The following is a 55,295-nucleotide window of genomic DNA, read 5'->3' as shown; positions in this document are numbered from 1 at the left end:
GAGTAAGGACTCCGAATTATTAATGAATTTAGAAGGATGATTCCAGAGTTTGATTTATGCCTGTAGGGAACAGCCCAGAGTTCAGACTAAACAGCCAGAGAGAATGAAAAGCCTCAAGGTAGACACTGGATGTGTTTTCCTGTCCAAACTCCTGTTCATTCCAAGGCAAGCAGAGAAATGGAATCATGCTACAGTTTGGTCTTATTGTCTATATTGAGGATCAATCATTATGAAGTGTATGGTAGATACAGACATGTGTCCAGAAGTGGCCTACTTACTAGTTCCATAGTGTGTCAGATGATAGGTTCTCGCTAAAGGGAGGAGCTATTTGTCCTCAGGAGCAGTGACCAAGGCGGGAGAGAGAAGGAGAGTATCTCCTTGGGTTTGGAGAAGACCCAAAGTCCCCTGGTCACTGAGTGTGAAGCAGCAACATGGCAAGGTCTCTTGCTACTGATTTCCTTTCAAGCCTTAGGGTCAGTGTCAAAGGTCCAGAGGCTGGTCAGAATGGAGTCACACGATTGGGTTTCACAACCTGTACCTTGCAGGTTTGGATGATCCATTTGTTGAGGCAATTGGGATCCTGAGTGAACAGGTTCACCTTTTAGGCCCTGTATGCTGTCCCATAAGAGGGGAAATCTTCTGGGGAAGTGTATGAGTCAGAAATTTTCAGAGAAGCAGAACCAATAGGACAAGCACAACAAACAGGAATTAAGGAATTTAAGGAATTGGCTCATGCAGTTGTGGGGGCTGGAAAGTCTAAAATCTCTAGGGCAGCCGGACAGGCTGGAAATTCTGGTAGGAGTTGATGATGCAGTTTGAGCCTGAAGGTAGTGTGGGGGCAGAAGTCCTTCCTCTTTGTGGGACCTCAGTCTTTTCTCTGAAGGCCTTCAGCTGATTGGATAAGGACAACTGACATTATAGAGGTCCATTTGCTTTACTCCAGGTCTACTGACTTAAATGTTAATCTAAATAATACCTTCATAGCAACATCTAGACTGATGTTTGAGCAAAAAATTGGGCACCATGGCCTAGTCAGTTTGGCATTTAAAATTAACCATCACAGGAAAAGAGGAAGGATGCTCTCTGTCACATTCCTCCTTTTCTTTCTCTTTTCAACCAAGAACCAAGTGGGATCTGAACCCTCAGAGGTGATGGTTGTGGATCAGGGCTGCCCTGGTGGGTGTTAGTGTTCAGGACTGGACACCGGCAGCTGCAGCAAAGGAGTACGACTAGATACTAAAACAGCACAATGGGGAGCCCCCTTCCCTATGGTATGGAATCCAGGATGAAAGGGAGAGGGTCTCCTATACATACTCCCACCATAAAGAGGGGTTGAAACTAAAGCTGAGCAGAGTTAGTTTCAGAAATAAACTTGGTGGGATCCTCTGAGGTCAAGATCTGGGCTTTGATTTTCGCAGTGGTGAGCCTTGCCCGGCTTGTGGCAGGCTGGAGGATGTTCATAACACTTCTTTAAAGTGCTGTAATTAAAAGTTTTGGAAATATCCATGGGCAATGTATTAATGCCACTCCAACACCTTAGCCTCCTCACTCGGCTGATATACTGAAACAGGATTCTGAGCCACAACAATGGGATCAACTGATTTTGTTGTTAAGTAGCTTCTAAGAGCATTTTGAAGTCTCAGAAATGCCACCGAGGAAAAGCTCTTCAAATCCCCTTCTCTTCTTCCCAGCTCCCCCTCTCTGTTGGCCACAGAAATGGATTAACATTTGTTACACCTCCATTGTAAGCAGTCAGGCAGGCAATCGACATTTTATCTTTGGTATTTGATTGAAGGTAGAAGGCATTTTTCATTTATATTTTTGCCTGAAGGGAAAGGGGAAGCAGATAAAAGGAAGAAAAGGCATTGCTATGATGTACTTCTCCTGTATACGAAAGTTGTAATCTAATGTCGTACTCCATTTCTTTTCAATTCGGTGAATATTCCTTCATTATCTGACAAAACACTCAGGCCTGGCATGAGGTTACCTGATATGTAGGGGAATATCACAGTGTTAATAAAGTTGTGTCAAACGTCCTCTAAAATGCTTATAATTTTGTTCTCATGCTTTATTTTTGCCTTCATTAGAATAATTTGGATTTATGTGTTTGTTATTTTAGAATCCACTTTGAAAAATAACTTGGGTTATAAGCAGACAATTAGGAAGAATTGCAATTAATTTATTCCAGTTAAAAATGTAAATGAAAATTTTTATTATTCTAATACTAAGGGCAATCAATTACAAATGCATTATGCTGAAGGATGATATTAAAATAAATAGAAGTTTGTACACAAATAACAACCTCTCCTAGAAAACTCATGTATACTAAGTACAAATGAATATTAGATATACTACAATGTTGTAATAATACCTTATATTTATTTAGCCTTACATTTTAGAAGTACACTCATGCACATTGCTCATTTAAGGTATTTTTCCCAGTTGAACGATCCGCTCAACCTCTGCATTTTCATAGATGGAGAAAACCTTCTTATGTACCCTGAGGATTAAATTTCAGATCATGGAAATGAGATGGAAGATGAAAATCAAAGAACTGACTACCAATTTTTTTTATTAAAGTATTTTTCTTCTTCAGACAACTTAATGGAGGAAATCAGGAAAAAATATTTTCCTTGAAGAATTACTGTATTTCCATTTTTTGACATTAACCAGTGGCCACAGGAGGAGTTGAGAGGACATTAATCAGATTTGCCTGAGGCACAGATTTGGAGGAGGCAGTGGTGTAAAGGGAAACCTATAAGAACATGTAGATTTCCAAGGAACTTTGCCAGTCAATGCCAAGTAAGGTTTCTAAGACAAAATGAAGAGAAACTAATAAAGATAAAGGAAGATTGTCACAGGTGCTGGGAATGACCAGAAACCTGGTGACCAAATGATTGTGTATTCTGCCTCTCCCGTTCATCTTAGATTAATATAAGAAGAATTTGTAAGAATTATTCAAGGAAGACACACACACACACAAACATAAAAATAATTTTTATTATTATAAAAGCAATCAGCATTTATTATGGAAAAATTAGAAAATACAGATTAACCAAAAGAAAGTAAAAAATTCCCAAACCAATGACTCAGAAATAATTTTATTTTTCTTTATATCTGTGTATCATGTATGGAATAAGTGAGAACAAATAAATTTTTTAAAGCTATCGGTAGAGTTTCTTTTAGGGAGATAATTCTCTTTGTTTAAGAGAATTCTGTGTTGGAGGCCACCTAGGTGGCTCAGTCGGTTGAGCGTCCGACTTCGGCTCAGGTCATGATCTTGCGTTCCATAAGTTGGAGCCCCGCGTCAGGCTCTGTGCTGACAGCTCAGAGCCTGGAGCCTGCTTCGGATTCTGTGTCTCCCTCTTTTTCTGCCCCTCCTCCACTCATGCTCTGTCTCTCTCTGTCTCAAAAATAAATAAACAAAAAAAAATTAAAAAAAAAAGGAAAATTCTCTGTTGGATTTGCCAGGTTTGAAAGAACACCCTAGAACTTCAATGTGCTCACAATATCCAGTTTTTTCCTTCTGGATCCTGTGGTGGTTTGGAAGACCACAAGACTAATTCTAATGTGTGTGTGTGTGTGTGTGTGTGTGTGTGTGTGTAAGATGTGTCCATGTGTTTTCTTTGTAGTGGTGTTGTTGGAGCGAATATGTGTGTCTCTTCCTAATTCTGTATTCAGTGACTTCATGTTGGTAGCTAGAAATTGGCCATGATGGGAATATTTTTCGATGATGTTTCGTCATTGTAATGTTCATCATGATGGTCTTCAAAATGTGATGATGTTTAGCCATATCTTGTGCATGTCCTTATTTATTTCTTGAACTTAACTTCCTGGAAGTAAAAATTAGGATAAAATGGTATGAAAAAATGTAAAGGTTTGGGTATGTTTTATTAATCTGTTCACTGGAGAGGTCAGGTCATTTTATTTGCTTAGCAGCAAAGACTTATTGTGGGTATATCTAGTTTGATGAAAAAGCAATATTAGTGTTTATGTTTTATGATTTGGCAAAAGTTTATTGAAAGTTCCATGTGGATTCAGCATATAGAACAGAGAGATTTGATTATTAAAATATAGTTTGGGGGCTCATAGAGGTAGACTTCTGGGTAGAGTGTACCCATAATTACCTTTTCAAAATTAATATCCTCTTATACCTATCTTGCCTTACACAATTTCCCCCTTTCATACAGTTACTTACATACTTAGGATCAGAATTTAGTGAGGATTAAGAGAGGTGAAGGAAGGGAGAGTGGAAGAAGGAAAAGAAGTATATTATGTATTTGTGTCCATATGCTGAAACCATTTGGACTCAAAGAATAGTTTCTGAATTATATTACTCAGTTTTAAAGCATATTCTTGTTTCTCTTGGCCCTAGTAATGTCTCCTAGTGATTGGGGGCTAGGGTAAGTCCAAACTCATTGCAATGGAAAAGAACACAGGGATATCCAAAATTTGTATTCTGGGTTGTATGTAAAGGATGAGTTAGCCTGGTTCCCAACACTCTCCAAAATTCCTCCCTTTTTTCCACCTCAGTACCAGCCTTCGCCCCTACTCACTGCACACTCTGTTCTCCAGCCACTCGGAGCTGTCTGCAGTTCCCCAAAACATGGTTTTTCTGTTAAGTCTTGACCTTTGCAATATGTTTTTCCTTCTGCCAAGGCACTCTTTCCCCTCTCTTTTCACTGCTTGTGCATACAGTTTCAGGTTAGACATCACTTCCACCAAAGCTCTGGGTCCTCCTCTGAATAAGTTAGGAGCTTCTCTCATATGTTTCCATCATGCTTGGGATTTACCACACACAGTCTTATGATTTCTTGGTTTCCTTATTTGTTTCCCTCACATTAGACTGGGAGCTGCCACAGCACAAAGACTGTACTTGGTTTATCCTAGTCACTTTGCAAAGTGACATTTAGTGAACTATCAGCAAATCTAAGTGGATAAATAATTTAAAAGTAACAAATAAACAGAATTCTTGTGAGTCTGTAGGTTTGCCATATGACTTCAAATATAAGTGAGAAAACATTTATGAGGGTCTGCTTTGTGGCTGTAACTTTGCTAAGTTTCCTGGAAGATACAGAGATGAATACATCTGAGGAATTTATAATCAGTGACTCTGGTGATAATCCAGTCTCCTGAACATTTGAGCAATTGAAGTAGCAAACATTTGGAAGGTTGTTATTTTTTGTAGACTGAGAAACTAAATAAAAGACCCTGAAGTATCAAAAGTTATAACATTGCAGGTAAAGAAGAATTTAACTGCTTAAAAATATAATTACACACGTCCAAGACACCTAACATATAGATAATTGTGGGGTTTGTCCTTGCGAAGCTATCTCCCACTTCTAAATGATCATAAAATTACAATTTAACTTTCCCAACAAAATCTGTTATCAGTTCCTGTTTCACATTAGTTTTCTGTGCATGCAAAATTCAATAGAAGCTGTCTGAAGTGTTTTCCTCATTATTAAACAGTTTTCTAAAATCCATAATTCAGCAAGACAGTAAGTAGTTACATTTATTTCTATACAATTCAGCTCTGCAAAACCAACTGTGAATTCGGTGGGGGCATTCTTGCAGTAGCCAGTTTTTGTTATCAGCTACACAACACGAAAGAAGATTGTATTTTCCAGCTAATGTAAGAAACTGAATGAGTATAAAGACCTTAAGTATTTTAAAACATTGGCTTGAATTGCAGCCCTGAGATCAAAAGGTAAAGAACAGTGCAAGTCATGGAATGGATACATCAGTTACCTATTTGGAACAAAAGGATCTTGTTTTCCTTTTGCCTTAGATGAAATTACCCATTTTATTTGTTCTGAACCTAAACATTCAAATCTTAAAGTTCTTTTCCTTATCAAACTTCTTCCATCTCCTCATCTCCCAAATTTTAAGTACAATAAGGAAATAAGCCTGAACTTTAATTGCAACATTTTCAAAACATATCATTGTGAAGGTCCTTTTGTTTCAGGAGAGATGTTAGGATAAAAAGAAACTTTCTATGTCACAAGGGGGTCTTCCAATTGCAGTATCTACAGCGCGACTCCTCTAAGGACATTTAGTCCAAAATGCACGATTGTGATCTGAAGCGGAGATGAAACAAATCACAGATGCAATTTCATTTTCTATGCTGTTTTTATGTTTTGTTTTGTTTTTTTGTTTTGTTTTTTTTTTTTGACATTCTTTTAATGTTAGTCTGTAAATGATTTTTGCTAGCACGGGGCAGTGAAAAACATCTTAGAGGTGATTTTTTTTTTTTTTTTGAGAATCTTTCTCCCCTCTGTGACTTTTTGATTCAGAGTGCCTTTAATTTGGCAATATGTATAGACTGTAACAATTGGAAAGGCCCAAACAAACAGCAAAATCCTCCTAGCAAATCTACTTTTTAAACTCTTTCATGATTTGGAGAAAGTTGATACAGGTCAAATCCCATTAAAGTGAACAGAGATTTGACCTGTGATGATATTTGTCAAAACAGAATTTGACATCTCTCTCTAATTAACCAATCTGGTATCACTGGAATTATTCTCTTTTGACTCAACTGATAGGAAATTAGTTCCAAATGCTTTTCAGCATGTTGGGTGTTTTTTCCTGGGCTAACCCCACTCTTCAGTAGTTTTCTTTTAATTGCCTTCAAAAATTTCATTTTCAAATTACATGGCAAATTCAGATACCACCTACATGAGACCATGAGAAATGCTCCAAGAAACAGCATCCAGTTAAGCTCATTTTCTCCGTTTCTGCTTGGCATAAGCTGAGAAACTGGTAATATGGAAGAAATGACCACTAAAACTTGACTTTTTATGACAGCCGCATCACTATTCACATTTACTTTAGGAGACACTAGGGGTTATAATGTTTCTGTACTTTAAGATCTCAAATTTAATTTTGAGAGGTGGCTAGAGGTAGTAGAGTTGTCTAGATTTACGTTTTAGTCCCAACACTAGATGTGTTCGTTTGGGCCATGTAATTGAACTCCCTGAGCCTTTGTTTCTTCGTCACCAACATGGGTATAATAATACCCACGTCACAGAGTTGTCATGAGATTAATTTTGATTACATATGGAAAGTATCCAACCCTGTAGCTGGCATCTAGTAAGTGATCAATCAATGCTAGATCCCTTCTCTACCCATTCCTTTCCTTGCTCTTCCTGGTTGAGCTGGAACCCTGGATGTTTTCTAAAGTGTAGGATGAGGGTGCTGAGATGTGGATGGTTAAAGTATTCCCGGTCCTCAAATACCTGCCTGTCATATTCTCTGAATTTCTTGATTTTAGAAATTAATTTGTATTAAAAATGTTTTTTAATCTTTATTTTTGAGAGAGAGAGAGAGACAGAGCACGAGCAGGGGAGGAACAGAGAGAGAGGGAGACACAGAATCTGAAGCAGACTCCAGGCTCTGAGCTGTCAGCACAGAGCCCGATGTGGGGCTCGAACCCACGAACTGTGAGATCATGACCTGAGCCAAAGTCAGATGCTCAACTGACTCAGCCACCCAGGCGCCCCTAGAAATTAATTTTTGAGGAGAGAGTTAAGGCCTTGTATATGGTAGTCTTCTGCTCAAATACATAGGAATGTTAAACTGTTAGCTGCCATACATAAGTGGCAACATTTGCCATATGTCCTGGTTTATTCAGCACAGTCTCATGTTTGTCCTGGTCTGATTATTAATAGCACCCCCTTTTCACTCTCAAAAGTGTCCTGATTTGCTGATAAATTATGTGATCATCCATGTTTCATGATGAAAGCTTCCCCCACCTTCCCCCCCCCCCCTTCACTGCTATATTTGCAGTGTTTAGCATAGAGCCTGGTACATGGTTGATGCTCAATGTATACTTTTTATATGAATGATGCTATATCTGTTTCTTAATACATAATGTGATAGTCCTGATTATAAAAGTAAGACATGTTACTTAGAAAATTTGAAAAATGGAAAGAAAAAAACTACAACATGATTGTTAGTTGTTAATATTGTGATTGTTAATATCACAAGGTAGTTTGCTTTATCACATAATTAACTGCTTCTTGGAAGACAGTGGGCTGTATCAAAGATATTTGTGACAAGGAGGGGTTGGCATATTAAAAATGTCTGTCATGGTATCTGCTTGCTTAGAGCCCATTCTAAATAGGCAGGCCTAGACTGTCATGTTTTGTATTGTGGGATTCTGGAGCTGGTGGTATAAAAGGGTTGGGCTTTGATCCAAGAATAGTCAAACCAGAGGCTGGCCAACCCATGACCTGGTGCAAAAGGATAAGCATGGCTAATCATATTCTCTCTTTTGAAGTTGAACTAGAAAATAGTGTTAGCAGTGAGATCTGAAGAAGGAGGAATCTATAAAGAGAAGCTGTGAGGCAAGGTAGGGTCATGAAGAGTTCTAACAGGCTGAGGTTATGAAGAAGCAAAAGCTATGAGGATGCAGAATCTTTGAGGTAGAGGAAAGCTTTGCAGAGTGGAGGGAAAGAATAAACCAGTTGGTATAGACAGGAGAATGGAGCAAGGCCCTGTGAGGGACAGAGGCACCATCAGAGACAGACTGTGAAGGCTCTACAAGAAGCAGAGAAACAGAGACAAGCTCGTCCTTAACCTGTCTTGGTTCTCAGAAGCTTCTCTGCATATCTTTATGATAATTCACTCTCTCTTAGGGATGCCTGAGTGAGTCTTTGTTCTTTGCAATCCAAAGAATCTGTCTGCGATGACTGGCTTGTTACAACAATGAGATGTATGTTGAGTGTCAGGGGCTACACAGGATCAAGGCTTTTGGTTATATTATAAGGATGTAGGGGATCTCAGGGAACTCAACTGAGGGAATAAGATTCATACCTCTTGGGAACTGGAAAACCGTCAGAGAGCTACCTTCCCCACTTCTCCCCCTTTTTTTTTTTTTTCTGGGATCACACGGGCTCTCACTTTTGTTACTCCCTGCATATCTTAGTTTGTTTTTCCATACCCACTTCCTTCAAAGGCTCATGATTTCTGCTCTCCCATGACTCTGGCTTGCATGTGACTTTGGATTGTTGTGGCATTGACTCTGGTCCCAATTCTCTATGACTTTAGAGATCTAGTGCCCAACACTATTTGACTAGCTGCAATCAGTAAGTATCTTTTATTTTAATTCTCGAGAGAAAGAGAGAGAGAGAGAGAGCGAATCAGATGGCTGCTGGTGATTTTGCTGTGTTTGAATCAGATGTTCCTCTGATCCCACGAGTTACGGCAAAGGTGTGTGAGGCCTACATTAGCCCCTGCTCCATCATTTGGGGATGTGGACATTAATTTTCTGATTAGCAGAAAAGAAGAAGGGCACATTGAGCAACATACAACCTACATACATCTTGTTTCTGCCCTGCCATTTAATCTGACCTTTATTCCTAGTGCAAAACTCACTGTTGGACTGCTTTGCAAATTTCAGACCCTAGCTGTCATGACTCTCAGTTTCTAGGAAGACTTCCTCATTTCTACTATTGCCTTAGCTCATCTCTTTTCTGATGCTTTTCCTGTCTGTTCTCAGAGCTGCCAGTTAGCCTTCTTTCCCCAGTTTTGCCCCTAGGTCACCCCTTGAACCCACACCTCTGGTAGGCAATCTGAGCTCTTCTTCAGAACTGACAGTGCTGTAAATGCCCACTCCGTGAGTGCGAAGAGAAGGCTGTACTCTACTTAGGCTAAAATAAAGAAATAGTTGAAAAAATTACACAATCTTGAATACTGACAGATTCAGCACTACTTGCCTGAGGGCACCAATCGTGTAAATTCTTACCCAGCAAGATGACAATCTCTTAGCAACTCTGAGCTTCTCTGGTTTCAGTTTAAAAGCAACAGGGCAGCAGACCACAGGGGAACTCATTTCATCCCATAGAGTGTGTTCACCAAAGCCATCTCAGCTTAGCTGTCTGTCTGAATCAGCATACCCTGATGAAGGATGATTTGGCCTTCTTTCCAAAATGTCTCAGTGGGAGTGACAAGAGAGACGTGAGGACATTCAGCCTTAGGGAATTGTCCACATGGCCAGCTGAGGCTCTGGGCTACACTCTGTCCACAGAGGCCCATGTCATTTGCTGCAACTGCTCCTTCCAGGTCCAGTGTCTTGTTCATTCTTTCTCAGAGAGGGGGAACTTCATGTTCATCACCTCTGTGATGCCTTTGCCTTTGCATTCTGTGCAGCTTTCATCTGACACCACAGATTCTGTGGCTGTCACCCCCTCAAGACTGTGTGGCCAAAACAGATTATATCTGACAAGTTGAAAGCTTCATGGAGCCATTTCCATGAAGGAGGAAAAAAAATTCAAACCAAAATTGAAGGCTTATCTTTCTCATAGTGGATGCAAGTTCTATTTTATTTAGAAAACAAAAGGAAAGCATTTGACTTGGACGAGAGGGAAAGATGTGGAGTATGTGTATGTATCTGTTTTTTGTGGCTCTGTCCCAGGTGGCTACACATTTGGTTTTTAGGACAAATTGCTGACCTTCATACTTACCCATTCCTCAAGTAGTATTAGAAAATAATTAGCAACAACAGGAATTCTATGATTTTTTTTTTTTTTTTTTTTTTGCAGTTAGATCTTCTCAGTGGATGGGCCACTCCATGGGAGTAAGTCAGGCACTTTCTGAAGCTGTGTAAGTCTTTCAGGCAACTGAGGGACCATTTAGTAAATTAGTCCTTGGAATGGTACTCACAGAAGTTGTTGGCTAGGGTGAAATGTACTAGAATTGCTCCCTGGGAGCCTGAAAGCGCTAATGAATGCTTAAAGGATTCTTAGAAAATTTTCTAAGTGAAAAACAAAAAAGGTTTCCCAAATATCAATTCTACAGTATGTATTATGTAGAGGCAATAGGCAGGCAGGGTTCTGATCCTGGGGCCATCCAGCAGCAATGGTGATCCTAACGATGGGGTTCTGAGAAGTGTTTCCTCCTACAGAGGCCAGTGAGGAATAATTGGAATCATCTGTGTAGTCAGCTAAATGAAGACCTGGTCTGCAAAAGCCAAGTTGGAGTCCTGGCAGGGTGGAATAGATACCAATGGAAGGGTTGCCTCTTTAAGAAGATAATCTCTATAAACCACTCTGGAGAACTAAGGGAAAGATTTTAATTTCTAGGTGGGCGCAAAGGTAATTAGCAAGCTATGACAGTCATCTTTTGCAAGATGACTCCTCTGTTTATTGTAGAAATTAAGTATCTGATATTAGTATTAGATAAATTGGGCAAGACAGTATCCCCTATCTCCTTTTTAAAAATATGGAATCCTGATTTTATTAGAGATGCATCATGCTTAGCTAAAATATGCTAGATTTTCCAGCTTGCCCAGAAGGTGGGAAGGATATATGACTGAATTCTAGCCAGTGGATATAAGGAGAGGTTATTAGGTGGGTGTTCTGGTAAAGTTACATTAATAATAAGAAAAAAAAAAAGGGCAATGGCTCATCTGGTATCCTCTCTTTGTTTTTTGTGTCCTTCTTTCTTCCTATCTGGAATGAGAAAATGCTGGCTGGAGTTCCAGGAGCCACTTTGTGAAGGTGAGGCAGGCTTGAGGCAGGAAGCCACAGGCCAAAGATGGCAGAATAGAGAAGGTCCATGATGGGGTCATGGAGCCACCATACCACACCTAATTTGTTTAAGCCTTGTTTTTCAGATCTCTGCTACCCACAGTTGGACACATTTTCTAACTGATACAATATGCAAGGCTGGAATCCCACATCTTCTACTCTTAAATAGAAGTTATTCTGTTCACACAACAGGAACATCAATGGGGAATAAGATTCTAAAACCCAGCCAGCCCATCCATATGGATGGGCACCATATGGTCTTCCCTTGTTGCCAAGGCCAGTCTAACTAACAGAAACAGGAAAGAATGGCAAGTGTAAAGTCAATAATGACATCCAGAATGCCTGAAATGGAGACAACCTGAATAACCTTGAGATACTATAGAGGTATTGATTCTGACGTATTAAAAAGAAAAATGCCTTATAGTGCATACCAACAATATTTTATGGAGTCTTTAGAGCAACCACCTCACCTTTTTAAAACCATCATATTGGTCAGCTACCCTTGTTATTGTTATCTGCATTATTCATCAAATTCACTTTATAGTAGATTTCTTTGGTCAAATTATGTCCATTTTAGTCCTTGATATATGTTGGTTTTCAATGTATGTACTCAGAGATGTGTGAGAGCTAAGCACATTGTTTCTCCATTTCCTACCTCCAGCATAATATCAGCCTCCTTCCTCAAAGTGTACCCCTGGTCATTTGCTCTCATATTCTGCTCCCAGAAGCCTCCACAATGCATAGTAATGGCCTTCATTTATTGGATATATGAGGCATCACACTCTGTGAACTAGGCATTGCTAACCTCATTTCACAGATGAGGGAATTAGGGTTCAGAGAACTTCTGCAACTGACTGAAGATTACACAGGTGCTAATAAATGATAGAGCTAGGATTGAAACCCAGTCTGTGTAACCAATATGCATTATTTTAACCACTTTTTATTCACTCAACAGATAATTTGTCGCATACTCACTATGTGCTACTATTTAAAAATATTTTTTAAAATGTTTGTTTATTTTTGAGAGAGACAGAGACAGAATGAGAGTGGGTTAGGGGCAGAGAGAGGGGGAGATACAGAATCCGAAGCAGGTTCCAGGCTCTGAGCTGTCAGCACAGAGCCTGACGCGGGGCTCAAACTCACAAGCTATGAGATCATGACCTGAGCCGAAGTCAGACGCTCAACCGACTGAGCCACCCAGGTGCCCCTCACAATGTACTACTATTGTTCCAGGCTTTGGGGACAAAAAAAGTGACGAAAAATCGCAAAAAATTTTCTGCCATTCAGAAGAGTTCTCTCTCTCTCTTTTTAAAAACCTAGTGGGGGAATTAAAACAATAAACATGATAAGTAAGTAAATTATTTAAGTGGGCTATGTATGATAAGTAAGAAGGTTATGTAGCAGGTAAGAGAGAGCAGGCACATGGTAGGGGCAAGTGGGGGACAAGATTTCAGTATTCAGTATGATAGTCAGGAAAGATTTCTCTGACAAGGTGGCACTTGAACAAAAACTTGAAGGAGGTGATGATGTGAGCCATGTGGATAGCTGCTAAGAGGAGAGCATTCATGGTGAAAAGGCTCTGGGGTGGAGCATGATTGGCATTTTTTTTTTAAATGTTTTTTTTGAGAGAGAGAGAGAGAGAGAGAGAGAGAGAGAGAGAGAGCGAGCAGGAGCAGGGGAGGGGCAGAGAGAGAAAAAGACACAGAATCCAAAGCAGGCTCCAGGCTCTGAGCTGTCAGCACAGAGCCCGATGCGGGGCTCGAACTCAAACCTCGAGATCATGACCTGAGCTGAAGTTGGACGCTTAACTGGCTGAGCCACCCAGGAGCCCCAATGATTGGCATGTTTGAGAAAGTGAGGAGGTTGGAGTGGAGTGAAGGGAAGGGGGGGGGGGGGATAGTAATTAGAAATGAGGTCTGAGAAGGAATGGAAGGCCAGATCATATAAAGTCTTACAGACCATTGTGAAGACTCTGGATTTTAGTTTGAGGGAAATAGAGGACCATTTGTGTTGACAAGTGATGTGACTGACTTCTGTTTCAAAGGATCACTCTGGCTGCCGTGTTGAGAAGAGACTGGATAGAGGTACAGATGCAGGAAGTCCAGTTAGGAGTTTTCTGCACTATGTTCTCCTGCTTTTTAGGTGATTAGAGAATACTGTCAGAAGAGAGACTTCTTCTGCCCTTTTCCTCATTCTAATCCTTTTTGATTAAAAAGAGTGAGTAACAGGACGGTGAAGGTAGTAGCAGACAATGGCCTCAGCACTGGCAAGTGGATTGGGGATGGAATCTCAGCTGTCTTCCCCATTCTTTTTTTCCCCTCATGGAGAATATGTAGGCAGAGACAGGCACCCCTGGGATGGTCAACTTCAGAAGTCCTATAAGGGAAACTTTCCTGGGACCAAAGTTCTGACCATTTATTTTTCTTTAAATTTTTATTAATTAATTTCATTAATTTGACAAGTATTTGCACAAATATTCTGCTCCCAGAAGCCTCCACAATGCGTAGTAATGGCCTTCATTTATTGGATATACGAGGCATCACACTCTGTGAACTAGGCATTGCTAACCTGATTTCACAGATGAGGGAATTAGGGTTCAGAGAACTTCTGAAACTTACTGAAGATTACACAGGTGCTAAATTTAATGGCTTAAATTAGTGGGGGAATCAGACAAAATGCAAATTATATAATGTGTTAGGTTGTGACCAGAGTTATAGAAAAATGTAGGATAAGGTGAGTAGGAATTCCAGGGACAGGGTGGTGGGCAGATTGCAGTATTCACAGGGTGGTCAGGGTAGGCCTCACTGAGAAGATATTTTGGTTTGGTGGCCAACAGCCCTTCACAGTTCCAGAATGTCATTAACTATAGAGACGTTGTGTCATCACTTTGTCTTGTATGCCATACCTCTCACTGGCAAAGATAAGTCAGCTGACATCAGTTTCTTCTCTCCAAATGGGCTAAGAGAGCTGCTGATGCTCAGCTCTTATGTTCTTTACTATCAGCATCTCAATCCTATTGACTCCTTTGACCTTTGGCGGGGGGAAATCCTTCTTACAAAATGTGAGCAATCTCATTCCAGCCAGATTGGTTTTCTGGGAAGACCTCTGCTTCTTGTCATTTATCTGTATTTTTTCAGTGTCATTGAAAGGACTTCTGAGATTGGATCCACATTGGCTGGGTCTGTACTATAGGATGGCAAAATATGATGCAGGTAATGAAAACATCTACTGACCAATCTGTCCTTTTCTCTTTTCCCTCTGTTTATAAATTGTTGAAAGTGAAACAATTGTCACACTGTCAAATAGTTCTTTAAATTTGGCCTTAAGATGATAGAGAGGGGTGCCTGGGTGGCTCAGTCAGTTAAACATGCAACTCTTGATTTTGGCTCAGTCCATGGTCTCACGGTTGTGGGATCAAGCCCTGTGTCTGCCTCCACTGGGTATGGATCTGCTTAGAATTTTTTTTCTCTCTCTCTCTCTCTCCTTCCCCTACTCGTGCTCGCTCTCTCTCTCTCTCTCTCAAAAAAAAAAAAAAAAGATGATAGAGAAAGAGGAAATTTGCAGTGTCATAATTGAATCAGCTGTGTAATGGTCATTAATGATTAATTAGTCATTTTTGGTCCAAAGGGAGTAATTTCATAATTTTGAACAGATACTGTGACTAAAGCACTAAGTGCAGACACTGTTTACAATAATAATCTAATGTAAACATCTGCAAGAGTCTAACTGAGAACTTTTTTGAAGTGCATTCCATAGAACACCATTCCCACTTGTCCTTGGGAAAAAAAAAAGTATTCATTGAAAATAAGTTTGGGAGGTGCTACGTGCTATAGTCCTCTTTTGGAGATTTTTGATGTACATCGGTCTTTTAATAGTTTTGAGAATTTTTCAATAAATAAACCTATTTTGTTTTGTTTAACTCCGTGTTTCCCAAACATATTTGATTAGGGAATCTATTTGTCACATAACCATCAACTGAATCCTAGAGAGCTACCAATTTATAGGATGTACTCTGGGAAGAGCTGATGTGGCTGATGTTAAAGTTCTTACAAGGATGAACAGAAATGCTTACTAACAGGATTCAATGTTTATTGAATGAATGGGCTTCAGGGTGAGCTACACATTTGAACTTATTTTTAATTCCTGATCTTCATTGTGATTTTAGTGCTAAAAGCTTCTCTATATCCTTCTGAATCTGAACCTTAAGAAGTCCTCCTAGGCACATGTTAATTTAATTCTGGGTTTGGCATAAAGTCATAAAAGAGACAGGGTATCAGTGGTCACCAAATTTACAAAGCTACTTATAGCAAAACATTATTGACATTTAAACAAACCAGGGACATGGCTTCATCTAGCTTCTAATTTGTGATCCTGCTCCAATAATCATATGAAACTACTGTGGTAAAATTTACTTTCCTGAATAAAAATAAAAATAACCTTAAACACTGACAATTTGTTCAACAATTTAGGTTTTTAAAAAATATTGTCCACAACACTAAAACATTTTTAAGACTTTAAGTGAATACTTTTAGCTTTCTAAAACCTCTCAAGATTTTTGAAGTACAAATCATAAGGGCACCTGAGGAGGCAATTGATTTTGGCAGTGTTAAATTGTCAAAATTAGTTAAACTTCACTTTTTTAGACTCTGCCTCTTAAGCATATTCTCCATCCCTAATGCAAAATGAAATTGAAATGTAAGCTTCTTTCGCTGAAATGCTCTTAGGAGACTTCTCTGGAAAATTTCTTTTCATAAATGATTATAACATCCTTTAAAGTTCTCTGTTACAATAAATAAATAAAGTTCTCTGTCACAGTGGACATTTGATTCCTCTCATTCCTTGTTGAAAATACAAAAATTAGTTTTTGTAATCTTGAGCCAAATTTGTTTTTCAGGTGAAAATAACTTTTTCATTCTTTGTCATACTATTTAGTAGTTCAAGTCAATAAATTTAGCTTATCTGGAATTTTTTTTCTTAAATGAGAGTCACGTTTTCTCTTCAATGAATAGACATGACCGATATTGCCTTGGAAAACAAATAGTATACTGAAGTGATTCTTCCCTGATTTTTATGAAAAATATTAGTATGGTCACTGTGGTGTATCATATGACTGTATATCATATATTTTGGTGCCCCTCTTTGTGGTGTCTCTTCCTGCAGGAGGATGATACATTTTCTTTCTTGCTGAGGCTGGTTTGGTCACATGGTATGCTCTGGCCAATAAAGTAAGAGAAGAGGTCATGTGTGGCACTTCCAACAGAAGCTTATGGAGCCGTCTCATGGTTTGCTGTGTCTTTATTTTCTCCCTGCTATGGAGATCTGTGCTGTCCCAGATAAAGGTTTTTCTGTCATTCTCAGTCCTAGAGGGAAGCTGACATGGGGGGCAGATCCATGGCCAACCAACAATAGATATGTAACACACGGGAAAAATAAACCTTCATTTTTCTTGAGATTTTGGAATTGTTATTGCTCATAACCCATATATTTTGACTAATACAAACACCCTTCTCATTGGATTCTTTCTAAATTTCTTTTTTAAAAAACTTGATAGAAGAGCAGAGAATTCGACTAAACCGTCATCTATCACTTAATCAGTATTAAACAAATAGAAGACATTGTCAGTGAGTTGATACAAAACTAAATTTCAGCATCAACAATGTAAACTGTAGAATTTTTAACCACTGTGATATAGCTAATAACTGCTATTTAGTTTTAAGTAATGAAGCAAATAAAAATATAGACCACACTGCAATGCTGCTGTTTAATGGACCAATTGCAATGATTCTTGAACGTGAGTATGATACTTAATCTAAACATTTTCTATTCAGACCTTAATAGCTGTCTTTGTGAGTTGCAATTTAGTCTCTCAAAAGAACCAAATAAAAAAAAGCAAAATTGTTTTTAGCAACTTGTGTTTGAGTAAGAATGATTCTTTGAGGCAACACTGGTTAGTGAAATAAATTCCCAGAATACCAGATGCACATTTTTCCCCCTGAGGTGAGAGTAGAGTCTGTAATTGACTTTCCAAGTTAATTCCTTGGAGGGAGGGCAGCACTGATCATGGTAATTATTAATTCATAAACTATAATTAACATTAATTAATTAAGGCCTCACCCTCACCCTTCCAGGAAATGTAAAAGGAGTATTTGAGAAAAATTTTTAGGTGACTATAAGAGATGCTATTTTTGAGGACGTTTACGACTTTAAATTTTAAGGCAAAGGTATATTTTTATTTTTGATTTGCAAAGTATATGAATTATTGGAGGATTGATGGAGGATTTCAGAGTTTAGGTCACAGAAACAAATATTAATCTTGGAGACTAAATAGTACAATTAATTCTGTGTGAACTGGCTCACAAATAGGTAAAGAGGAAACAGACTATCTTTCTTCAGTTGTGGACTAAAGCCATTCTCTTTCAATTTATAGAAAAATACTAATATGTTCTAATGGGAGGAAAAGATAGCTTTAAAGCAGTTTGTATTAATCACATGAGAAGGATATAATCTTATTGTCAGAAGCTTTAGTAAAAATTTTTAACTACCTTTCCTCTGCGCATAACTCACACATAACTACGGCATAGCCTTTTCCCCCTTATGCTATTTGGTTTATTTTCCCTCTATCATTTTCCTAAAAAAAAAAAAAAAAGAAAGCAAGAATCTTAGAATGTTTTAATTTTAATTTAAACCCACCCCATCATTCATGTTATTGTTCTCATATTTTAGCTCTATTGTGTTTTTAGACAACCCTATGATGATTATTATTTTACAAAGTCTTTTATATTTAGATTTGCAAATGAAAACCGAATTCTTTTTTTACCATTGTTTCTTGTATTCCACTCTATTTTTTGCCTATTACTGTTTTGCTCAAGTTATTTATTTATTTATTTATTTATTTATTTATTTATCTATTTATTTATAAAGTTTTGTTTATTTATTTTGAAAGAGAGAGAGAAAAAGAGAGAGAGTGCAGGGGGAGGAGCAGAGAGACAGGAGATAGAATCTCAAGTCAACTCCATGCCATCAACATGAGTCCAAAGTGGGGCTTGATCTTATGAACCATGAGATCATGACCTGGGCTGAAATCAAGAGTTGGATGCTTAACCGACTTAGCCACCCAGGCACCCCTCAGGTTTAGTTTTTAGTAGCTATTTTAGTAGAGAGGGAGGGTCTATGAGTAGCAAAATCCTTTATTTTTTGTATGTCTAAAAATATCTTCATTTTACTCTCATTGTTTTGTATGTTAGCTTCATTGGGTAGAGAATTCTAGGTTGACAGTTATTTTACTCTGAACACTGAATATGTTTTTCCTTTGTTTCCTGGAATCTGTTTCTGCTGTTTAAGTAGTGAAACAGCTATTGCCAGTCTGATGGTTGATTTGCAGGTAAATAGTCATTTTCCCCAGATAGCTTAAAAATTTGTCTCTATTTCTGATTTTTTGAAGCTTTACAATGATGCATAATTAAAAAAACATCCTGCTAAGAACTCACCATTTCCCTTAAAATCTGATAACTCATGTTTTTATTCATTTATGGAAACATCTTTCCCATTATGTTTGAATATTACTTCTTTACAATTAACCTTTTCCTCTTCCTGAAACCCCTATTATATGTGTACTGAATAAAGCTTCTTATTTTGTTTTTTGTATGTTATAACTACTTTTTTTCATATTCTCAGTGATTGCTTTGGTTTTCTTTACCTTCCAACTCACTTATTTGTCAGTTATGACTAGTCTATTGTTTAAGGCATCACTTGATTATTTCAATGACCACGGTTTTGATTTCTAGAATATTTTTTTCTTTCTTAAGTCTATCTGTTCTTTTTTCATAGCATCTTGATCTTGTTAATACTTTTCCTATACTTATTATTTTTTTATTTTTTAAAGAAAAGTGTTGCGATTTTATTTATTTTATTTTTATGGAGAGAGAGAGAGTGCAAGGAGAGAGAGGGGCAGAGGGGGAGACACAGAGAGAGAGAGAGAGAGAGAGAGAATCTTAAGCATATTCCATGCTCAGTGAGAACCTGACATGAGGCTCCATCCCACATCCCTGGAATCACGACCTGAGCTGAAATCAAGAGTCAGATTCTCAACTGACTGAGCCACTCAGGTGCCCCACTAGTATACTTATTTTAAATATCTCACATTAGATTGTTCTATTACCTCAATTCCTGCCAGTTGTAGATCTCCCCATTTGTTGTGTTTGCTTTCTGTCTCAGGGCTATGGGTTTCCATATATTTTAAAGGAGCTTTGTTTGTACTTTGAGTTGAGGAGACACCTTTCTGGGGCACTTTCACCCAAGTCTTTGTTAAGGGTCTGTTTTTTTCAATAGTTCTGGACTAATTTATATGTGTTTTCTGGCTACGAATTTATACATCACTTATATAAGGTCTAAATTCAGGTCTGACACCCAGTACTTTTAGGTCAGAAAAATGTGGAATTAAGCCATAGAGTTGCTGTTAAGAGTGTTTGGTGTCCGAGAAATAACAGATGCTTGTGAGGATGTGGACAAAGGGAACCCTCTTGTACTGTTGGTGGGAATGCAAACTTGTGCAGCCACTTTGGAAAACAGTGTGGAGGTTCCTCAAAAATTTAAAAATAGAACTACCGATGATATGGCAATTACACTACTTTGTATTTATCCAAAGAATACAAAAATACTAGTTCAAAGGGATACATGCACTGTGATGTTTATAGCAGCATTATCTACAGTAGCCAAATTATGGAAATAGCCCAAGTGTCCATCAACTGATGAATGGATAAAGAAGTTATGGTATATATATATTCATTGGAATATTAGTCAGCCATATAAAGAATGAAATCTTGCCATTTGCAATGACATGGATGGACTAACAAGTATTATGCAAGCAATATAAGTCAGAGAAAGATAAGTATGACTTCATTCACGTGGAATTTAAAACAAAACAAACGAGCAAAGGGGAAAAAGAGGAGAGAGAGAGAGGAAACCAAGAAACAGGCTCTTAACTGCAGAGAACAAAGTGATGGTTACCAGAATAGAGGTGGGTGGTGTGATGGGTTAAATAGGTGATGGAAATTAAGGAGTGCACTTGTTGTGATGAACACCAAGTGTTGTATGGAAGTGTCGAATCACTATATTGTGTACCTGAAACTAATATAACACTGTATGTCAGCTAACTGGAATTTAAATAAAAACTTAAAAAAAAAAAAGCTGAGGTCAGCAATAAAAAAAAGCGGTGCCAACATGAACTTTAAAATTTCTTCTTTGGGGCACGTGGGCGGCTCAGTCATTTAAGCATCTGACTCTTGGTTTCAGCTCAGGTCATGATCTCACAGTTTTGGGTTTGAGTCCTGTGTCAGGCTCAGCACTGACAGTGTGGAGCCTGCTTGGGATTCTTGCTTTCCGTCTCTCTCTCTGCACCTCCTCCACTCACAATTTCTCTCTCCCTCTCTTTATGCCCCTCCCCTACTTGCTCTCTCTCTCTCTCTCTCTCTCTCAAAACAGATAAATAAAATAAAATAAAAATAAAATAAAAATTCTATTTGGAGGGCAGTAGAGCCTGTTAAGGAAACTATATTGGGGTGCCTGGGTGGCTCAGTCAGTTAAGCACCCAACTTCAGCTCAGGTCATGATCTCACAGTTTGTGGGTTTGAGCCCTGCGTCAGGCCCTGTGCTGACAGCTCAGAGCCTGGAGCCTGCTCTGGATTATGTGTCTCCCGCTCTCTCTGCCCCTCCCCAGCTTGCACTCTGTCTCTCTCTCAACAATAAATAAACCTTAAAAAAAATAAAAAAAGAAACTATATTAAAGTTGTATTTGCAATTTACATAGCAAACACAATGCTTTTGCTAGATTTACATGTTGATTTGGAATAGCTTGGGGGTAGGCTGATGGAAATTTGATTTACATTGTACTAAATAGTAAGAATGGTGGTTTTACTTATAATATGTGTTTATTTGGAGTAGATTGAGAAGTACCAACACAGATAATGGTGGGGTGAGAATTATTTTAAGTCTCTCCTTGTGGTTGCAGCTAGATATCCAGTCTGGAATAAAATAAAGAAACCCATCAGCCCTCAGAGAGGTGACGGGAGGGAACTCTTGATAAACATAACTTTTACTTATTTTTAAAATTTTTGTAATTATTACTTTTTAAGTAGGCTTCAGGCCCCGTGCCAAGCCCATTGTGGGGCTTGAACTCACAACCATGAGATCAAGACCTGAGCTGAGAACAAGAGTCGGTTGCTTAGCTGACTGAGCCACCAGGCGCCCTAGTAAGCATATCTTTTAAAACCTATGCATCTGGATTAAATTTTAAAAGTGTTAAATGATGTTTAGATTTATTGTGAATTACAACACTGTTGACCTAATAAAGTGTGAAGTGTTAGTTTGCTTAAGATTACAGAAAATAAGCAAGTCGATCAAAATATTTGTCTCCTAATTTAGTTTGATATGACTCTGAACTTTTAGCCTCATATACAACCAAGAGGAAGACACTTAAATTAAAAACTAAAGAAGGTTTTTATTAACTTGAACTGAAAGAGCTTTGATTATAGTCTTTCCCTGACTAGTGGTATGTCTAACTATAAACCTTAGGGAGTCCAGAGCTGTAACAAATGAAGAGAATGCTGCTGTTCTTGTGACAGTGTCTGGAGCGTGTAAAACAATAGTAGGTCCAGGAGGACCTTGTATTGATGTATGGCCTTAAAGTGAGTAAGACTAAAATAAAGAAATATGGGACCTCTTATTGATGGTTTAATTATTAGGATTAGAAGAAACCAAGCAGCCTGGCTTGAGTTTAGGAAAGGGAAGGCACAGCATTTGATTCTGCATCTGCCTAAATTTTGGAAAGTAAGGAATTCTTCCTAAGGCTGTGTGAAAGTAAACCCCACTGCTAACTTGATCAAAGTGCGTGGGGGCGGGGGCGGGGAGATTGAGTGCTAGTGATGTGTCATACTCCATACTGTCAAGAGCTAGTCTCAGGAGTCTGGATAAAAATTTCTTTCTTTTTTAAAATTTTTAAATAAAAGTGATATATTATTAGAATAGGGATGGGGAATGGAGACAGTATCTCATTGTGGTTATGTATATGTGCAAGGTCGTTGGAGGGAGATAGATGGGCTTCCAGGCCTGATTTGTCACTTCTCAGAGGTGAGTGATGATAACAAGTTGCCTAACGTTTCTATGCATTATTTTCCTCACCTGTAAGATGGGGAAGTTTGAGTTGCTATAGGAAGAGATAGTCTTTATTAGTGTGCTGTGCTGTCCCATAGGAGTCTAAGGTGTTCCTATGGGAAACTGTTGCTGAAAATAGGGATTTTAAATTATAAGAGGTTCTTAAGAGTGCCTCTCTCACATATAACTGAAATCCCTTCTATGCATATGTGAATTTTTCTTGGGAAGGGGCAGGAGGCATAGCTTCCTTTGGGTTTTTAAAATTATTCAAAATCCTCTAAAGGTAAATAACCACTGTCCTAAAATTTCTACAAGGAGGCAAGACAGTCCTGATTTGTGTACTATATCATGGAGTACAAAACATGATGGAGTTGAAGATGTGGTTTTCAGTTTAATAAGATGAGCTCTGGAACACATTGGAGTATTAGAGCAAGTGTCAGAGCAGATGGGGGCAGAAGTATGTTCCCACAGCAACAAGAAAATACTCCTCAAAAGGTTTAGGAAAACACACAGCCAGCCATAAGGACTTCTACTGGGACCATGTGTGAATTAATCTTTAGGAACTTCCTAATTTATAGGGAGGATTTGATTAGAGTGGCAGTCTCCCTAATTCTGTGGATTTTTAGTGGATAAACCAAAGAGAGAACTACTGGCTTTTAATTTCTACTTTGATTTTGCGGTAATGTCATGCCCATGGTCAAGATATTTAACTATCTACTCCTATGTGTTCTCAACTGAAACGTCTCATTCTCAATGACTTCTTAGTTTCATAGTATTACAAGGACTTGTAGTTTAATTCACAAGTGAGATGATTACTTAGGTTAATCATAGTCTCTTAGAATTTGCTATTTGTTTTTTCTTTGTTCTTTGAGAAGCTCAAAATTAGTGAGGGACACCCTCTAGGTAATGTCAACATTTTCCACTCAAACTTGAAATGTCAGCTGAGATTTAGAGATTACTTAGAAAAAGGTGGTAAAGTACACTGGGCCCTTTGGCTGGACCAGAGGAATCCTAATGCAATGCAAACATGTGTTCAAGGTGGCAGAATCATGGTCCTAATCGAGGTAGTTTTATCCAGTCTTTTTAGCCAGGTATGTTGTTTTTTCCTTCCTGACATAGACTTTGCAAAATTGTCTGCATGGGCCCCCTCATATTCCTCTGCCTAATGCATACCTATCTCTCTACCTCTTCTTTTGCATATACTGTATTGTTTTATTTCTTGGGATGGAGCTGCCTATTTATCTCCAAATTCTACCTATTTTTAAAGTCTTTCCTTAGAAAGCCTTCCCTGACTAATCCAGTCTCTAATGATTCTCCCTTTTAATCATGTGTATAATACTTCATTTGTTTTCTCTTTGAATTATAAGCAACTCAAGGATGAGATGGTGGCAGAGACTGGCTAATTGTTGACCAAATCCTTTCCCTTCCTCTTGGGCATATAGCTAGACCATATTCTTATCTTGCCTTGCCTTGCATTTAGATGTGGACTGAGTTCTAGCCAAAGGAATGTAGGCAGAAGGAATCAATGCTACACCTAGTCTGACTTATTAAAACATCCTACACATGGTTTTCCATGCTCTTTCCCTATGTGCTGGCTGAATGCAGAGGATTGGGAGATTCTAGGGGAGGGTGGATCTGTAATATGGAAGAAGCCTAGGTCTCTGAAGTATTATATGGAAGTGTTCCATCAACCATAAAACATTATACTGTTTTATGGTAAGCAACCAACTTATCAAGTTTCTCCAGCCACTTGGCTTTGGGAGCTTATGTGTTGTAGCAGCTACTATTTACTCTAACAGATGTGGAGTAAATTACACTATATTTCTTTGTTTCCTTCACAGTACCTAGAATAATGTGGAGAGAGGCTCAATTTCTGGCTGCCTCACAAAAAAATGATAATTTACTGACTGTCACCTTTCACAAGGAAGGATGCTCTCTCTGCTCAGGTCTAGAGAGTGGGAAGTAAGAAAAAGAAGGGAGGTATTAGCAGTGGATGGCCCAGTCTGAATGTACATAGGGTGAATAAAACACATAGATTTGGTCTTCTTCCTTGATCAATGGCATCAAATAAACAAACAGTATTGTTATTGATTATTATATTAAGTAAATATCAGGAAAGGTATTAGTATTGATTATTACATTAGATAAATGTGCAGAGTGGTGGCATTATTGATTTTTATATTCAACAAATATGGGAATGGACAAAACTCATACTTCAGCCAGCCTATCTTAAAATGACTTACGGTTTTGAGTACAATTCTAGGACAGGGAGTTACTTTATGATGAATGTTTTAGAAAATCTGAGAACTTTCCTCATCAGATTTCCATTAAAAATGAAAGCAATTAGGGACACATATGTATCTGACTATAAAACAGGCATAGAGATGGCAGCATTGTTGTCCGCAACAAAGACCCATGGGATCTATCAAATACCAAATGTTGAACAGAGCCCCTTGAAGATACGGGACAAATTAAAGAAATCAAGCTGAGAGATGGAATACAGTTGCAAAGGGCAGGCAAATTTTAATTATGTGCAAAATGTAAGCAAGGTTATCTGTAATTGGAGGCCCACAGTTTTGTACGTCTTAGGTTGAGAAATGGTAGCTAGATATGGTGGGTGAAGAGATCCTTTATCTTCACATGCTTGTGGGTAAAGGGATTATTCGGTTTTTGGCTATGGGACAGGATGACATGGTTGTTTTTTAAACTTGTCTTTTTGAAAAATTCAAGAAAGTAAAATTATTGATTTTAACTAATCATTCTCAATGTTAGATTAGAAGGACCTATAGAAAAACTGAGGGAAAGATAAGGAAAGGGGAGCAGAATTGGTGGGAAGGTATTGAGAATCCCAACGCACAGGTTGAGAAGAATCTGAGGAAGGGGTCCTGCAGAGAGGGAGACACAAAAGAAAGACAGTTCATGTACCCAACACTGGCAAGAATTAAAGACACCATTGAAGCTTAAATGTAGACAGCTAGTAAGGTATGTATCACATTATATTATGATTTTGGGGGGAGTAGTTTATTTCTGTCACATGACTGAGTTCTTTGATCTAGGGACAATGCCCATTTAACCTTGAGTCCTATAATAGACATTTGTGGGTTTTGCTTGCCCAGCTTTCATTTGCCCTGTTTTCTGGTATTGTAATCTATGTCCTGGAGAATCATCCCTCCCTCCATCTCAATACATTTGGTTCACGTAGATTTACTAAATCCTTGACTTCCTAGGATAGGATGTGACCCAGACCTGGTCAGTCAGAATAATAGTTCCCCTGGTCAGAGTGATTGTTCCAGGAACAAAAGCATGACTAAACCTGTCCGTCAATTTTAGGACATTTGTTGGAACTGCTGAGGAGGAAGAAGCTTTTTTTCTTTTCTTCTGGATTTGAATTTGGGAGGATATAAGTCACATCAAACTTCCTTCCACAGACTGAAGACAATATACAAAAAGTAGAGTTGGGATCTGGGGAGAGAGAAAAAGAGGGAAAGAAAGAAGTGGAAAGAAAGAGAGATAGATTTATTGTTTGAACACTTAGACTAGCCCATACTTGAAGCCAAACTCCTGGACTTTTCAGTTATACAAATCAAGAAATCTCTTTTGTTTAAGCCATTTTGAGCTTTTTCAGTTGACTTTCTATTCCTCTTAACCAAAAGCATAATTAATGTAGATCTCCTACATAAGCATAGTCCTAGAATATTATGCTTACTCAACATTTGTTGACTGAGTGCATGAATACATGAATAAATTTCACCTGCCAAAGTTCATGCTAATTAATGGTTGATCCAGGATGAAAACCCGCATTGGCTGGCACCTAACTTATGACAGCTTCCACGACTCTACCTGATCTCTCCTTTCCTGTCCCATAACACCATGTACACACTGCTGTCAGAGCACTTATTGAATTATATTCAAATTGTTTGCCTATCTTTGCCACTAGACTGAGCTCTTTGAGGATAGAAGTGGAAGTTTTCACTTCTGTATTCAGAGGCTCAGTGGTGGATGTATTGCTTTCTTGTCCAGCTGGAGTGGACCAGCCTCAGGTCTCATTTATACCTCAGGCCTTTGCACTTGGCTGTTGCCTTGTCTAGAGTACATCCTCTATCCCCAACTGCATTTGATTGGCTCTTGTCATTCAGGTCTCAGCTCAGGTCTTTGCTGACTACCCCCCATCTAATGGGGGGTGGTTTCTTTAGAAACTATGGTAGGCAGAGTGAAGACAGTGTCTTCACATTGTCATACTGAATTTTCTTCAGATCCCTTTTCTAATGTATTCATGTGTTTGCAGTCCACCTTCCATGACAGCAGGGTTCTCATTTGACTTGCTTATCGCTATACCCCCAGCACATAGAACAGTGCCTAGTGCAGAGGTGGCACTCAATAAATATTTGTGTGATGGACAAACCAGGTACTTACTGTTAGTAGATAAGATAACTCTGAATCAGAATAAAGTAAAAGAGAAGCTTAAAAGCATACCTAAAAACTTTCTGTAACCAAGGAGAGGGCCTTCAGGACATATTAATTATGTTGCTTGGGATGCAAGAACACTGAAGAAAGGTTAAGCTGACGATATGTTGTAAACAATAACTAAGGTCTTCTGACTCTGAAATTCTTGATTACGTTATTGCCTATTTTATATATTTCTTTCAGTATAGTATTTGGAAGAGTAATATTTAGGAGGAAAAATTTTTTGGCCACTCACATAAAGATCTTCACCACCCTAGCAAATCCTTTGCTTGGGCTGTGGGCAATCCGACCCAAATGAGAAGCAGGTGGTGAATTAATTGTGTGATTTGCATTTCTGAGGGGGTGTATGTGCAGAGTTTTGCTTATACTGATCTAGAATTCTTTGTATTCAAATTTGCTTATATTTAAAGAAATAAAAGCCGAGATATTGGCCCGCTTTTGTCATAGTTGTAGTATAATCCACCGTAAAAATCACAATGTAATTTCATTTTTCCCTTGGTTTAATGCCACTAAAGAAGCCAGCTCTAAGTCTGAGGAAACAAATCTACTTTTAAGCATACCTGCATGCAAATGGGCTCTGGAGTTGGCTTATCCTTTTACATAATAAATTAGAGAATTCTCTCTTTCAGTGCAATAGATGTATAGATTAATATACCAAGACGAGGCATATGGATACGTGGAATCAATGGAAGCCTGGTTAGAGATGACAAAGAGTTTCATGCTCGAGTGCTTTGCAGCCTAATTCAATAAAACAAAATGAAAGGCAAATGCTTGAGGAGCCGAAGAGAGGATCCTTATGAAAATATTAAAACTTCTGTGCAAAGAAAGTCACACATTCTCCTTTGATTTTGCTCTTAACGTTGCAATATAACGAATGGGCCTCTTTTTTGGGGGGGGGAAGGAGCTTTGTGATTTTTAATAAAGCAACCAAAAGGAGCCATTTCGAGTGTAGAAACCTACTCTTTGGTCTTTAACTGAAAAGTTAAACACACTGAAATAAAAACTAGATTTTTTTCCCCCCATCAATTTGCAAAACTAAACTAGAATTCAAACTGAAATGGCAACAGCGTGAAAAGCTATTTACGTGTCTGCAACCGTCTCTGATTCCATCCATTTGTTTTCCAGTCTTTGTTGTGATTCTGTGTTTCTCATGGATCTCCAGAGAGTTGCCGGCTTGAGGAGAGAATATCAATAGCCTGCATGCCCTCTAGGATATGCTTCCCTGCGACAATCACAGTGTTTCTGTGGATCAGATCTTCTATTTCTTTTAATAACTGTAGTAGAACAACAAAAATTATTCATTTTGGGGACACATAAAAATCAACAAAGCAATAATGTCTAAGTAAGGGTATAATTTTGCTTCCTTTTTGTGTGATAAGCTCAAAGGCAAAAAGTAAGAATCAATTGGTGTTTTTTCAGGTATTTCATAAATCCATAATTATATCACATGCATTTAAAAAATGAAGCAAAGAGCTAACAAATTGAACAGAACTTGTCAAATAGAATGTGGCCCAGCACAGTGAAAAATAAATACTGGATTTTCTAACTGGGTCTGGATGGTCTGGTTTCTGATTGGAGTCCTGTCAGGAGACAGATAGGTCACCTCTGATCAAGTCCCTAATTCCTCTGAACTCCATATTTCATATCCATGAAATGGGAATAACAATATGTGCTTGTCTCACCTCACAGGGCTGATGAAATATAAAATGACGTGTATGCAAGTGTTCAGAAAATATTGGGATGCTGTATTAATATAATGTGTTATTAAATTGTTAGAGGAGACGTAGTTTTCTTTAATATTCATACTATTCTCTAGGAACTCTGTCCAGAACATCCTACAGTGTTTGTAAGAGAAGGGTCCTTGCTTTCCAGATGTTCATTTTGTGTTCTAAAATACTTGCATGTATATGTATGTGAACGTTTATATTTTTCTGCTTTTTCCCTCTTTCTAACTTTCTAATCCCCATAGCCCTCCTGGCTTACTCTTGCTTATCATTGAAAATTCATTTCAGTGTTACTTCCTTCAAGAAACCTTCCCCTGGGGGCACCTGGGTGGCTCAGTCAGTTAATTGTCCGACTTTGGTGCAGGTCATGATCTCACGGGTTCGTGAGTTTAAGCCCTGCATTTGAGCCCCTGCTGTCAGCACAGAGCCCACTTTGGATCCTCTGTCCCCTCCTCTCCCCGCCTTTCCCTGACTCATGTGCTGGCACACACTCTCTCTCTCTCTTTCTCTCTCTCAAAAATAGATAAACATTAAAAAAAAAAAAGAAACCTTTCCCCATCCCAAGGCTGGGGTGGTGCCCCACTACTGTGCTTTCAAAAACCCTTCGTTTATCTTACACTGTATTTTCCACATATGTTTATGATTACTTTTCTGTCTCTTCTCTTGGATTGTGAGAATCTTGAGAGTGAACTCTGTGTTTTCATCATGTGAGTTCCCAATGCTTACCAGTGTTTTCACATAGTAGGCACTCAGATTTTGTTGTATTAGTAATTGCTGGTCTTACCATATACATGTGAAAGTACAAATGCTCCTATTCCAACGTGACGAGCCAGGGACCAAATAGATTTATCTATTGCCATAGTAAACTGAGTTCATTTTCTTTAGAAACTGTGATGGGCAGAATGGTTCCCCTGAGAATGTCCACATCCTAATCATGAAACCTGTGAGCACATTATGTAACGTGGTGGAAGGGATTTTGCAGGTGTGTTAAGGTTACATACCTTAAGGTAGGGGGATCATCCTGGATTATTTGCATGACCCCAATCTAATCCTATGAATCCTTGAAAGCAGAGAAGTTTCTTTGGCTGGAGGTAGAAGAGAAGCAGCAGAAGGAGAAATCAGTGAGAGTCCAAGGGCGAGAAGGACTTACACTGTTGCTGACCCTGAGATGAAGGGGGCTTTGTGCAAAGAACCAAGGGAGATCTATAGGGGCTGGGAAAGGTTTCTGGTTGACAGTCTGCAAGGAAGTGGGGACCTCAGCCCCACATCCACAAGGGACTGAATTCTACCAACCAAGTGAATGCATCCAGAAGCAGATTCTCTTCCAGAGTCTCCAGATAAATGGGTTGGCCTACACCCGACTTCAGCCTTTTGAGACCCACAGCTGAGAAAGCAGTCTAATCTACTTGGACTTCTGACCTACAGAACTGTGAGATAATAAATTTGTGTTGTTAAAAATCACAATATTTGTGGTAGTTGGTTAGGGTAGCAGTTAAAAATAGAAAAATTAATTTACTAGCTCCAAAAGGTCAGATTTTGGAAATCTATCATAAAGGTGGAATGGTTTGGGTCTGCAAGAGATGATGTACATCCCCACAGAAAAGGTGCCCGGAGTTGATTCTTTGGAATGGCAACAGCAGCAGAGGTGGGTTCCAGGATTGGCCTGTGTTGCCACACCTGCCAAGTCCAGTACAGGCCAATCCAGGTGCTCCTGGAGATTTACTTAATTTCTTCCAGATTTGAAGCTGGTTGCAAGTTTGATTGGGTTGGCCAAGGCAGAGCAAGAGAGGTTGGAGAAATAGCAAAAGCTAGTTTGGAAATCTTTTTCCCTCATAATTATGAATTATGATGATATTTCTTTCCTGTCTGTTAACTTCTAGAATTCCTCTTAAGAAATCTAATGTTGTTCTGATTCTTAATTCTTTATACATGTTACTTTTTTGCTCTGTGAAGGTTCTTTTGATCTTTTCTTCATCCCTGATATTCTGAAATTTAAAATGATGTACCTTGGAGTTGTTTCTTATTGTTTATTATGCTGGATACTCAATAGGCCCTTTTCAAAATTTTTTTCAGTTCTGAAAAAACTGAAAATTTTTCAGTTTCAGGGGGAGGATTCTTTGTGGAACTCTTACTGATAAAATATTAGAATACTAGATTGATTATGCAGATTTCTTGTCTTATTTTCCCTTTATTTGTTTATGTATCTATTTATTTTCTAATTTCTTCAACTTTGACTTCCAATTTTTCTATTTAAATTTAAAAGTTTCTGGTGTCATTTTTTAAATTAAAAGATTTTTTCTTGTTTACATGTATATTTCTTTTATTATTATTATTTTTTAAGTTTACTTATTTATTTTGAGAGATAAAGAGAGAGATGGGGCAGAAAGAGAGGGAGAGAGGGAATCCCAAGCAGGCTTCATGCTGTCAGTATGGAGCTTGATATGGGGCTCAAACTCACAAACCATGAGCCCAAATCAAGATTTGGATGCTTAACCAACTGAGCCATCTAGGCACCTCTATTTCTTTTTTTTAAAAATATCATTCTTCATTTGTTTCTGGGATGTTATTGTTTTTCTTATTTCTTTGAGAATATTCTAGTTTTTTAAAAATTTTCTTCTGCACATTGTTTCTGTTTTCTCTGAACTGCCTCTCTTCAATTTGTTTTGGTTCCTCTTTTTCACATTACAGACTTTCCTCAAATGTATGGTGCCCTTGGTTGTCAGTTCATATTAAGTTGTAAGGTTTAAAAAAGTTGAGTAATAATTCTGGGGTCTTGGTGGGTTGGGCTGACTGGTCACTTTGATCAGGCAGGACTTGTAGGTCTTTTCTCTGTGGTTCTTCAACCTCTATAATGATGAACACTTGAATTTATGATTGGACCTGTACATCTGAATCATGGCTTTCTGGAAACCATGACTGGGGTATGATCATCCTCTTTATGGTGGTTAATAATCAGATGCTAAAGTCAGACTTACTGATTTTAAAGTTCTGCTGTCACTGCTGGTGGGAATGCAAACTGCTGCAGCCACTCTGGAAAACAGTGTGGAGGTTCCTCAAAAAATTAAAAATAGAACTACCCTACAATCCAGCAGTGGCACTACTAGGTATTTATCCAAAGGACAGAGGTATGCTGATTTGAAGGGGCACATGCACCCCAATGTTTATCTTAGCACTAACGACAATAGCCAAAGTGTGGAAAGAGACCAAATGTCCATCGACAGATGAATGGATAAAGAAGATGTGGTGAATATATATATATATAGAGAGAGAGAGAGAAAGAGTATTACTTGGCAATCAAAAAGAATGAAATCTTGCCATTTGCAACAACGTGGATGGAACTAAAGTGTATTATGCTAAGCGAAATTAGTCAGAGAAAGACAAATATCATATGACTTCACTCATGAGGATTTTAAGATACGAAACAGATGAACATGAGGGAAGGGAAGCAAAAATAATATAAAAACAAAGAGGGGGACAACACATAAGATACTCTTAAATACAAAGAACAAACAGAGGGGTGCTGGTGGGGTTTTGGGTGGGGAGATGGGCTAAATGGGTAGAGGCATTAAGGAGGACACTTGTTGGGATGAGCACTGGGTGTTATATGTAGGGGATGAATCACTGGATTCTACTCCTGAAATCATTATTGCACTATATGCTAACTAACTTGGATATAAATTTTTAAAAAATCAATAAATTTAAAAAGAAATAAAGTTCTGCTGGGTCACTTTGAGTTGTTTTTACCTGTGCCCTCATTTGTAAAATGAGGGCACTAACAGTATCTACTTTATGGGATAGTTGTTAGGGTTAAGTGATTAATATCTATAAAGTGCCTGAAGTATTTGAAACAATGAGTATTCAGTAAGTTACCCATTTTTATTGTCATTGTTGTCATTGTTATTAATCCAGTGTAATTCCCTGTTGTGCCTCACCCCTCCCTCCGTTGCCCTAGTATGTAGCTAGCTCCTCTGGTTCAGTGTTTCTAGAGTGGTAGCTTCCCACATTGTGACAAAGGGGAGGATGAGAAGAGTTGGGAAGGAGACCTTGGAAATACACCAGTTCCTTATCCTGACTTTTAATCAATTTTCCGGATCTTCATTCCCATGCCTTCTGAGATAACTGGTATCACCAATTCCCATGCCTTTCTGGGAGTTTAGAGGCACAAGCAGGTTTTCTCACCATTGGATTTCCCTCTAGAGGCACTTAATTTCCAGATTTCTCTGTCTGCTAACCTACCACCACTCGTCTATTCCACTGTGGTTTCTTGTGTACTATGTCTCTTCTCCTGTTCTCTTTTCCTAGTGGGCTTACACCTTTTGTGTTCCTTTACTAATAGTCTAATTGGGTATGAAAAGGGAATGAAAATCAACTTATGTATTCAATTGGCCATGTTAACTACAAGGCCACTGGCCTCACCATCTATGAAATGAGGGGTTACAGTGGATAAACCTTTAGGCATTTTCCTCCACTAAAAATCTTTGCTCCTTTGTATGGTTTAGATTTAATGTAATTCCCAGCTGATCACAGCTAGGTTCTTTATCACTTATCTCACTCTCAGAATAGTAGTGATTATTTTTGCTTTTGTTGTTTTGAATCTCTTTGAGCAAGAGACCTGTGGTGTAGCAAATTATATCTTGTGTACAAATTAGAGTAAACTGAAAAACACAGGTGACTTTTGTTCCCGTCTGCATCACAAACACCTTTTCAATACACCTGATTGATTGTAAAGGGAACCCCACAAGCAGATGCAAGCGACTGGGACTCTGCTGATGGTAATTTGGGTGCTATAATATTTATCATGCTGTGCTATTTGGCAAGTAGGAAGCTTTTAAACTTTTTGCTCTTTCAGAAAAAATCCTAAAAGAAGATGATACAAACATTTGAATTAGGAAGAAGTTTCCTTTTTATGGAGAATCACAGAGAATGTCTTGATAAATTGTTGCAAGTCTTGTATTTAAGATGATTCAGGTCATATTTTTGTCACTTGCATCCAGGAGAGTCTTTGACTTATCAAGGACAGTGGAGATGGAGAAGGGTATGTTGTCTTTCTCTCTGCATCTCCACTACATGGCCTGACACTTTGTACTTACAGCCTCACTGTCTGTCACTGTTTGCTGTGGTCACTACAGCTCTTATGTGTTCTATTTTGGAATCCAGGAGAGAAACTTCACAAGATAATATTTTTGAGAGGGGGGTTATATGGTGTTTGAAATAAATAACAGCCTCCTAGAGTTTGGTGCAATCCATTGCATATGGTTTTTGTTTGTTTAAGTGCCATGGCATAGGGGATGGGGATACATTCCTCAGAAAGTTTTCAGTTAAAACAGGATAATATAATGAAAGTGAGGGAGACATTAACAATTTTTTCTCTAATACTCCCTATTACTTTGAACATAAAATCTGATTAAATGTTTGTAGAAAAAGAGATTAATGTATCAATATTGACAATTTTGGGTTCATCAGTGATGAACCCCCCCCCCCCCCCAATTTTGTTCGGGTAGAAAGTAGTCATGCTCTTCAGGGACTTTGGGATCTTCCAGGACTCTGGTGTCCCAACTCCAGAACTGAATCCTGATTGGTCTTAGGCATCTATTGTTCTTTTATCTCCTTTGCCATTGATTGGCTTAGGACTGAGCATGGAATGTGATTTTGGCCAGTGAAATATGAGGTAAATCTACAGACTGGCTTTTGGGAAGTTTATATTTGTTCCTCACAATGGACCCAGAAAAGGGCTTTATGTGTGAATATGATGTTTGGTGCAGCTGCAACCATTTTGCAGCAATGAGATGTTCTTAAGGACCTCACTGAGGATGGCAGAGTAGAAAGATGAAAAGAACCTGAATATTGATAATGCTGCCAAGCTGCTGCCTTGATTAATCCTGGGACAATATCATCTTTAAACCCTGCATTCAGTGAAATCATAAATTTCCTTATCACTTAAGCCTTTTTTAGCTGGTTTTTCAGTTACTCATAGCTGAAATAATCCTGATACACTAATAAAACAAATTTAATGCTTTAACTCTTTGGACTAAAACTTTTCTTCTATTCTTTCTCCATATGTGAGAAAGGTATGAAGTGAAAAATAAAAATGAAGAATTGCAAATATTAAAGAATAACACAATGTCAGCACCAAAAGAGATTTTAACAAATTATTTAAAAAACACTTGTTGATATACAATTGTAGATCCTGGGTATAGCAGAGAATAAGAGACACTGTCTCTGCACTTTTGGAGATTATATTCTAGTGGGTCTTAGAGAGTATTTGGTCTAATCTTATTACGTAGAAAGGGACAACTTTTATATCATTCAGTGTTGGTGTAAATTTTTTTTTTTGTTACTTAACAAAAGAGGGTAGATCCTATCAGAGGAAAGACTATATACATTTGTGGTTCTTTTCGCTTTTGAACATATAGCTAGCTGTTTTGCTTATCTGACTACCTGAAGGTTTTTGTTATCTAGGGTTTGGCTGGGACTGAGTCTGGCTATAAAGAGAGAAGAGAGCTGAATTTCTGTGCATAATAGAATAAGAGGAATTTAGAATTAGACTGTGTGTGTGTATGTGTGTGTGCACGTGTGCATGTACATTTGCATGCAATTGACACACACACATGAGAAACACCAAGATGGTCAGTGTCTAAGTGCTAACTGAAATAGAGAGGTCACAAACTCCCTGTGCCATGGTGGCCAAAAGGACTTTTAGGATGAGATGACCAGTATGTAGTTTTAAGTTATTCGCTGTATCATGCAAGGATATAACTCTTTGACGGTGACCTAGAAAACCTTAGCAAAAGTTTTGCTACACATCCACAGGCATTGTTCCCTTGTTGCTTCAGTGGGGAATCAGGGAGATAAAGGGTTGACCTCAATGCATAGAGCAGAGAACAGGGATTCAGCAGAGGCAGGAAATGGGAGAGAAATCAGCAGACGCAGAAACATATATCTCCTTCTTCCATTTTCCTCTTCCTGGGAATTTTGCAGACATTTTGAAGAGGTCTCTGCACTTAACAATGGGTATGGAATAGGATGTGACCTCTTTAATTTACATCATTTGGGACATCTGCATTAGGGTCTTACTATGCTGGTGGCTGCAGGATTCATCACACGAGTAATTATTCAATTACTGGGAATTGCCTTACCCTGTAGAGAGTAAGCTCCTTGAGGGCAGGGACCATGTCTTTTTTATCAATAAAGTTCATATTGGGTAGTGGTTCGGCCCCTAAAATAAGTATCCAATTAATATTTATTAAATAGTTCTCTCCTAATAGGGAAAAACTATCATCATTTAAATACTCATAGCATTCCTTCTGCCCTCAGCTTGTGGTGCTACTTCCCTGAGGACAACTGTGTTTTGCCAGGCAGGCTCCTGGACCAGCACTTATTGCTTGTGGATGATGGGGGAGACCAGACAAGTTGGGAGAAGCCAGCCAGGTTTACACTGGAAATATCAAAGAACTCCTGACAAGAGAAAAGTAGTGGATACAGACAGTGGGAGGGGAGACAGAGAAGACATTTTGTGGGAGTTGAGTTTGAGAGGTTTGGGGATCTTGGAGAGGGAAAAGAGGGTCTTTGGAGGCAGGTGCAAGGCATATGAATGCACACACAAATATGATTCTTCTGTGGATAAAACTGGAAGGAAAAGCTGGTTTCAGTCAGTTTTGGTGTGTGTTGTGTTACCAGTGTGATCTCTGGACAATTTTAATAGATTTCAGTAAAGATAAAAATTGCTTCTTGGTTAGTTCTGGCTGTATTTCTTTTCTTTTCTTTTTTAAAGATTTTATTTTTAAGCACTCTCTACACCCAACATGGGGCTCAAACTCACAACCCTGAGATCAAGAGTCACATGCTCTACCGACGGCGCCAACCAGATGCTCCCGGCTGCATTTCTTTGAATGAGACTCCAGACTAAGGCTGACTTCTAGGTAAGGAAGGCCAGCCTGGCTTTACATGGCGTACACCCTCATGTAGGAAACTGGGTTTTACACTCTGGTATCCTCCACAGAGCTCCCAGGCACTCAGTAGGGACAGCAAATATTTGTTGCACGGAACTGAAATTGCAGTGATTAATCTAAGATTGCATGCTGTCCAGTCTGGTAGCTAAATATGGGCAGAATTAGGACTAAGGCCTAAAATGCAGTATGTTCTTAGATCTTGTTCTTTAGTAGATTTAAAGAACAGTGTTAGAAAATACAGTGTGAGAGAAGGACATTCCATTTTGGGACTATTCCAGAAATATGCATGAGGGTCATTTAGACTGACCTTATTTTCCATTTGAGTTAATCTGTGGGTAGCAAGTCACTCCCTGTTACCAGCCAGATCCTCCTGAGGATCTTAAAATATTCAAATTGGATTTTTTTTCAACCCCCTGAAACTCACAGAAAAGTCACATACTGGGCCAGAGTCTCAGTTCCGCCTCCCTGCTGGAACTCAGTACAACAGTGGCCTTCCTCCTTGTTGGGAATACATGCCTATGCTCTCTCTTTCTGCTGGATTAACTGGATTTAAACTAAATGGAATAAAATGTTTCATTTTTGAGAGTCCACGTTGCATTCTGTGGCTAGGAGAGAAGGCTGTTATTTCAATCTGGTGATAGTTGGGAGTTTCTTGAGAGAAACTAGGATTCCTAGAGTTTGCAAATGTCCTATACAGCTCAGTGCTGCATTCGGGGCAGGGGAGGCTCTGTTCTTACAGAGGCTATTCCAGAGACTTTCAGAGGGCCCGATGCTTCATTTAACAACCTCAGACAGGGGCCTGTGAGAGATCCAGTCCTATTCCTTAGCTGCCTGTTTCCATCTTTCTTACTTGGCACTTCTAGAAGGCTAATGAGAAACTGTCTGTGGCCACGTTAAGGTAGAAGGATAGTGCATTTCTTTTTTGTTCTTGCAGGTATTTTTAAAATCCTGGGCCCGATGCCACCTGTCAGGAAACACACACTCTGACATCTCTCACAAGTGCTGCAGGGAGGAGGCATGATGCCCAACAATGACCCGACAGGAGATGTGATCCCTCTGGAAGCTTCCAGATACTGTGCTCCTCATTGGGCTCAGGTGTTGAGTGTCAAGCAGATGAGGCTGAGGTTATTCAGGACCCTGTCAGGTCATTCAGAGGAACAAAACCACAACAAACTGACCGGAACCCTTGATGTCTGGAAGAAGTTCACTGCCTGTGCCAGCCAGGGGCTGTCCCACCACGTTCTTGTCGGCCTGAAAGAAAAGAAAGGAGGAACTCAGGATTCCAAACTAATGGCCTGGTGTTGGAAGCTGCTTGGGAGTATGAGAAATGAAGATAAAAAGAGGCACTAAGATGCACAGGTATGTGTTTGGAGAAGTGGTTATACAACCTCGGCGTGGAGAGTCCCTGCTGCCAGATGAGCGATGTGGTCTGCGTTTGTATCTTCAGTGTGAAGCTGGCCCAAGGCTCAAGGGACCCATTCACTACACGTGGTCTCCCACCCATGCACCTGTGGGAATATGTGTGCTTGGGGTTAATGGCTTCGGGGATGTCACCTGGGTTTACAGTGTGGGCCATGGAATGGCCAGACAAATGCCTATCATCACAGACTTGGAAGAAATTCTATGAAGAATCTGAAGTTGTCTCAGAAGTTGCTTAAACCTAGATGCCTTGTCTAAATTAAAATATATGGCATGCACACGCACACATGCGCACACACATGCACACACACACTTCCCTCAGGGGCAGTGCATCTTTAGTTATTTGTTTTCCATCCATTCCAAAAGGGAAGAGAATATCAGATAGATGGGATGAATCAAATGGGATTATTTTAAAATGCATTCTCCCTCCCCTTCTGCAGGGGATTGAGGAGGATTACATGCAGCTTTTGTGAAATGTCTGTGCTCCTCTCTGGGAAAGGAACTGTAAATGTCAAGTCGTCAGTCTCCGTGACAACAACTCACACAGGTACAGTGCAGACTGGCAGGGAGGGAAGAGCATGGCCAGCCCGTGCACCAGTGTCACCTGCGTTTGTAGAGACCAATGCCCCAGCAGTCCAGTGTAGCCAACAGATGGAGAGGCAAAGACAGTTAGGGACGCGGAATGGATGGGGGGGCCTGGTGACACCCCAGAGATACAAACCACCCCGCAGAGGGAGCGTGCAACAGAAGCAGCAGGCTTAGCAGGTGCAGCCCCCATCACTTCGCCAACCCAAATCCCAGGGGCCTGGTAAGCACTTGGTGTTAACTGAGCTTCTTAAACCCTGATGTGCACGTGAACCACCTGGCGATCTTGTTAAAGTGAAATTTCTGATTCAGTAGATTGAGGGATAGGACCCAACACGCTACATTTCTACAAAACTCCTGGATGATGCCGATGCTGCTGGCCCAGACACCGTGCCCAAGGTGTGAAGAGAATTTCAGGTCACAGGTGTGCTTCAGGTAGCACAGCTTCAGTAGAATCAAATTCTGTACAAAGATATGCAAATACAGTGAAGTCACACTTAACCTTACTAACATTTGGAGGAAATTGTCCAGGTAACTCCTAAATCTTTTGTATTTGAAATGCTTCGTCTGATGAAAAATTCTCTTTCTATAGCTGACAGCTGATGTGGGGCTGTTCAGGTCTATATTAAGATGGCCTAGCAATTCCTCAGCAGACACCAGCTGAGGGAAGGAGTATGCTGGGCGGCAGGGGAGGCGAGCTTGGCAGGCACATTGGCCAAGGACCGTCCGTAACATGCACTGCCCACATGTGCATAGTTGGGAGCTGGGTTTTGCAATGGATTCTTCTCTGGTTGAGCGAGAGAAGGGAAATTAACACAGGGCTCTTAAGTTCTCCTTGCTCTCCCTGGTTTCCCAAAAGAAAAAAAAATTAAATAGGTAGGAAGAAATGGAAAATGACAGGAAGAGAATGAAAGTCAAAAGACTGCTTGGGTTTCTATTTTTACTTTTTATTTTTGAGAGGAGAGAAGAATAAACTCCCAAGGATGAATCAAGAAGAAGAACATTAAAAAAAAAAAAACAAAGAAAAGAAATGTGTGATGAAGAGAGGAAGGAAATCTCCTTGGTAGATAAAACAGATTTGCCAAATATATTACATTCATTAAGATTTTTCTTTGCTTATAATGTGTGCTTTTTGGAGGCTTTTCTTAGCATTAACGGACGCTCTGGGAGAGGAGAAAGTTGGCAGAGAGAAGCCTGGCAAATATATAAATAAGCTTTGGAGGCTTCAGAAGTTTCATATCCCACAATAGAACGTTCTCCAGGCTGCACAAACTTTTTCTTACTTAAACAAATGCTTTGAAAGACAAAGATTTCATATCGTCAGTGGAACATTCAGACTAATAATTGCCTTTGTTCTTCCTCCCTTGAAGTCTCAACAGCCAGCAGATTTATGATTCACTTTCGGCAATAAGCTCCTTCAAATAAATATCACTTTCCCAGGCTGCAAATTGAGTTTTTGCAAACACAGAGATTGACTTCACTAAGAGGAACTAAGTTTTCTTGTGGTGTATGTATATACGATTAGGAAACACTGCTTTCTTCCCCTATTCTGTAAAACAGTGGATTAGAAAACTATGTTAAAAAATAGCCGTTTTTAATGCTTGATGTACTATCAGTGAGATTTTGTAGAAACTTTTGTTGGGGGAGCAGGAGGTGGAGTGGGAAGGGGACAGAGGCAGTTTCACTTTTCTCTTAGGTTTGTGGACCTCAGAAATTTTATGTAAAGTCTGAGGTTGTGTTTAAACTGGTTTACTTTGTAGTTGGGGCAAGATAATTTCAAAAATTTTAAAGTAAAAGAAATAATGCAAGCAAGTATAAATGTAAGATTTAAATCGAGGCTTATAGACTCTAACTGTTGGAATCAAGACCCTTTCAGAGCTACCAGCCTTCTCCCAGTGCTCTTTAGCTTCCAGTGCTAACTCAATGGACGTTATTGGATTCCTTAAATATGCCAGGCAGTAGGGGTGCCAAGGGAGGTGAGACATGATGCCGATACCCACATAGATACCTTTAAGAACAAAGTAGAAGAATCAGAGTAAGCTATGGGAGTGCAAAGGATGCCCAACCTGGGGTGTGGAGGAGGATGTCAGGCCCCCAGAGTCTTGTATCACTTTGGAATGTGGCAGTCACCTACATCCTTGTCCACATGCATTAAGCCAGATATAAGGCAACCGAGCCTCTTTCAGTAGACTGATGACACCGTTTCTTTGGCCTGTCCCCATGACACTGCTCCTAGTTCTATCTGGATTTCATTCTCTGTCCCTTCCCCAGTTTGAACTTTGTGTGGTACCTGCTGCCTTAATGATAATGATCCTTTCTGGAGAACTTAAAAGTGCCAGACATCATGGTGCTAGCCACTTTCAAATATATTATTTTCCTGATACAGGTGTTATTGCCATATTATAGAGGAGGAAATGGAAATTGACAAAATTTAACCAAATCGCTCAAGATCACACAACTGGTAGTTGCTGGGACATGGATTAATTAATTTATTATTATTATTTTTTAATGTAAGCTCTACACCTAACAGAGATCTTAAACTCATGACCCCAAGATCAAGAGTCACATGCTGTACCAACTGAGCCAGCCAGGTGCCCCTACAACATGGATTTAAACTCAAGTCTGTCTGATCCAGAACCTGTAGTGTTTTTTTTTTAATTTTTTTTTTTAACGTTTATTTATTTTTGAGACAGAGAGAGACAGAGCATGAACGGGGGAGGGGCAGAGAGAGAGGGAGACACAGAATCGGAAGCAGGCTCCAGGCTCTGAGCCATCAGCCCAGAGCCCGACGCGGGGCTCGAACTCACAGACCGCGAGATCGTGACCTGAGCTGAAGTCGGACCTTAACCGACTGCACCACCCAGGCGCCCCAAGAACCTGTAGTTTTGACCATTAGTAACAACAATAACAGTTTAACACTTTCTGGACTTTATGTGCCAGGCACATAGTTCTTATTATGATTTAATTTGCTTAATCTTCACATGAATCCTGTGACAGTATCAGTGTTTTTATTATTTCTATCTTACAAATGAGGAAATGAGGCTCATCTGTGACTAACTTGTCCAAAGTCACACAGCTGGTAAGGCAGGGAGCCTGGATCAAAGCTCAGGTAGGCTGGCTCCAGAACCAGTACCCTTACCCACTATGCTCCCCTACCTATGTGCCCAGACCCTACATGGGTCTATTCCCTTCTTTAAGTTCTGAATAGAGACTTTAGTTCCCCTACATGGACTTTTCAACTTGTTTCCTTCCTTTGATATGTTAGACCCATCATCACATCTACAATTTCTAGTCTAAGTATCTGTGTCTGTTTCTTCACTTTTCCTCGAACAGGTACTGCACATCTTTGTGTTCCAGGCACTGTACTGTGCAGTTGGGAGCTGCAGATCAATACCCAGAAATATTTATTTAGAGGAATGATGGACCCTTTTCTGGAGCCAATCACAATCCAGTGGGGAGACAGACAAGTCAGCAAAGCGTTCCAGTGCCGTATAACAAACGCTGTGATGGAGGAAAGTGTGAGTGCTCAGGTAACCTCAGAGAAGGGAGGGCCTAACTCTGGGCAAGGTGAGGCGACCCTTCACAAGAGGCATTATTTAAAAAGAATCTTTAAAAAGCAGGAGTTGATGAGGCAAATGAGGGAAGGAGAAACAGATCTTAATTTAAGTCAGAGTTTTCTTACCTTCTTGCATTGTAGGGTTGGAAGATGTTAGTGGCTTGTTGGTACCTCAGGAATCAATATGTATAAAAGGCTGCATAATAATAATAGATAATACTTGTTAAGAGCCTTCGAGAGGCCAGGCAAAGTTTTGAGTCTTTACATGCATTATCTAGTCCAATCCTCATGGCCACACTTTGACATAGATGCCATTACTATTTCCAGGTTCCACACAGGACTCATGGGGTCCCGGGGAAGGAAAAGATTCCTTTTGCATTGATTCTGCTCTGGTTCCAGGAAAGGGATGGAGACATTTCTTAGGCATTGTCCACAGACCAACAAAACTTGATGGACTAGGGGCTTGTTTAAAATGCAGATGCTGGACTGAGAACAACAGAATCAGAATCACTCTTCCGTGCTCTGCTGGTGATTTGGGAGCACACCAAACACTGAACTATGCCCCTAGGTGGTGAGCACTGAGCATGTGGGAAAATCTGTTTCCTAGTGAACTTCTTTGTGATCTCATTGGCCATTTACTAAAAGAACCAGCTCAGAGAGTTCTAGAGGGGCTGGTATTTCCCTAGGAGATGGAGTTTCCCTATCCCCTTTAGTCTTACATATATATTCCAAAGAAGATATTATGTATTTTTAGAAATTTTTTGGATATGATTCCTGGCATTGCAACAATAATTTCCAGAAACTGAAGATATGTTTCAACAGATGCTAAGGATACATTGCTCTTTTCATAAGAGAACTGGCTCATTCAGTGATGTTGAAAAATCAGATGATTTTTCTCTTTAGCTCACATCAGGAGCTGGTGGTTATATCAAGAGGGTTTTAGTCTTCATGGTTGATTGGAATGTTCAAGCACGGAGGGTACTTGTCTGTCTCTCCCCTCTCAATGGGAGGAAGATCATGAAGGAGAGACTATTGATAAGAGGAAAGTACAGCTCTCCAGTGGTGGAGACCGTAGTCTCTTCTCTCAAACATAATCAGTTTCTCTTATTTTAAAGGACGTAGAGGTTATGGACTTTGGGATCATACAACAGCAAAGATGGGCTAAATGAGTATACAGTTCAGTGTTATTAAGTACATTCGTATTGTTACCACAATAATAGAAAAAGTAAAAAAAAAATGGGCTAAATGAATCAAATCTCCAGTTTTTTTTAGTTCATGGTAGCTGAGCCCTTGACAATTCAAACTGTTACAATTATGAACATTCAATGCAAATGAAGAGTTGGGATGTGATATAAAGGCACAAGGGATTAACAAAGGACTGTTAAATTCTCTGCATCTCCCTCTTTTCCAAAGCACCATGTGGAAACAGGTGCATGAGATGGTCTCTTTGATGACTATTTAAGTGCAGTTTTCACTACTGTATTCAGGTTTCCAATAACCATTTACAGAAGAACAGGATCTTAATTCCTAACAGGTTTTCATGTATTCAGTCTGACTCTGAATCTAATTTATACAGGTTGGAGAGATTTGGAGGAACAGAGAATGAGATGCCAAATGTAAGAATATGCTTTATTTGTAAATGTTCATCCATCTGTTTAGTACTGACTGTAAAACCACAATGAGATAAACAATAATAGATGAGCAAAATAGGGCCTTGTGTTCACAATCATTCTGTCTAGCATGTGATCAAATAAGCATAATTTGCTTTGCAGAATGGTTGTCAGGTTAAAGTGCTGTACTTGCTGTGGGAGGGCTTTGAAAAGTGTAGATGGGCAGTTTGCTGTCAGGGCTAGAGAGAGACTGGAGAATGGCAGTGGAAAATGTTTTGCAGTGATAAAGAATTCATTCAACAACCATTTATTTAATGGGTATGTACTGTGAGCTAATAGCCTGTATTAAAGCTTGAAATAATATAAGAAGATAAGTATAATTTCAATTGTATTGGAATATACAATCCTCAAGACAGAGAAAATTAATTCAAGGATTGTAATAAGACTTGATAACTGCTATGTTTATGCTGTATAACAAACCACCCCCAAAATCAGTGGCTTAGAACGGTAATCATTTGTCATTTCTCAGTATCTGCAGATTGGCTGGCCTAGGCTGAGCAGCTCTTCAGGTCTTTTCTGGACTTGCTAACATGTCCATGGGTCACCTGGGGAACAGATGATCTAGTCTGGGCTTGGTTGATGAAGATTCTCTGGGTAGCTCTGCTCTGTGTATCTCTTATCCTCACCCTGGGATCAGCATATGGCAACAGTGATGAAGGCAAGTGGAAATACACAAGACCTCTTAAGGCCTATGAGCAGAACTGGCACATGTTACCTCTGCCTCAATCTATTGGCCAAAGAAAGGCACAAAGAAAGGAGTTGTTCTGGGCAGGAGAAACAGCCAGTGTGTAGTTCTAGAGGCATGGCAGGTTTGAGGGACTGAAAGAAGGCCAGAGTGGATGGATAGAAGAGAACAATGGTGGGAAGAAATGAGAAAGGTAGGATCAGATAGGGGAAAGTCTTATCCACCATATTAATAACTGACTTTGGAGTTTCTCTGAAGGGCCTTCAGAGCCAGTGAGGGGTTTCGATATTATGGTTATTATTTGCCAGTCGTCATTGACCCCTAGTCTAGATTTAAGGGGGAATGTCTTTCCTCCAGTTTGCAATCGCATAAGCAACAAAGTGCACCTTCCCCAATATTTTGATTAGATTTTCCCATTATTTGTCCAATATATTTCCATTCCCTTAGGACCTCTGATTAATGTCTCTGAGCAATCCCACTTTGTTTTAATTAGTGCAAATATTTTAAGTTCAGCATATTAATTCCTCTTGCAGGAAAAGCATTCTGTTTTAGAATCATCATAAATCATTAAAAAAATGAATTGGCTAGTGAGAGAAAGGCCATTTCCCAGCAAATACTGGCAGTCTATTTTGTTAAGGGGTGAAACTCTAGGTGCTGGAAATAGCTTCTGACCTGCTCAGACCTTTGACCCGTTCAAAGCAAAGAAGTATCTTTCTTCTTCTGTCATTCCTCAGGGTCTTTAATCCTTTGAAGTATTTTAAGGAGGCATCATGGCAGAACTAGAAGAACTGGCTTTTACTCTCAACATTGCTCCTGACTGCTTGGGTGACCTTGGGTAACTCACTTATTTCCATTGGATTTCAACATTTTTGTTCATAAAAGGGGTGTGTAAATGTTCCCCCAGAATCTTTCCAGTTCTAAAATTCTCCAATTTTTGGGTTATGCTCTGAGCATAATGGTAATACCACGAACGGAGATTTATAGTTTTCAGTTCCAGAGACTGCCTGAAGTACCCTTTGCATTGTACAAAGTCGAGAGTTGGGAAGATGCATTAAAGATGAAGGAGAAGGAAGTCAGGAAAAGGACACTTGCATGCATGTAGGCAATAAATGAATTTGTTATGAGTTAAGACATCTGCCAAGAAGCATTAATGAGAACAGCGGTGGCTGCTTGATCACCTGTGTGCCAGATTAAGGGCAGTATTATATAATACACTAGCAACTAGAATTATGCTAAGAATCCTGTGGTTTTTATTTATTTAGTTATTTGTTTTACTATTTTGTATATATCCTTTACCTTAACTCTTGAGATTCATGGCTATATAATTTTATCTCAATATTTTCTAAATTCAACGATTCGTTGACTAGCAAGGAAAGCACCCCACCTCCAACCAAGATCCATGAGTGTTGCGGCTACCATGAGTCAAATTCAATTTCAAAATTTAAATTTACATTGAGGCTAAACTTATTTGGTCTCCTGGAGAGCAGCTGTATCAGGGAGTCTCTTGGTTCAGTATTTGATGTGCTTGTAATTGCTGTTTACTTACCCCCATCTCCAAGACACAAGAATTTTCTCAGAACTGAGCGTGAAAGGGAAACAGATCTCGCTTCTCTGCTGTCTTTCCAATACTCCCCAGCACACTGATGGGGGCATCTACAGCTCAGATAGTTAGAATTTCCCAGAGCAACACAAGCACTCAATCCCAAAGATAAATCTCAAGCATTCTAAAGGTATCCTAGCACTTTAAAAGCCAAGCTAGTTATTTCCCAGGGAAGGGTTTGGCTGGTGTTGATTATAGAAATAAATCTGCACTTCATTTTTAGCCCAGTGGCCCATTACAGCTCGCTTCAGAGTCTAAACCCCCAAGAATAACGAGAGTCATTTTATGGGAATGAGAGATTATAAATCACTGACTTTGTCAGTTCAGTGTTTCCTTCGGCATTTTTTTTTCTCTGAGAGTTGTGCAGACAGCAGCCCCAGAGACCACCCCTTTGAGAAGCTTCACCTGCTTTTTGTTGGCTTTTGACTGAAGCCTCAATTGGCCCTGGCCTTGTCCCAGGGCCACCTGTTAGTCTCAAATAGAGAGGTGATTGAGAAAACATTCATTTTTAGTGTGTATATAGTTTCGGAAGGTTTGACTCCTGTTTTCCAAGTAAGTTTCCTCCCAAACTTACTGAAAACAGAACATTGCTTTGGAATGCAAACCTCAGGCAAACAAGGGCTTAAGCAAAATCTATGCTGTGTCTGCAGAATTCTGACCGAAAGGAGTGCATCCAAGGGTCTGTTCATAAAGCAACACCCGCAGTAGCAAAGTGAACCATTCAGGATCTGGGACATGCTCAGGAAAGGGAGTGGTTCGAGTCTGAGGTCTTCAAGCTGAGTGCATGTGAAAAGAAAAAAATAGCATATCAATTCCTATTTTTATGTCCCTTTGGTATCAGTTTAAACATACAGTGTATCAACGGTCCTTTATGTATAGAAGTAATTTATACATATGGTCTGTGCTTTAATTTTTTTTTTTTAAGATTTGAATTTTAAGGAATCTCTACACCCAACTTGGTCTCAAACTCAGAACCTCGAGCTCAAGAATCATATGTTCTACCAACTGGGCCAGCCAGGCACCCCTAAATTTTTTTACCCATAGAGTGCATGATCAGAAAAATTTGGAAACAACTAATTAGTGCAGAGTCATCTTTCCTAGTGAGTACCAGTTAACAAGATTCACTTTTAATGCAATGCCTCACATAGCCATTTGTTTTATTTCTTTAGTCCTAAATATTATTTGACCAGCCAAACAAACGGAAAAGCTTTGAGGCATAGAGGAAAAGAGTGAGGGAGGGAGGCTGAGAGGGTGGGAAGAGGAGGCAGGGAGAGGTGGAAGAGGAGACAGAGGGTGGCATGTAGTCCATGACCTTGAAGTTCCCTTCCAGCCCTGAGGTTTAGTGGCCATAGGTTCTGTCTCCATTTGCCAGCCACCTCTGGGCGCAGGTGCTACGGGCTGTGATGTGGCTGAAAGGTATTGCATAGACTTTAAAACACAGTGGGCAGGGTTAAGTTACAAACTACCATTAGCCTCTGAAAAATTGGAGAGGTGGTTGTATAAAGCAAGGCAAGGATGGCAATTATTAATGAATAATCACTTAATACAAGGCAGATGCTAAAGTGATAAACACATCAATTAGGCTGGTTTAAAAACAGTTCACAGGCATATTCATCAACCTGAACTCCTCTCCCTACCTTACCCTCCCTCCTCCCCATATTGGTCAATGTTCTAGGGTGGGTCAGATGCCCAGGGCAATCACTTCCTGGATTTACTGAAATATAATCCAAGTAAGCATGTTCCTTCTCAATTTGTTTCAGCATATCGAGAGGCCTAATGAGTTGAAATTATTATTAACTACTTTTTTGGTTCCTCTCCTCTGCTGTTGATTTACATACAAAACAAATTATACTGGGAGGTGAAATTAGCATTCTTATGTGGTACCAATAGGAGGCAGATGTTGGATCACTCATTTTAAAGATTCGGTTGGTGCTGAAATGAACATGTATTAATATGGTGAGAATAGGGGATAAGTGTATTATGCCACTGGGACGGTATGACAATTCATTTATCACCATTTATGAACTATGGGTGCATACACTGTCACAAATGAAGATGGATGTATTATCTCTTGAGGTCCCCTGACACACAGAAGTAATGTGTGTGGGCATATGTGATTTTAATATATATTAACTTGCAAATAACTCTGTGATGCACACAAGCCATTGCATGTGACAGGAGGGGTGCTTATTAGTCAATACACGGCTTAGATTGAAGAGACCCAGCAGGAATTAGATGCTGACTGATCAAGGCAATGCTCATCAACCTGTTACCTTCATTTTTCTTTTTTAAAAAATTTTGTCACGGGTTTCTGTTCAGATAAGGTAACTATAATAAAGAAATAGTGGGCTTAAATTTTTATTTTATTTATTTATTTTATTTCTTTCTTTATTTATTTGAGATCTCTGAGAGAGAGAGAGAGAGAGAGAGAGAGGCAGAGAGAGAGGGAGAGAATCCCAAGCAGGCTCTGAGCTGTCAGTGCAGAGTCTAAGGTAGGGCTTGAACCCACAAACTGTGAGATTGTGGCCTGAGCCAAAATCAAGAGTCAGACACTTAACCAACTGAGCTACCCAGGGACCCCAAGAAATAGTGTGTTAAGGTAAGACAAAACCTTGTGGCCGAAGAAACCTGTGTTGTGATCCTAGCCTTAGAAAAGAACCACTTTCTTATGGGTTAGTGTAATTGTGCTCAACGAGCAAGATGATCTTGACTGCAAGGAATAGCAGATAGAGGCTGTTTGCATTATTATAACTATGCTGTCCCAGGTCAGACTGAAGTCTTGGTCATTTGGACCAATACCTATTTATAATTTGGAATTTCCACATAGAACTAAGCCTTGTGGAAGCAGCATTCTATGATGAAGCTACTTCTATGGTTTTACCCATTCTGGGTCTCAGAGTGATGACCGTGCCATTTAGATAGGGTCCACTTTCTTTAATTTCTCTATTGATTCCTGGAAAGGTTCTTGAACTGAGAACTTTAAGGAGAAGACAGAAGGGCTCACTTGAGGATGACTAATCTACATTCGGTAACGGGAACGATTACACAACCTAATGTGTGACATGTGTGATGATACTAGAATTCTTAATTAGTAAAGATAATTCCTGTTTAGAATAAAAATTGTATTAAGGCCTCACTATGTTCTAGGTTCTCTGGTAAGCATTTGATCCTTTTATCTCATGTAACCCATAGTAGATGGGTTACATCTACATCTACAGCTTCCTGTGTGGAAGCTAAAATTACTGTTCTCATTTTACAGACGAAGATTTGTAGAGATAACTTTACTTGGCAAAGTATCAGAGCAGAGGCAGGTTTCTAACTCAGAGGGTCTCTGACTCCAGAACAGAGGTCCTTCTGACAGACACCTTTGTTCTCCTCCAGCAGTAGCACTGAATTTGTGTGGCTGAGCCAGTAGTCCTAGTACTGGTTTGATATGGAGTCTTCTATTTTTTTTTAAACATTTTGCAAGTTTATTTATTTATCTTTTGAGAGAGATAGAGAGAGAGACAGAGAGAGAGACAGAGAGAGAGAGAGAATGGGCAGGGGAGGGACAGAGAGAGAGAGCGAATCTCAAGCAGGCTCCACACTGTCAGTGCAGAGCCTGAGGTGGGGCTTGAACTCATGAACTGTGAGATCATGACCTGAGCTGAAGTCAAGAGTCAGATGCTTAACCAGCTGAGCCACCCAGGTGCCCCAGGGAGTATTTTCTATTATACCACAAAGTCTGTGCTGCTTAGGAGATTTCTTGCTTCAGTGAATTTGTTACTCCACTTTGGTCTTGTCTTTGTATGCTTTCCTCACATGTAGTTTTGGGATGCCACCAGCCTTCTTAGCTGTGGAATGACTGGCCAGTGCTTTGTGTCTATGGTATCTTTGAGAGTCTACATCCAATTCTTGAGGGTGTCTTCTCTTTCTGGGTGTTGTTTATGCGGGAGGGAACTCCCAGCATCTTTGCTAGGCTGTGGTTATTCCTGTCTAGAATATGAACTGAAAATTGACCTTCCCATTATTATAGGCATTCTTTCCCCAAAATACCCAAAGTGTAGTTCAAGGTCATTCTTATTTAATCACACATACCTAATATCATGTGAATTTTACTATATCATGACTGTGTTTTATGTTTCCTTAATTGTTAGGTAACTGTTTATTCTTTTTATGTCTATAAGACATAAAAAGTTGTATTTATGGAGGATGTTTTCCAAACAACAACCCAGGATGTTACCTGACCTGGTTTAAAAGTAGAACAGAATGCCTGAATTTAACACTATATAGAAAACCTAAATGGTATAGTCATGCAGTTATAAGAAAAGGGGCACTGGACTTAGGAGTAGATCAGGCTTCCAATCCTGGTTGTATCACTGTCTTTCTCTATGATCTTGGTTGAGTCATTTAATGTCCCTGGGTCGTATTTTCTTTTCTGTAAACTGAGGATAATACATGGTTAGAACATATCCCCAGGTTGTGCTGTCTCAATCTGAAGGGTGAACTGACTCACAAATTCATCAACCATTAATTATATGCTGAATGCTATGCTGGACTTTGGAGATACAAAGATGAATGAGATGCTTCTATTCCTGATCTCACATATGTCTCCAATTTCTCCTTATAAGAAGCTTACAGTCTTGGACACATGAAACCATATATTATGGAAGAGCCCTTTGTAAACTTTAAAGTTCTTGATGAAGGTGATCTGTGAAGAAAGGGTTCTATGGTCAAATAAGTTTGGGATATGCTGTATACCAATTTTCTTCTAATTGGAAATTTATTCTTGGAAAGACACATTGAACATTAGACATTTAAATCTTTGATAAGTTATATAGTAAAGAAGCATATTTAACTCTGTTTAACCTAGTCTACTTCAAGATTCAGGAAACATTTTATTGTCTATTACCTAACATTTGGAGTAACACCTCATATGAAAAAATCTCCTTTTGTGAATATTAAGTGAACCCATGGGGACGCAGGATACTCGATACACATTTCCATTATTGTACTCATCAACTGGATTATATTGCTTACTTACATTCTGTGACCCTGACTAATCCCTAAACTCCTCAAGCTGTATCCATGCCTGTTCATTTTTGTACCCCAAGGGCTTGGGTGGGAAGTGTGTTCCTGACCACTAGTTGCCATCCAACAAATGCTTGTTGAATGAGTGTATGGAATTGTACATTCACACGATACAAATGTGGATGATTTGCCCGAATTTATAAGATCCCAGAAGGCAGTGATTAAACTTCCTTAATATGCTTTGTACAGTGTCCAATTTAGCTGAATTCTATGACCTTAATAGCAACTTTTTTACTATAAGGATCGAGCTTTAAAAGTATGTCTTTGTTTGGAAACAGGATAGCCTCCAATGAGAAAAGAATTATTTTCTATGTTTAAAAGCTGTTTATTAAACTCCAATATTTAAAACAAATTTACCAAATGGGAGAAAAAGATATTATGCCTTTAAGAGGCCCAAATGGATACAGCTAAGAAGTAATATAGATTTGTCCTGGAAATAGGAGCTTAAGGTTATGGAAAAATTGTAACCCAGTAGATTAAGCATTTATTGGAATGGAAGTCAGGCTAGATGAATGGGTCTTTCGGTGGCAGGATATTTCTGATAGGGGACTATTGACAGAGAAGAGAAGGGCACAGGGGTGCCATGTTGCTTGAGTTTTAGTTTTAGCAAGGGAGTAAAAATAGAGGTGTTGGTACTGCTGGAATAGTTGTGAGATAAAATGAAATGCTAAGTATAGCAACTTGAGTGATAAAGACTTTCCACACTTAGTGGCCAGCTACCAGTAAGTCTCCTCCCTAGGGCTCTTGGTGGGGCCAGCAGGTAGAAATGGCAGGGCTGTGGTTTCCCTGTTATGTTCCATCAGTGAGGAAATAGGGTACAATAAACCCAGACTGAATGAAAGAACAATTGAGCACAGTTGGAGTAGTAGAAGTTAATGTTTAGAAAGTTCTTTCTTTTCACTCTTAAAAAATAGCTCTTATCCTTACATGTTCACTGTAAAAACTTTAGAGAATATTGACTAATAAAAAAGAAGGAATGCAAATAATTTCAATCCCATTAATCAAAGAGGGTATCAGTTTCCATTTTTGAGTGCATTTTATTGGTAGATATTTTTCATTCATTTACATATACACATGTAATATATACTACTTTAGTAACTGTTTTTATGCTGAATCAGGAAATCATTTTTCTGAATTATTTCATTTCTGTCTGGGTAGCTGTAATGACAACATACTTTTCTATTTCATGTATGTATCATAATTTATTTAGCCAATTTTCTTATTATTGGATATCTAGGTTATTTTCAGATTTTACCACTATAAACATCAATAGAATGGACTTCCTGCTTCCAAAATCTTTGTCCATTATTTCTTTCGGATTAATTCTATGAAGTAGAATTGTTGATTGAAAGACAGTTATGTTGATACATATTGCCAAGTTGACCTTCAGAAGTGTTGAGCCATTTTTTAGTATTGCTTTCTAAAGAAATGTCAATACTGTTCACCATTGAAAACATTTGCCAATTTGATAGACAAAAATGGTATTTTCTTGTCTTAATTTTCATTCCTTGATTTTTATTGAGGTTGATTTTCAAATGCTTAAAATGATTTTTGAAATACTTATTGGCCATTTATATTTCACCCAATTGATTTTGTGTCCTTGGCTTATATTTCTTTTGGACTGTTCATCTTTTTATTCATTTGTAGGAACTCTTTATATATTATCACTGTCCCATTATAAATAACTCTTTGATTCTTTAAAAGCTCTTTAGTTGTTAAAAAAATATTATGAATATTTATTTTGTAATTTCAGTTTATCTTAATAGGAAGAGTGGCCATGTAGTTCTAGTCTTTCATCCTTCGAATTTTCCTGTTGTTGACAGAAACCTGAATGTCTGGCATGGTGAGGAAGCTGTCGCTAGTTGCTTGGTAGCAGCCCAAACTATCAGCTCAAAGTAGCTTAGGATTTTCAGAGATAACTGCGGGTAGTTATATGAGATGCTCTCCTGAGTTACCAAATCATTTAACTTTATTTGAGGAGAGTGTTTTCAATATATAAAATTCTTCCTTTGTTCATACACGTTTCAGAGTTCAGACTATCCTTTGGAACTGACATGTTGTCTTTCAGAATAAAGGCTAGGATAAAAATAAACTTTTAAATTTGGTGGTTTGGCTGACTCCATTCAACATAGAGGCTTGCCAGGAGTAAGAATATTTTGCATAAGCAACAGTGCCACTGATTCTCCCAATAATAAAGTTTTAACAAATAATAGCCAATCAGTTCCAACACTAATTCAGTCACTCAGTTTTCCACAGGTGTTTTGTTTTCAGAATTTTGGCAATTATAAAAATTTTGCCCACCCGTTTTATCCAACTTACCCACTTTTCCCTCTGGCATTTCAAGGCAAATTTTGGACACCATTTTGTTTCATTTGTATGCATCTTTACCTGCTCAGAACCTTTCCAAACACAGCCAGCAAATATTGTCATACCTAACAGAAATAGCAATAGTTTTATATCTAATTCTCAGTTACATCAAATTTCTTCTACTTTTCTCAGAGATGTGGTTTTATATTTGATTTGTTCAACTCACAATTTAAAACAGATCTACCTAGTGTATTTGACTGTTGTGTCTCTTAAGGCTGTTTTATTCTAAAGCAGCTTTACTCCTCACTTTCTTTTCATGTTATTGATTGGTTGGAGAAACTGGGTCATTTTTCTTTAAAATGTTCCAATTTTTGGATTGTGTGTGTGTGTGTGTGTGTGCGTGCACGCGTGTGTGTTTAAAGCTATTTCTCTACTCCTTGTAGTTAGAGCTAGAGGGTTGGTTAGATTCGAGTTCAATATTCTTAGGCAGGACAATTTCATAGGCGACATGTGTACTTCCCATTACATGACATTATGAGGTACCTCATGTCTGACTGTCCCATCTTTAATGATGTGATTGATTAGTGAGTTCAGAAGTTGTCAACATAATCCTTCCTTTGTTAAGTTCCCCACCAACATTCCACCTAATAGTTTTGGCATTCATTGATAGATGTTGTCAAACTCCATCATTTCATTAAGAGTTGCAAAATGGTGATGTTTCATCCTATTATTTCTTCTGGAATTATTTTTTAAAAATATTCTCATCAGCTATTTGGTTATACAGAAATACAATTCATGCAGGAAAGGTAAGATATATATTTCATTCTTTCCTATTATTTGTTAATTTTCAGTAATGAGTTGGTGGCTTTAGCAATCCCTAATCTTGGTCAATGAAATGTTTTTTTCCCCCAGTATCATTAGGAACTCATAGAATTTTATATATTTAAGGTATTTTGATCCATTGCTATTATTATTCTTTTTGATGTTCGAATTGTCCCATCTTAGGCCAGAGGGAGCCCTTTAAATCGGCTCTTGTATCCCTTTGATATGACCCCGTTAGTCTTTGATATCCTGTATATTTTTAATATAACATCCTACCTCCACATAGCCATCACTTCCTAATGCAAGAATTGAAGTACCTCTACCTCGCTGTGTCTGGACTTTCTGGAAGACATGTTAAGCTTCACTTCCCATAGAATTTAATTCTTCTCAGACTCCAGCATTACACTGAAAAATAAATTCAGGTACCAAGCAGACTCTCCATCCATGTGCATTGTTGAAATAAATTCTGCTTTGTAGAGCCTCATATTTCACATGCTAATGTAAACAATATATGGACCCAGGGTAATTTAGCTCATTTCCATGAACATCTCTAAACCCACACATATTGTTGTATCTTTCTAAAGGAGCTTAAATACATACCTATCAAGCTTACAAATATCTTTGTGTAACTGTTTCTGTCATTTGGTCTATTAGCATTCTCCTCACAGTGCTTTGCTTATATAAATTTAACAAGATGAAAGGTTGATGCTGAGGGAAGTCTTTGGACAGATTCGTTACCTTAGCAACCTTGCCCCAGACTTCAAC

General features: G+C 39.0%; 1 long non-coding RNA gene across 2 annotated transcripts; it reads right to left on the bottom strand.

Moving 5' to 3' along the window:
- Window positions 1–25,254: 25,254 nt before the first annotated feature.
- Window positions 25,255–42,949, bottom strand: LOC132693912 (uncharacterized). 2 transcript variants are annotated; one of them, XR_009617035.3, is made up of 6 exons: window positions 42,503–42,949; window positions 38,205–38,324; window positions 37,995–38,067; window positions 29,869–29,952; window positions 28,228–28,417; window positions 25,255–26,141 (listed from the first exon to the last, which is right to left on the bottom strand). It is a non-coding gene; the product is annotated as an uncharacterized LOC132693912 (long non-coding RNA). The 2 variants fall into 2 exon arrangements; XR_009617036.3 differs by lacking the exon at window positions 25,255–26,141 and having other exon boundaries at window positions 27,663–28,417.
- Window positions 42,950–55,295: the final 12,346 nt, after the last annotated feature.

This window comes from Panthera onca, chromosome B4 (assembly GCF_046562875.1).
Source record: "Panthera onca isolate mPanOnc1 chromosome B4, mPanOnc1 haplotype 2, whole genome shotgun sequence".
Taxonomy (NCBI): domain Eukaryota; kingdom Metazoa; phylum Chordata; class Mammalia; order Carnivora; family Felidae; genus Panthera; species Panthera onca.
The sequence above is the reverse complement of the archived record's forward strand: the minus strand, read 5'-3'. Positions and strand labels throughout refer to the sequence as shown.